Below are 72089 nucleotides of genomic sequence, written 5' to 3'. Positions count from 1 at the left end.
CAGCTTATGTAAATGATCCCATTGTGATTGGTGGACTGTGAGATGCTTTGTGACATCATCAGTGGAAGCTGCTGGAGGAGTGTCTCTGGGAAGCAGTTGGTTTTGTTCAAATTTTGCTTTTTTTTAAACTTTAATCATCAATAACTTGTGAAATATAGTATCAAATCTGAAGAGAACCTGATTATGGCGATGACTGGAAAAATGTGAGTAAGATTCCGTAAAAATTTCAGCGCTATCACGTAGCGTTTTCGCGAAGATACAAAAACACATACACACATACAGAGACACACACACACATACATACACATACAAGATGAGATTTCTATAAGTATACTAGACTATGTGCTCCCCCAACGCAATATTCCAGCACTCGCCCGTTCCCCCAACACAAAGCGGGTGGGTGTGGAGGACAGGGGTGTGTGTGCGGGGTGTGGGTGTGGGTTGGGGGGGGGAAGGGGAAGTGATAACTTCATGGCTTTGCAATTTTGGTTCTTCTCTTGCTCAGAGCAAATTTCAGAACTCTGTGCGTTGAAGTCTCTATGGTTTCTGAGCTGTTGTCAGGAATGTGAAGTCGGAGAATTACCTTGAATAACTTTATCAGCAGCTGGTCTGTAAGTGGGATTGAATTCCTTTACCACGGTGTTGAGAGTTGGCCGTATTACTTTCAAAGCATATTTGGTCCGCGATGGCAAGTGTGTGGGAGGAAGGGAGGGAGGGGCGGTGAGGAGGGCGCGCCGTGCTGTGGGATGGAGGAAGGAAGGGGTGTTGAGGATAGAGCGCCGTGTTGTTGGAGGGAGGAGGGGCGGTGAGGAGGGAGCACCGACCCGAGCAAGGCCGCATCTTCAGTGCGACTGGGCCAGGCAAAGAGGGGGGGGGGGGTGTGTTCCAGAACATTCCAGTGGGGTGCAGGGCGCCAACCCCCCCCTCCCCCCCACACCCCCCAACTCCTTGCAAGGAATCAGTGGTTTATGAAGTTAAAACCGTTGGGGAGGTGGAGAGGGCGGCGAACCCCTCCCCTTGCGGGGACATTGTGACGTCACTTGAAGAATCTGTGAGTGTTTAGAAAGGCCGTTTTAGTTTGTTTTTTTTACTTTAATGATGAATAACTTTTGAAATATAGCATGAAATGTGAAGGGAACTTGTTTATTGTGTCGACCAAGTTAATGTGAGTAATAATCTGTAAAAATTTCAACTCTAGCGCGTAGCGTTTTGATGAAAGTAGAAAAACACACACATGCATACATGCACGTATACATACATACAAGATGAGACTTTCATAGTTATATAGATAGATAGATATTGGGAGCAAAAGAGCAGTATGGAGTGTGTTAACGCAAGAACTAAGGAGATAATTTGAACATGACGAAAGATTAAATGAGCGCGGTCCAACATAAGTATTTCACATCGCTATTCACGAAGGAGCAGGCAGGGGTGTGATGATATTCTAGAGCATATCAATATTAAGAGAGATGTGTGTCTTTAAAAAACATGAAGATGGATAAGTCCCCATGGCCTTAGTAGAATCTCTCTCAGGAGACTGAAGGTGGCAATAGATTACTGGGATCTTGACGGGATTTCTGTAGCCTCTTTAGCCACGGGCATGGTCCCAGAAGACTGGAGAATAGCCATTGTTGCTCCTCGGTTTGAGAACTGTAACAGGGACAAACAAGGAATCAATTATGCAGAACAACTCCTTGATTACAGGGGCTGTTGTTGACTGTATTCCTTCATTTGTACTCTGAATCTCAAAGTAATTGTCAGTAGATAAAGGAATATTAAAATAATGAGTGTATACCAATCAACAAAATACTTAAATGAAAATTGAACATTCAATAAAAATTCTGTTTCTTGCTGAGCAACAATTAAGCTTGAAATTAATATTTCTCAGCTGTGCTGTTTATTGTTAATTAACCTCCATTAACTCTTTCAACCCTGCCTCCCTTTTGGTTAGAAGCAACAGCAAAAAAACGAAGGTTCCCGTTTTGAAAGCTCCTGAAGCTCACAAGAGCTCTTGTGGAGAAATTGGAAAAGCAACTAATTGGCTTTAATGTCAAAGAAACCTAACAACAAAAGGCCAGCAACCTCTATGGTGTGGATCTTTTCCGTCCTGGCTTTTGTTGTTCAAGGTGATCCCTAACATCTAGTGATATTAATATCATCAAACAAGCTGAGCAATTTATAGCACTGAAGAATTCTCATAGATCTCTTAACTTTTAATATTCCTAAAGATTCAAACATAGATACAAAATTAAGACAAATTGAGAAATTGCATGAACAAACCTCAGAGCACAATTAATTAGTTTAATCAGTGGTGCAGCTTGCAATTACAGCTGGTCCACTCCTACTCCTATTTGTGTTCTGGGATTGGTAGACTGATAATGGGGTACAGCAATTATCGGTGCTTGAGCCCCTTCTATTCATGATCTATATCAAGGACCTGGTTAAGGACACCAGATGTATATTTCCAAGTTTGCTGAAAATGCTCAATTATGTGGTACTGTCAACATGGCAGAGCGTGGAAAGAGGCTTCATGAGATATGTCAAGTCAACTTTATTTGTCACTTGTACATACAAGATGTACAGTGAAATGAAAGTGGCAATGCCTGCGAGATTGTGCAAAACAACAGAACAGGACAACAGAACAGAATCAGTATTTTCATTTACAAAAAAGACACAACAGTAAATTAGTACCAGGTGAGATTAGAGTTTATAGTCCTGATGGCCTGTGGGAAGAGACTCCGTCTCACCCTCTCTGTTTTCACAGCGTGACAGCGGAGGTGCTTGCCTGACCGTAGCAGCTGGAACAGTCCATTGCTGGGGTGGTGGGCTGGAGTGGTTGTTGGGGTGGATATGGGAAAGCTGAGTGAATAGACAAGAACAAGGAAGATGGATTTATGAATATTAAGGGCATCAAAGGATAGTTTGAAAATGCTTGAAAGTTATGCTGCGGTATAAAAATCAGCCACGATCATGGTTAATACTGGAGCAGCTTTGAGAGCTAGAAGGTTTACTCATACTCTTAATGTTTTTATATTCTTTGTTAAATGCACATTCTGACTTGGCTTTTGGTCACCTGTTCTTAACATTTCCCGAAGGATTCATCAAATATTGTTTGCTGACTCACCTATGATATACCTTGATGCTGTGTACTTACATTTCCAGTTCTGAAGAAGGATTATTAATCTCGAAAATAACTCTGTTTTTCTCACCAACATGCTGCCTGACCTGCTGAATATATCATGTTTCCTCTTTTTATTTTGTAATTGTATGTGCCTTACCAAAAATATAAAACAATCTTCCAACACTTTAGTTGCAATATCAAGATAAGTTTACAAAGCCAATCTTCAAGTGCAGATTGGAAAATGGGGCACACATGAATAAACGGATCAAAAAGAATGTTAGAAACCATGGAGGCAAATATGAGGTAGGGACACCTTGGAGGGAGAGTGGGTGCATCATATATTTTCTGCCATGTTAGAAAAACACACTTGAACGGGAAATAATTTATCTTCTCATACAGCACCACAATTTTAGAGAACCTAATGAAATGAATGACAGTAACTGTCTAGGTTTTCACTGTAATAAGTGAGGCATGGCTTGGATTCATCCTGTTATAAGAACCAGCTGTTACTGTGCTGCAACCTTACAAAAAAAAACCTGAAACAGCCAGAATATAAAGGTGCTGAACCATTCACTGCTTTTGAGTGGTTTGGTTTCCAAGAACTTGCAGGCTGATTTGAAAGCAAAGTTTAAAAAAAGGAAAGGAAGCTTGCTGATAATTTAGCTGTTTTCCAGCTGACACCTGTCTGCAAAGCAGATGGCTTTTTAAAAAGAATAATCCATTTTAGTAAGTCACAGGATACTCAGGTAGGCCCTACTCCCGAAAGACTGGATTAGTGAGCTGCTGCAGCTTTCAGCTACCCTTTGTTTGACAGACTTCTGTTTGCTTTTGTTTGATTTTAGTACAGAAGTAAGGATGTCTTGCTATAGCTGTGCAGCGCCTTGGTGAGACGCCCATCTGGAGTTTGTAGTGCAGATTTAGCCTCCTTATCTGAGGAAGGATATTCATGCCATGGAGGGAGTGCAATGAGAGTTTTTTTGGACTGATTCCTGATATGCCACGACTTGCTATTAGAGACTGAATCAGTTAGGCTTGTATTTAGTGGAGTATAGAAGGATGAAAGGGTATCTCACAGAAACCAACAAAATTTTTACATGACATGATCGATTATTTACAGGGATGGTGTTCCTGATGGCTAGAATGCCCAGTATAGGAGCCACAGCCTTGGGATATGGTCTTGCAAAAATCTTGCAGGAAGATAAACATATTTTTGGGATTTATCAATTTTAAGCTCATTACTTCTTAATTCCATGCATAATATTGATTTCAAATGTTTAGATTTTAAGTTTTTATTGCACTGTTATCAAGCTAATGGCATAATTGCAAAATAAATGTATATATATTGCTAATCTGGGGGTGAACTATGCATACAATGATAGGACAAAAAAAAGGGTTTGTCATGTTGGGTGTAACCCATTGTTCTAAAGAGTTACAAGTGTTCAGTGTCCATGCATATATATCAAGACATTGTTTGGAAAATAACATAATTCAGAAGAGTCAACATGCATATATGAAAGATAAATCATGTTTGACCCATCTATTGTAATTCTTTCAGTATGTGTCCAGCACTGCAGATGAGATGAACCAGTGGTGTATTTGATATACTTGGATTTCTAAAAATGGGTTTAGATAAAGAACCTCAATGAGATCACTGATAACGCTAAAGCATGTGGAAGTAGAGATAAAATAAGAGATAATATTGAGAACCAGGCAAAACTGTGATATGAGATCTGAAACAGAAATGCTAGAAAATTCAGCAAGTCGGGTAGCATCTGTGGAAAAAGAAACCATCAATGATTTAGGTTTGAGTCCCTTTGTTAGAACTAGGAAAGAGTGAGATGCAAGTAGGTTTTCAATAGGAAGGAAGGCAGGGGAAGGATATATAGAATAAAAGGTGGTGCTAGAGAATGTCAAAATGACAAAGGGGAGTGTGGATTGAGATTGGATAAAAGACATCCAATAAACACCAAGCATCCTTCTCAGATTGGCACGCTGTCTTGAAAAATCTCTCTCCAACCCCACAACAGTTGGACTTGGCACTGGATTGGAGACTCCTTCATTTCAGCAGGGATTCTCTGCCTGGAATTGTACGCTACTTATTTTTCTAACCTGTTTATTGATGCTTTAAAAAAATTCTGAGTATTTAATTAATGTTATTTACATTGTACTTTTAAACTATTTATTTGTTAGTATCAGCAATATTAAAAATTACCTAAAAATTAGAAGTCTTTGAATATGAAAAATGTTTAAAAACATAAAGAAAACCCCATAGGTTTTGACATGGGTTAATGATCTTCTTTCTGCATTGCCTTTGTTCAAAGGCTGTCAGGACTCCCTAAAACAGGAACTCAGTAGGATATCACCTGACGCTTGCCAGGTACGCAAAATTCAGTTTGATCAATCCTCCATATCTGGCCTAGAAATATGTGGTTTAGCAGGTAGCCCAAGCGGTGAAACAGATGCAGCACTATTTGGCCCAATGGTACACATTCATTGCAAAGTATTCACAGGTGGTCTTACCTTAAGAAGTGTAAAGAACAAGCCAAATCTTGGTGGCAGGAACCTTATCAGGGACACTATAATGTTGAACTACCAACTTCTTCACCTCAATTTAGAACGGGATGATAATGACTCTCGTTAATGTTCTTTCTTGAAGAGAGTCAGGGATGAGAGTCACAACTCACTGAAGTTGAGAATTCCAAAGATTTTCCATTGGTTAAAAAATAGTTATTTTCATCTTATTCCATAAGTTAGGCATAGGGTTTAAGAGACGTAGTGTCACCAAAGGCCTGTGCAAATCACATCAAAGCTTCTTCACTTTTTATTTCTAATACATTTATTTTTGAGGTTGATGACCAGGCTGTGCCCACTGGCAAAATATCATTCACCTTTGCCAGTCTAAGAACAAGGAATGAAACTAAGGCTCTCTTCAATTCGGGTTTGGACAATGTGATTCCCAACATCCCTTCATTATAATAACAGTGCAGCTCCACACACACACTCTAGTGAGAGAACTACCTACTTACATTTCAGTATAACTTCCTCGACACAATGTAGTGAGAGGATTGTTTAGTTCACTGAATATATTCTAGCATTCTGCATATACTAGTAAAAATATTGGGACACAGTTATTGAGATGTAATATTGGGAGGGGGAGAAAAAACAGCAAAAGAACTTGACATCCGGTCAAGTTCAAATATGAAATAGTCTGTTATGAATAGGATCTGTTGTCTTATGTTCCAGAGCCTTCTATATAAAGTTATTGAAGCTTGTAAATTGCAATATGGCTCATCCACACATCCCCAAATGGACCCTACCACCATACGCTGACCATAACCCCAGCCAATCTTCCATTACCACATATCAAAAACAATCTTTGACAATCCAATCACAACTCCAATCGGACGCCCAGAAACCAAATGCCCACCTTCATTAACAGCTACCTTTCTTCATTAGAGTGAATGGAGAGAAAGTCTTTGCGCATTGCAAACATGCAAGGCCTCTTTCATAAAACTATCGTGAGCATCGAGCTTTGCATCAATGGACTCTCACTTTGGCACCTCCATAACCTGTTCAACATGCCTTCTCATGAAAGGGTTTCAAGCAACGAGTCTATGGCCATTAATTTCAATTAATCTTTGCAACTTTTATTATTTCCACACCCATAGCATATTATTCTTTCTTTCTTACTTTGGTGAGTATCTCTCTTATTTATAGGTTTATCTATGTTATTCACCTCAACTATTCCACTTGGTAGCAACTTCTAGATTCCTACCATTCCTGGAATCCCTTAATCATGCATCTGTACACTGTGGTGGCTCAATTGTAATCATGTATTACCTTTCCACTGACTGGTTTGCACTCAACAAAAGCTATTCACTGTACCTTGGTACACGTGACAATAAATTAAACTCAAACTCAAACCTGTATTTATGATCCTTTCTTCCAAACTTTCCATGATAAATGTCACTGTCCTTGGTGCTAACTGGAAATATTTCCACAATGCATAACTTGATACTCTACTGACCCCTGGAGGTTTGCAATAAAATGTCCAATCAAATTGAATAGTGTTCATAATGATCTGATTAAATCACAAAGTAGTGCTACTTTCATTCTTTTCATTATACTTTCCAATGAGTTCAAGTAAAGTATCAATTAAACCACTTGATCACAATTTTGTCTACCTTTAATTGATCACAAGGTATATTACAGAACCTTTTCTGGCAGGAGTGTGCCAAATAAAAAATATTCGCTCAGTCTGCCTGAACGTACCTGATCTCCCCGTTGCTAAACACTTTAATTCTCCTTCACATTCCCACAAAGACCTTTCTGTCCTAGGTCTCCTCCATTGTCAGAGTGAGGCTAAACACAAATTGGAGGAATATTACTGAACCTGAAACATTACTTTTTTTTCCCAACCACACTGTCCAATCTACTGAGTATTTTCTGTCTGGCTAACATCTGCCAATTCAGCAGTTAATTCAGGTATCTCTGTTCTCTGCAATGATTATTTTTTCTAATAATTTGTTATTCGACCCATTTAATATGGTACTGAATCTGTTATTGACATGTTGTGCAATTTTGTCAGTAACATCGAACTACAATTTGAAAGGTCACCTCCATATGCTACAATCATCAGCCAATCCAAGAGACCTGTTAGTTGTTTAAACAATTTGAATATTACAATAATTATTACTTCACAATATTTACATACTTCCTCATTTGCATTTTATTTACTGTTGGAATTTTGCTTTTGACTCAATTCAACACAGTTTCGACCGTCTTTCAAATTTTAGTACATTAAACAAATGAATTGAATGGGAGCAATGAATTCCCTTGTATTATGGGGAAACTTTTCCCTTGGTGCTTCCAAGAGACCATCTACAATCAAGTGAACAATTTACAATACGGCCATTCCCCATAGATACTTTATGAAAGCTAACCAAAGTCAAATCAGAACGTTTCCCTCGCTCAGCATAACATAGGAATTACAGCTTGAGCAGAATACACAAGCTTTAACTCTGCCCCACAGGCTGGGTTCATCTTAAGCTCATTTCCATATTGGCCAGTGGTACCAGAACTGCACACAATACTCCAAATGTGGCCTAACCAAAGTTACTTTGCTGTATCTTGACTTCCCGACACTCATATCAATGCCCTGACCAATACAATACACCATTTATTGTCATTTGAACCTCAAATTAGGTTCAAACGAAATTTGGAGCCAAGCATACCAGATGACCTCCACTACTTGTGTTGCTACTTTCAGGACTTGGACTTGGACCCTAAGATCCCTTTGTATATTAATTCAGTGATGGGTCCTGTCATTAATTGTATACTTTCCCCTTGCGTTATCTGCTGAGATTTCAGAAAAGGGTTTGATCATGGTTTTTTGGGTTCTGTAGCCAGAACACTGCAGAAAGTAAATAGGCATTTCCTTCAGTGTTAACTTCAGCGTTTCTAAAACTAAAATCCTACATAATCCAAGTTCCAGGAACAAGTTTCTGGGCATTTAATGAAAATGGTTACAAACTTATGCTATGCCTGCCCTCTGGTGGCAATTACTAGCGTTGTTACAATACCTACCATCAGCGGTGCTACAGATCTGCCACTGCCTGTGCGTGCAATTCCGGAGGCTTTGGAGTGGGGGGGGCAGCATTAAAATGCAGGTTTGTATTAGTTGTCGGAGAGGGATTTCCTCGGGCTGCTAGCTGATGAAGAAAAATAGTTTGGGCTTCCGTTCCTGTTTTTTTTTTTTTAAATGCTGGACGATTTAATCGCTGGATTTAAGTTAAACGCAACATCTAATGCCTTCAACCCCTTCAACATCATGGATCACAATATAAGGACAAAACAAAAGGTATGTCGTTTATTTAACATATTATCTTGCTTTTTGGTGTGTCTTCATTTTAATCTTATGATGTGAAAAATGTTATTTAGGCCCCATACGAATCGGCCCTGTCTTGCCTGCCAATATGGGCTTAAAATTTATGGCAACGGCAACATTTCAATAGATCACATTCCAGAAACATCCACTCTCAAGATAATCAAATTATTTTCTTTTTTTTGCACAATCATGTCATATGAACATCTAATTCATCTATATTTTGTGTTATTGTCTATCCATGATCAACATTTTCATACTAAATATACACAGTACAGTTTTAGTCAGATATATTGTGCAAAAAAACAATGATTTTGATTATCTTGAGAGTGGATGTTTCTGGATTAATTTATGGGAATTCATTATTCCATTTGGCATATAAGTTCATGACAAAATGAGATTTAAAAATCATGTAATTTTGTGAATTCTTATGTGAATGGGATCAGTTTTTTTAAATTATTTATTTGTATTTATTAGAAGCAGTGTACAAAAATATAAGCAGCGGCATATGACATAATACAGTTATTGTACAGCTTCAATTTTAATTTTTAGCAAAAGTTAAGAGAAAAGAAGAGAGAAAAAGCAAGAGAGAAAAAGTGGATGTGCAAAAATAGAACCCCTAGACTACCAAATTGGTGTAGCCAAAGAGTGAGTGGGTAAGTAAAAGAAATGACGTAGAGAGATAAAAAGACAAAAACAGAAAGAAAAACAAAAGGTGATGATGTGCCTGCCTCGTATCCCTCCCCACCCATCACCCAACCCGTAATTAGATTTAACTCCAAAATTGGTTTGCATCATACTATCCTTGTAATAAATCAATGAATGGTGTCCATGTCTTCGAAAAATGCTCTGGTTTTTCTGCTAAGACAAGTCTAATATTTTCTAGATGTAGCGTCTCAGACATGTTTGTAATCCACATTTTAAGAGTAGGGACAGATGTATGTTTCCAAAATTTGAGTATTAGTTTTTTCGCCGTTATCAGACCATAATTGAGGAAACATCTTTGAAATATTGATAGCTCAGAGCAGGCTTCTGACGTTCGTAGAATAATCAGTTCCGTGTCGGGGTCCAATTTTGTTTTTAATGTTTTTGAAAGAATTTCAAAAATTTCTCTCCAACTGTTATGTAATTTTATGCAAGAGGCGAAGGAATGTGTTATAGTTGCTTCTTGAAGGAGACATTTGTCACAAATAGGAGATACGTTTGGAAAGATCTTATTCAGTTTCGACTTTGAATAGTAGTCTATGCAGTATTTTAAATTGAATTAACGTATGTCTAACGTTAATCGAACAATTGTGTATATATAAAAGGTTTTCTTCCCATCCGTCTTTTAGAATTTTTAGGCCTAGTTCCTCTTTCCAGTCTCTTCTAATTGCTTCTGACGATGGCATTTCTATATTTAGAAGGTTATTATACATATATGATGTTAAGTTGTTTGACTCTGAATTTTTATTCATACATTCGTCTAGTATATCTGGCAGCAAAGTTTGGTAGTCTTGGGTATATGTTTTCAGATAGTCTCGAATATGAAGATATCTGAAATATTGATTACCTTTCAGGTGATATTTCGACTGTAATTCCTGAAATGAGAGAAGAGTTCCCATCTCGTAGAGATCTCCACGTTTTTTGATTCCTAGTCTTTCCCAATATGTAAACATTTTATCTATAATAGATGGCTTGAACAAAGGGTTATTGGCTATTGGTGAAAGAAGAGATACATTTTTTAGTTTAAAAGTTGATTTTACTTGTCTCCAGATTCGTAGAGTGTTTTGTAGTAAATGCCTACTATGTTCTGTGTGCTGAAGCAAAGCAAGAATTTTATTGTCCTATCAGGGACACATGACAATAAACTCACTTGAACTTGAATAATCGGATTTTTATCATATAGTGTGTTCTTCAAATTTGTTGGCATGAGTTGTCCAGCCAGTAAATTGCATTTTTACATTTGTTGCCCAGTAATAGTATAAGAAGTTGGGGAGAGCCAATTCGCCCGTTTCTTTGGGTTTACATAGATGCCATTTATGAATTCTATGTGTTTTATAATCCCAGATAAAGTTTGTAATCAGAGAATCAAGATTTTTGAAAAAAAATTTAGGAAGATATATCGGTATTGATTGAAATAAATGCAGAATTTGTGGGAGGAAGATCATCTTTATAGCATTTATTCTGCCTATTAAAGACAACGGGAATGTTTTCCAAAATTGAATAAGAGCCTTTAATTTAGTAACTAAAGGCAGGAAGTTTGCATTGAATAGTTATATTTTCTGGTTACCTGAATACTCAGATATTTGAATTATTCCGTAGCAATTCTGAAAGGGAATTTTAGAAGGTGTGTCGACTCTTCAGGTTTTATTGACATAATTTCACTTTTGTTCCAGTTTATTCTATACCCTGAAAAGGAGCCGAATTCCTCTATAAGATTTAATATATTTGGAATACTAACGAGAATTGGTGATATATAATAATACATCATCCTCCCACTTGGTCAGATACTCCGCCACTTCAACCTGGACTTCCACTGTTACGCCGATGACACCCAGATCTACCTCGGCACCAAATCCCCCCACAACCCCCCCCCCCCCCCCCCCCCTCTCCCATATCAACTCCTGTTTGTCAGCTATAAAAACCTGGATGCAACATAACTTCCTCAAACTCAACAGCGATAAGACAGAATTCCTCCTCATAGGCTCCAAAGCCACACTCAGCAAAATCAATAACCCCACTCTCACCATCGACGGCACCACTGTCTCCCCATCTCCCAAGGCCCGCAACCTTGGCGTGATCTTTGATTCCACCCTCGAGCCTCACATCCGCCATGTCATTAAAACCTCCTTCTTTCATCTCCGCAACATCGCCAAACTCAGACCCTCTCTCACACCTCACGCTGCTGAAAGACTCATCCATGCCTTCATCTCCTCCCGACTGGACTATTGCAACTCACTTCTCCTTGGCATCAGCTCCACCTACATCAACCGACTCCAACTGGTCCAGAATGCAGCCGCCCGACTCATCACCCACACCAAATCCTGGCATCACATCACTCCAGTCCTCAAACAACTTCACTGGCATCCCATTTCCCACCGGATCACCTACAAAACCCTGATCCTCACCTACAAAGCCCTCCACCATCTGGCCCCCCCATATCTCACTGACCTCCTCTCCCCCTACCAACCATCACGGTCCCTCAGATCCACATCAGCCGGTCTCCTCTCCATCCACAAGTCCAACCTCCGCAGATTTGGGGACAGAGCCTTCTCCAGGGCAGCTCCCAGGCTCTGGAACTCCCTCCCCCAAATGATCCACAATTCCGTGTCCCTCACCATCTTCCAGTCCCGCCTCAAGACCCATCTCTTCACCTCTGCCTATCCTTAGCCCCACGTCCCCCTCCCTTTTCATCTGTGCATTAATTGCCTCATATTGTGTTTTGAATTGTATTCTGTCTTTACTTTGTGTACTAGTCATGTCTCTACTATTTATTTCATTCCCCTTACATGTTTTTTCACTACCTGCTAGATTTTTGTAAGGTGTCCTTGAGACTCTTGAAAGGCGCCCATAAATAAAATGTATTATTATTATTATTATTATCATCTGCATATAATGATATTTTATTATTGGAGTATTTAGAATTATAGCCGTGAATGTTCGGATGTACTCCTATACTTTCCGCTAGAGGTTCAATCGCAAGGGCAAATAACAGGGGTGATAATGCACATCCCTGTCTATTGCCCCTGGGTAACTGGAATTTAGGAGAGATTATATGGTTAGTCAGTATTCTGGTAGTCGGCTTATCATATAACAGTTTTATCCATGAGATAAAATTTTCTCCCATCTGAAATTTTTGTAGTACTGTGAAAAGATATTTCCATTCTACTTGATCAAATGCTTTTTCCGCATCTAATGAAATAATTGATGTCTTCTTCTTTAGTTCTGTGTGAGTACATTATGTTAAAAAGGTGTCTCAAATTATTAAACGAATGTCTCTTGGGTATGAACCCCGTTTGATCCGAGTGTATTAATTTATTAACGTATTTACTTAATCTTCTTGCCAAAGTTTTCGCTAATATTTTCTGATCTTTATTTAACAGGGCGATTGCTCTGTATGATCCCAAGTCTTCTAGATCTTTATCTTTTTTGGGTATAAGTGTGATAGTTGATTCAGCTAGTGTTTGTGGTAATGTCTGTTCTTTAAATGCGTATGTATAAAGGTTGTATAAACGCGGGGAAATTACCTCATAAAATCTTTTATAAAATTTGTTACTAAACCCGTCTGGTCCTGGTGTTTTACCGTTCTTCAATGAATTGATTGTCTCTTCGATTTCTTTTATTGAAATGTGTGCTCCTAATTCCTCTGTTCCAGTGGATTAAGTGTTGGAAGTTTACAGTTATCAAGAAAGTTTGTAATTTTTCTCCTTTCTGTTGATGTATATAAATTTTGATAAAATTGGGCAAATCTTTCATTAATGTCTTTTGGAAGCGTTAACAATTCACCTTTATCTGATTTGATTTTTAGAATAGTATGGTCCTTTTCAACTTTTCTCAACTGGCGTGCTAAATGTTTGTGTGGTTTGTCGCCGAATTCAAAATTTTCCTGTTTTGTAATTTGAAATAATCTGATAACTCTTGCAGATAGAATTTGATTTAGCTTAAATTTTAATATTGCTATTTTGTTGTGTTTATCTATAGTCGGATCTATCGCGTTTTCTAAGTCGTTGTCTGATCTGTTCTTCTAATTGCAATTGTTCCGTCCTATTCTTTTATATTTTGATATGCTTGATATGAAATGATAGAACCTCTAATAAAAGCCTTGAAAGATTTCCATAATAATGAGGGCGAAATACCTGGGGTATCATTGGTCTCAAAAAAGAGTTCCATCTGTTGTTTTAAATATTTACAACAATCCGGATTATTTAGTATTTGAGGGTTAAACCTCCAGAACGATTTTTTATTAAACATTCCTTCTAGTTTTAAGGAGAAGGTTAGCGGAGAATGATCGGAAATAGTACTATTATGGTATTTGGGATTAATTGTGAAAGGTATTAATTTAGTTTCCACTAGAAAATAGTCAATGCGTGTATAGGTGTTATGTACTGATGAGTAAAAGGAGTATTCTCTTCCGGATGGGTTTGCAATCCTCCATACGTCTGTTATATTTGTATTTCTTATATACGTATTTAAGAGTTCACTGGATTTTGATTTTGTATTATATCTCTTTTGTTGAGCGGATTTATTAAGGTATTGATCCAAAACGCAATTGAAATCTCCCCCAATTATCAGGTTTTGCTGGGTGGAATCTGAAATTATATTCAAGATTTTTTTTTTTTAATTGTGGGTTGTCAAAGTTAGGAGCATAAATATTTACCATAGTAAGTGGGGTAGAATATATCTCCCCAGAGACTATGACATACCTCCCATCTTTGTCTGCAATGGTGTTTTTATGTTTAAATGGTATGCCCTTACGGATTATAATTGCAGTGCCTCTGGATTTGGTGAGATAGGAGTGATATATTTGACCGATCCAATTGGTCTTCAGCCTGGTCTGAGCTTGAGCTTTAAGATGCGTTTCCTGTAAAAAATATTATGTCAGCATTAATTGATTTTAATTGGGCAAGAATCTTGCCCCTTTTAATTGGTTCATTAGCGCCCCTAATATTCCAGCTACAAAAAGTAATTCCTCCAGTTTCCTTCAGAGGGTCGTCTTGCATTATAGCTTACATGGGTTCCCTTGTTTCAGATGGTGCAACACAATGACTCAACCTTCTGGGTGTTGGGTGGGTGCTCCCAATTTCAGAACTCTGATGGTATAACCCAAAGAAAGGTGCCCTATAGAGAAAAAGCGAAAAAGGTGCTAATAACATAAAAGATACAAAAAAGCAGTATTTGAGTATACTGTGTGAAACCACCAACTGGTGGGAAAATTTGTGTGATCTTCCGTAGGTGTAAATCTCATTTAGCTCCGCCCCTTACAAACTAATCTTATAAAAAAGAAAAAACAGACCAGAACTGGATATTATATGCACAGAAAAAACAACAGAACATGTACTGTAAGTAGTTAATCTAATAGCTTGGACTAAGTAGGTATTTACTATTTAAATGCTGTAGTTAAATTAAAAGGAAAAGATTTTTGCTTCTTAATAATCAGGGCTCTCGATTAACTTTTTTTCCCTGGTGCCAGCCGGGCAACCTTGGTAGCTTCTTAGGTTGCCAAATGACAGTTTAGGTGGTCATTTAACATGGCTTGCATGACGCGTGCTCGGACGAAGTGCGTAGTTACCATGCACACTACAGATTGATGCAAGCATGTTTTCTGCGAAGGACCGAAAATTATCATGACATGGCCATAGCATGGGTCGTTATTGCTATTGGTACAGAAACACTCTCGCTTCACACATAATTTATCCACAACAAAATATACAGGTTGCAAGGAATTTTCTAAAGGCATTTTATGATAATAGCTGTTAAAACTGACTATACCCATCTGACAGGTTAAACATTACACTAACTACCAAGACATGGCCAAAGGACATAAATGCAGCAAATGTTCTTTTGGTAATATATTTAAAGGTGTCAAGACGCCACATTACCGGACATTCAGATTAGATGTATGTGTTGTGAACAGCAATGAAGATCCCCACTTTGTAAGCAACAATTTTTTTTTAAATTGTTGATAAACTCTTTTTCCATCATTCCCACTTCAGAATTAACATTAAAATTTCAACTGAAATATCTCCTGACCAAATTTGTGATGTATATGACTGACTAGAAGTAAAACCTGGATAAATCCAACATATAGTTGTGAATGTTGCTCATTAAATAACAACAGTACTGATACTCCATATTAAGAGCATTGATTTGCCATTAAAATGAATTCTGTAATAACGTGTCAACGGTAGCAGTGACAATCGAACACTGCGGTTTTAATGTTTCACGTGTTCACAATTTATTTAATCCATCTTTATGGATTAAAACATAATAACATTGGGAATTAAACCATATTTGATTGCATTCCGTTATCAAACATAGTCAATGTTAGCTCTGAAGACATTTCCAGCACAATAGGGTCGGGAGGGGGAGGGGGGGGGAAGGGGGTGTGAATCAGTGCAGGATGGATTAAGGTGGGGGGGGGGGGCTTACGAAGGCAATCGGTGCGGATTGGATGGATTAAGGCAGGGGAATTAGTGCGTGTTGGTTGGAGTAGGTAAAATTGTGAGGGGAGAGCGTGGGGATGACAATGGGAAGCCCTCTTCTGCTGTCTGAAGCACCTGCACCGCTCAGCCCCGCACCTTCGTGTTGGCTGGCGGAGGAGGGGAGGTGGTGACGAGGAGATCACAACTGCCTCCCGCACTTGGCGGTGGACAGGGACGGCCAAAGCAGCAGGGCGATGATGCCGGTGTTGTCCGAGGTGCGCTGACCTTCCTTCCTTCCTCCCCACGTCCTCTACCCCTTCCCCCCCCCCCCCCTCTCTCTCTCTCCCTCTCCCTCTTTTACTTGTACGCCCCCCCCCCCCTAATCCTGGGACCCTTCCTCTCCATCCCGCACTGATCCCCATTCCCGCCTCCATTCAGTTCTCACTGACATCCCCTGTGCTCCCCTCCCCATCTACCCCCCCCCCCCCCCCATCTATTCATCCTGCACTGATCTCCCTATCCACCTCGCATTGGTTCTCCAGCCACTCCCCATCCATCCTACACTGGTCCCCCAATTCATCCTGTACTTACCCCGCTTCCCATCCATCCTGCACTGCACCCTCCATTCATCCTGTACTGATCCCCCCCATCCATCCTGTACTGATCCCCACCCCTCATCCATCCTGTACTGATCCACCCATCCATCTTGTAGTGATCCCCGCCATTCATCCTGTACTTATTCCATCCATCCTGCACTGATCCCCCCCATCCATCCTATACTGATCCCCCGCATCCATCCTGTAGTGATCCTCCCCATCCATCCTGTGCTGATACCCCCATCCATCCCGTACTGATCCCCCCCCCCATTCAACCCCCACTGACACCCCCCACGCTCTCTCCTTACAATTTTACCTACTCCAACCAACACGCTCTAATTCCCCTGCCTCTCCCCCTACCAACCCTCACGGTCCCTCAGATCCACATCAGCCGGTCTCCTCTCCATCCACAAGTCCAACCTCCGCAGTTTTGGGGACAGAGCCTTCTCCAGGGCAGCTCCCAGGCTCTGGAACTCCCTCCCCCAACTGATCTGCAATTCCGTGTCCCTCACCATCTTCCAGTCCCGCCTCAAGACCCATCTCTTCACCTCTGCCTATCCTTAGCCCCACGTCCCCCTCCCTTTTCATCTGTGCATTAATTGCCTCATATTGTGTTTTGAATTGAATTCTGTCTTTACTTTGTGTACTAGTCATGTCTCTACTATTTATTTCATTCCCCTTACATGTTTTTCCTCTACCTGCTAAATTTTTGTAAGGTGTCCTTGAGACTCTTGAAAGGCGCCCATAAATAAAATTTATTATTATTATTTAATGAGCACCATTCACAACTATACGTCAGATTTATCCAGGTTTTACTTTTACAGTTGGTCATATACATCACAAATTTGGTCAGGAGATATTTCAGTTGAAATTTTAACGGTAATTCTGAAGTGGGAATAATGGAAACAGCATTTATCAATAATTTAAAATCTGGTGCGTACAAGCTGGGTATCTTCATTGCTGTTTACAACACATACATCTAATCAGAATGTCCGGTAATATGGCGTTTTGACACCTTTAAACATATTGCCAAACGAACATTTGCTGCTGTTATGGCCTTTGGCCATCTCCTGTCAGTTAGTGTAATGTTTAACCTGTCAGATGGGTATAGGCGGTTTTAACAGCTATTATCATAAAATGCCTTTAGAAATTTCCTTGCAACCTGTACATTTTGTTGTGGATAAATTATGTGGGAAGCGAGAGTGTTTATGTGCCAATAGCAATAACGACCCCTGCTATGGCCATGTCATGATAATTTTCAACCCTTCACAGAAAACATGCTTGCATCATTCTGTAGTGTGCATGGTTAAGCATATGTTACCATGGTCCAGGATTTATTGACACAGGTTGATCATATGCTGAATAATCCGACCACATTTTTGTTTGGAAGTTTAAAGAAATAATAGAAATTGCATTCAATGCAACGTGTAAAAAGAGTTGAGACACTGTATTATAACTTTCCTGCATGTCATTGTGGTATATAATACGTCTTGATTGGTGAATATGTTTAGTTTGTGACTTTATTTGAAGCAGAAATAATATGTGAATGCTTCATTGAGCATAATTTCAACTGGTAACTAGGCACTTCGGCCGAGCACATTATCGCACGTTTCATGCAAGCCGTCTTAAATGACCACCTAAACTGTCATTTGGCAACCTAAAAAGCTGCCAAGGTTGCCCGACTGACAACAGAGAAAAAAAGTTAAGTGAGAGCCCTGGAAAAGGTTAACATCCATGTCCAGGAAGTATTTGAAAGGACTAATGAAGTGCTGGCCTCTATTGCTGGAAGAATAGAGCATTGAAGTAGAGGGCTTATGATGCAGCTTTACAGGGCACTTGAGATACTGCCACATTGTAAAGATATTTGTTCTTCATATTTCTAGAAATACTTCCAATTGTATGAATAGCTTGGGCTTCTGATTACAGTACTGAAGTTAACATGAATGAGAGGTGATCTTATTGAAACATAAAACCTCTGAGGATGGAAAGTGAGAGGATGTGCCCTACTTGCAGAGGTATATGGGACTAAGAGTATAAACTTCAGAAATAATGCTTCCTTTATTTCAAATGGGAATGAGGAGGAATTTGTTCTCTTTTAATGGTTCAGAATCTTCAAAATTCCCTACACTGAAGAGCTGTGGAGGCAGTATTTGAATTATTTGAAGGTAAAAGTTGAGAGATATTTGAACCAAGCAGATTTTGTCTTTGACCGGATGAAGATGAATTTACAACACAATAAATAAAACTGATTAAAAATGCAAGAGTTAATAGCCAGCAGAAAATCTTAAATGTACTGTTAATCAAGAGCATCATTTTAAAAATAAACAACATTAACTGTGAACTCAATTATAAACTAAACCTCTGGAAGGAGAATGTTTCTGACATTCTGTACCGAATAAGTGTAATTCAACTATTTTGTGACTTGTCGTTTTTGAAATATTTATCAAGAAATAAATCAATAACTTACTCTCCAGTTACTTTCACTACATATACAGTTGAACATTACCACCCAGATATCTAATATATCTAATTCCAAGCATACACTGTCTTAAAGAAAGAATGCTGTCCAAGGATGTATCTCTGTTCCTTTCCCTCTCTTCCTGATCTACACAGGTCCTCTCTCATACACACACACCCTTCTTTCACAAAAATCCTCAACTCTCAATCATGCAGTTTCTTTTCCCTCTCGCACCCACTCCATCTATCGATCACCCACACTCCTCCCACTGCATCTTGCCTCCCAATATTCCCATCTGCCCACACTACCATATTAGATTCTATGTTTCATCTTCCTTTCCCATCTGACAATCAATCCCTCACCTGGATCCAGCTACTGCCTCAGCTACTTTTCAGTTCTTGCCTCACCCCTTTCCGTCACCTCCTACATACCAACCATCTTCCCTCTACTCATTCAAGCGAGATGAAGGTTTCCAACCTGAAACATTGACTGTCCCATAAATGCTGTCTGAACTGCCTAGAACCTCCAGCAACTTGTTTTTTGATCCAGATTCCAGCACATGCAATCTCTCGTATCTTCAGGTTTGATCACATTCCGAAGTGACACAACAATTTAAAAATACAATATTGAATTTGTACTGGAGTATTACTTAAAATAAAACGTGTCTGGAACATAAAGAAATATGATACAACCTGGATAGTCAATGGTTACGGGGGGAATGGGAGTGAGAGGGTATAATAGATTAACCACATTAGAATGAAGTAGACTCGTTGGGCTGAATGGCCTAATTCTACTCCCATGTTTTATGGATATATTAAAAAACACAAAAACAATCCAAACTGGCAATGGTCTCTGCTATCGTGATGAGAGATTGTTATCATTCACACCAGGCAGTGAATTTGCAACCTGTTTCCCAGGAGGGCTCTAATGATCCTATGACACTGATTTTAAGAAAGGCAAAGGAGTTTTCCCAAGTGGCCTAACAGGGCTCGAAATTAGCGGTTGCCCGGTTGCCAATGGCAACCCACAGTCCCGCCAGGCAACCTAAAAGCTATGCCATTTTGCCCGGCTTCGCAAGCACCCAGGACACCTATGTCACTCTCCGTCTCTGCCCGCTATTCGTGTCCACGCCTCGGGTCTCCGCCCGCTGTCCATGTCGCGGGTCTCCGCTCCTCGTCTGCCGGCATGGCCGGCCGCCTTACACATGTGCACAACCACGGCCAGCACCAAAGATCCTATAACGAAGATCTTTGGTCAGCACATCATCGGCCGTGGTTGTGCGCATGTGCCACCCTGCACATGCGCACTGCAACTGGTCGGCGTCGGCCACTTTCTCCCTCCCTTTGCATGGTGGGAGATCTCGAGGCGGAGACCGTGGGCTGAGGGAGAGCTGGGAAGCGGAGGAGAAAGCAGGGACTACCTGAAATTGGAGGTCAATTTTCATACCGCTGGGGTGTAAACTGCCCAAGCAAAATATGAGGTGCTGCTTCTCCAATTTATGATGGGCCTCACTCTGGCCATGGACAGAAAAGTCGGATTCAGAATGGGAGGGGGAGTTGAAGTGCTGGGCCACCGGGAGATCAGGTTGGTTATTGCAGATCGAGCGGAGGTATTGGGCAAAGCGATCGCCATGCCTATGCTTGGTCTCACCGATGTAGAACAGCTGACACCTAGAGCAGCGGATGCAATAGATGAGGTTGGAGGAGGTGCACATGAACCTCTGCCGCACCAGGAAAGACGGCGTGGGTCCTTGAATGGAGTCAAGGGGGGAGGTAAAGCGACAAGTGTAGCATTTCCTGCGGTTGCAAGGAAAAGTGCCAGGAGACGGAGTGGTTTGGATGGGAAGGGACGAAATGACCAGGGAGTAATGGAAGGAGCGGTCTCTGTGGAAAGGATACAGGGGAGGAGATGGGAAGATGTGGCCAGTGGTGGGATCCCGTTGGTAGACAAAGCTGGAGAAAATCAGTGGGTGAGGCAGCATCTATGGAGCGAAGGAATAGGCGACGTTTCGGGTCGAGACCCTTCTTCAGACTGATGTCGGGGGGGTCGGGAAAAAGAAAGGAAGAAGTGGAGACAGTAGGCTGTGGGAGAACTGGGAATTGGAGGAGAAGGAGGGAGAAAGCAAGGACTACTTGAAATTGGAGAAGCCAATGTTCATACTGCTGGGGTGTAAACTACCCAAGCAAAATATGAGGTGCTGTTCCTCCAATTTGCGGTGGGCCTCACTCTGGCCATGGAGGAGGCCCAGGACAGAAAGGTCGGATTCGGAATGGGAGCGGGAGTTGAAGTGCTGAGCCACCGGGAGATCAGGTTGGTTATTGCGAACTGAGTGTAGGTGTTGTGCAAAGCGATCGGCAAGCCTGCACTTGGTCTCACTGAGGTTGATCATACGCTGAATAATCCAACCAGAATTTTGTTTGGAAGTGGAAATAAATAATAGAAATTGCATTCATTGCAACATGTAAAAGGAGATTTGATACTGTATAGTAATTTTGCTATAGAGTTGAGATACTGTATTATAACTTTCCTGCATGTCATTGTGGTATATATCACGTCTTGATTGGTGAATATGTTTAGTTTGTGACTTTATTTGAAGCAGAAATAATACATGAATGCTTCATTGACCATAATTCTGACTGGTAACTACGCACTTCGTCCAAGTGCATTATCGCACGTGTCATGCAAGCCATCTTAAATGACCACCTAAACTGTCATTTGGCAATCTAAAAAGCTGCCTAGGTTGTCCGGCTGGCAACAGGGGGAAAAAGTTAAGCGAGAGGCCTGCCTAACTAAAATGTATTAATTGGTGTACTGAAACTGGTTATCACACTGCTTTTAGTGGAGAAAAAGCGCCGAGTTGTCCTTTTACAATCCAAAAGAGAGAAAAGCTGCAACACCAAACCCGAAAATGTTATTGAGGGGTCGATTTTAGTGAAATAAAAGTGGCGCCAAAAAGTCTCCATCAAATCATTGCCAAACTGTTTTAAGTCATTTTTCATAATATCTTGTTTAAACTATTTTGCTTAAGTCCACCCTCCGCCACCTCCAGTTTAAATTTCATTTGGAATATTTTGGAGGGCCAAGAACCAAGAGAACCAAGAAGAAGAGTTTGTGCGCAAATTGGGTACAACAACCCACATTTGAGAAAGTGCTGAATCTTGGCGAGGCACTTTAGGTCAACCCAGACGTCACGGCCAGCGTTATACAAAAACAAAAAATAGTTTTTCATTTGTTTCCTCAGCACAAAGCTCACAATCAATCATCTGCTGGTAAACCCAGAAGTCGCCAATGTCGTTCATAGAGTGATACAGTATGGAAACAGGCCCTTCGGCCCAACTTGTCTACACCGGCCAACATCAGTCCCAGCTACACTGGTCCCACCTGCCCGCGTTTGGTCCTCCAAACCCGTCCTCTGGCCATGTACCTCCTGTCTAACTGTTTCTTAAATGTTGGGATAGTCCCTGCCTCAACTACCTCCTTCCTCTGGCAGCTTGTTCCAAGCAACTTCATCGCAAACTCGCTCCTCCCAATATTCCAGCAAAGGCGGCAGTGACCAAAAATCCAATCTTTGGCAAACGACAACGCCGCCGTACTTTACGCCATTAGTGATGTCGTATCGGGCGTCGCAAGGCGGAAAATGTCTGACGTGACTGGTCGCCAATAGGACGCAGCCAAGGGCGGGCGGGATATCGGCGACATGGATAGCCGCTTGATCCAATCAACGAGTGGGGGTTGGGCTCAAACCCGCCGACGGTGCGCGCGTAGGCGGCTGAGCGCGGGGTTGACTTTGTTTGATTTTAACGGATTTTTTTTCGCCTCTCTTCCCTGCTGGGGGGATTTTTTTTTTTTCCTCTCTCGTCCTCTTCCTCAGCTCGGGTCCCCGGAGAGACGCAAGGAGCCGCTCGACACACTCACCCCGTACGATTACGGGGCTCGGAGAGAGTAAGTGTGCCTTTATCGAAATAGAAAATAAAACCGGCAAAGGGGGCCGGGAAACAGGCCGCGGCCATGCGGCATTGGGCCTGCGATGGCATAAGCCAGATAAGGCCCTGTTTGGAGTGGGCTGATGTACCTGATGTAGAAAAGTGGTACAGTCGAAGTCAGTAAGAAAAGGGCGGTGATAGAACAAAGGCCAGGATTTCAGCGGGGAAGCCAACAGTGACGCCTGGGCTCTGAATAGCTCAAGGGAAACGGTTCAATAAATCCAGGCCGAGGATGTACTCCGTCGGAAGAGGCCCTTTTCAAATACGATACAGGGGCTAGGAGATTGTTTTTTAAAAAGGTCTTTGGCTGCGGGATGTTGAGGCATCGGTACCTTCATCCCATCTGTTTGTTTTCAGTAGGAAGATATGGCGGAACGAGGCATTGCACCCGACAGAACAATGCGCCCATACCCGGGTCAGCTGCCTTTATAACCGACACTCGGCCTTTGATTGCACAAAGGGCTTTAAATTTTGCGTAATCAAAAGAAGACCGTCTGGATTTAGGAAATAATATTTTAATAATGGGCCCAAAATATATGCAATATATCTTCCTTAGCTTAATTAAAATTAACTCGCAATTCCCACAAATCATTCATTGGGAATTTTTGGCTTGTTCGAGGTCGTTCAAGTGTGCCTACCTTTTCCAGCCCATAATTTATTCTCTACGCACTGTCACTAACTCGCCACCTTAATTTGTTGGTTCGGTTCCATTCTCATCCCTCCTTTTAGTTACAATTAACTAGATACAGAGTAATTACACGAATGAGTTCATCAAGAAGCCCGTCTTTTCCAAGTAAAAGTAAATGAACAAACTGTTTCTTGTGCCTTTTAGATTTTCTATTGTTGCGACCCACATAAACACTTCTCGTCTTTAGAGCGGTCTGACATCAGGAGGACTTTCTTAAAATGTTCTTTGATGTTCTCTGCCCCAGAAGCCAGTGGCCGATTGAAATGCATTCAACCTTGGTAGATTTTTAAGAATGCAAGGAGATTGGAGATATCGGGATAGTGCAGGGAAGAGCAGTCGAATCAGATGAAATTAGATAAATAGTTTTTTTAAACATTTTTAACAGTGGTTGAGGGTGAAATATTGGCTGGGTCTTCGAGTGAACCTCTCCTATGCATTTGAACAGAAGATGAACATTTTGGCTGTTAGCAAATACTGTATGATGTATCAGTCAAAACGTTAATATTTTTGCTTATTTCTTTCCTTGTAAAGTTAATTTGGTTTAGGGATGACTGCTCCTGTTGTCTATTGTGTTTTAATTCATTTATCCTGAAGGATATTTTGAACGTCTGTATTTCAATGATAGCCACTGTGCGGATAGCTGGCTTCCACTTGGCTTGAATTTCCTGGTCAGAAAATAGTTAGGATTGATCAATGGAAAGATTTTTGCCATTTCCACTAAGAAAATGTTTTTGAGGATTGTTACATGTCAGTTTAATCTGGGTATACTGATTCCTCTTCCATGAATGAAATAGGCTGGATGCAGAATTATTTGAGGCACAAATCTTTCGTTTTTGGTGTCCAGTTTAAGAATTTAAATATATTTAAGTACTGACCGTGACAGGTAACATTATGCCATGGGTGTTACACTTTATTGACAGAACCAGAAAAAAAATGTTTTGGATCTTTCAATCCATATAATACAAACAGTTGAAACAGTTAACATTAAGTCGAGAAAATGAAGCTTGATTGGAAAATTTGTCTTTACCTATTTGCTGCCACCGTGTCTGTCAAGTAAAATGGAATTTCCACAGAACCATTTTGAACTGTAAAATGGGAATTCAGAATATGGAGCGGCCAGTTAGTATTTATTGAGCACATGAATTTCAGTGCAAACATTTTCCATTTTTGTTGAAGAAATATTATACCTGCCAATTTGTTACAAAAATCAATACAAAATCAAAAACAATAGATCCATCAATATGAACAGTGCTGATATCACTGATCAATATGCCAATTTAAAAGCCCATGAATTGCATCTACATACCTGTATGAGGAGAAAACATTCATGCTTTACTTGAATCCCTGCTCTCTTCATCGGTACAATTAGTTTCAAATACAATGGTCCACATAAGTATTGTTTTTGCCACTTGGTTTGTGAAACCACATTAACCATTCACATTCATTGCACTTACCTGTTGGCTGATATTTGGATTCAGTGGCCACTCAATGTATGTCCTGTTTCACAGAGAACACAGAAATGAATGTGGAAGCTTCATTTAATTAATCCTCCCTGGAAATTACTGCCTATCCTATTCCTGCTTCATTAATTGCAGAGATAAAATACTGTGGAACCCAGTGAGTTAGGCAGCATCTTTGGAGAATATGGATAGGTGACGTTTTGGGTCGGACTGATTGTAGTTGGGGGGGCAGGAAAAAGCCAGACAAATTATAATTGGATACAGGGGTGAGGTGGAACATGGGTGCACCTCCAGGTAGGGCACAAGGGAGAGAGGGGAGGGGGGAGGAGGGAGGAGGGAGGATTCACTGGTCATACCATTGGATTTTCAGCTACCTAAGTGTCTATTTTGTAAACCAACAACTGCAGTTCCTAGTATCTAAATAATTGCAGAATTGTTTCTGTCATGAAGTTTCAAATGGCATTTGGACCGATAATGGATAGGAAGAGTTTATGGTATATGAGCTAAATCCAGGCAAATGAGACTAGCCCAGAATGACAATTTAGTCAGCATAGCCATGTTGGGTAGAAGGGCCTATTTCCATGCTGCATAATTTCTTGTCAGCAATCCAAAACATATTTTGTATCTAATCCCACAGTTCTGCAGTAGTAAGTTAATTTGACGCAGTATTCAAGATTATTTCCCTGTATATTTTCAATACGAAATGTTTGATGTCCAAATTGGTCTGTGGATCACTATTGGAGTTGATAGTGTACTGCTCAGAACCTGAAACCGTACAGATGAAAATACAGGACAAAGTTTTAAAAAATCTTTCCACATATGGGTGCAGTCTGGTGTATACAGTGGCTTTTACATGGCTACATTTGGAGGAGATTTCAAGCTGAACTTGTTGATGCTGTCAATTCTCCATTGCTATTTTTATTACCACAAATTTTAAGGCAACAGAGAGTGCAATTATTATTCACTTGTTTTTTTTTCAATCCAAGAGCACAAAGGAGTACACTCATTCATGCAGCGAGTAAAAGTTGAGGATGATCCCATCTGTCTTATTATCCCAACAATTCCGCTTTCTTCAGAGTCCACCAAATTATTCTCTTTCATGTATTTATCCAGTTCCGTTTTTAAGGCAGTAATTCTCTTGCTACTATTCTCAGCAATAAATTATAAATCATAATAAAAAATTCTGTTGGTGACATTGTCCATGAACCTCATGCTCAGAATCATAATCTGTTAAACTGGCCCTTGAAACATCTTATAATGGGGCTTTTTTCTTTGTATTTTATCCAAATGATTCATGACCCTACAACCATCTAACACATTTCTTACCACAATTGAGCACACCACTATTGTGGCAAAAAATAGTTTTGTACAGATTCAATATAACTTTGTACTCTGTCTCTATGAATCCCAGGGCCATTTATGTTACTAACGGGCACTCAATATCATCTGAAGATAAACACAAAATGTTGGAGGAACTCAGCGGAACAGGTAGCCATTCGTTCTGTCCAGAGATGCTGCCTGTTCCGCTGACTTACTCCAGCATTTTGTGTCTATCTTTGGTGTAAACCAGCATCTGTAGTTCCTTCCTACTCACTTAATATCTTCTGGTACTTTCAAGAATGTATGCCATCTTGGACCTAGATGCTTCTGCAAACCTTCAAAAGTCTGCTATTTAATCTATGATGTTTATTAATCTTTCTGCCAAAATGTTCACTTTCATATTTGGTTGTATTAAATTTAATTCAACCAGCTTGTCTGACGCCTCTTTTCCAAACTGTGATGGATGTATATACTTTAATCTTTTCACAGGTGAGCTATTTTGTGAAATGTCAAACGGCCACTCCTGCTACAGTAACGGTTACCAAGCAGGGCTTGACCTCATGGCTGAAGACTGCAAAGATCATGGAGATGACAATGCAAGAACTAACTTAATTGTCAACTATCTGCCTCAGAACATGACGCAGGATGAGCTACGGAGCCTTTTCGGTAGCATAGGTGAGGTGGAGTCTGCCAAACTCATTCGTGACAAGGTTGCAGGTAAGGGTCTTCTGGGTAAAGGTTCTGCAAACTTTGTATTTTTATTCTTGGATTTATATGCAAATGTTTGTTTGCTACTGAATATGTCATTTTATTCCAAACTACTGTTAAACTCAAGTTTGCTTCCGCAGAATTGCATTGGGCAATTTACTCCTCACTAAGTAAAAAGTAACATTATTTGGGAAAGTACTGCTGCCAGCAGAGCAATATTGTATTTGGGGTATTACCGCAAGTTTGTTTTCTTGCAGATTATTGTTGCATTTGTGAATGATGAATTATGCAGTTTGGGGTGATGTTTTGACTGACAAAACATTTATTCCTTGTATTGAGAGGATTCTGCTTTGTGGAATTTGGGGACCGAGCCATTAAAATAAAAGGGTAGAAAAGCTTTTGCCATAGTCTATCTTAACAAGTAAACTGTTTTTAGAAGAATGACAAAAATGTATTGCTCCTCCGTAACTTTGGACGCTGTAAATTGTCCAATTTTGTTCATCATCAAGGCAAGCTGTATTTATCATAAAATATGCCCGTTATAGACAATAGGTGCAGGCGTAGGCCATTCGGCCCTTTGAGCCAGCAATGTGATCATGGCTGATTATCCCCAATCAGTGCCCCATTCCTACCTTCTCCCCATATCCCCTGACGCCGCTATTTTTAAGACCCCTATCTAGCTCTCTCTTGAAAGTATCCAGAGAACTGGCCTCCATCGCCCTCTGAGGCAGAGAATTCCAGAGACTCACAACTCTGTGTGAAAAAGTGTTTCCTCGTCTCCATTCGAAATGGCTTACCCCTTATTCTTAAACTGGCCCCTGGTTCTGGACTCCCCCGACATCGGGAACATGTTTCCTGCCTCAAGCATGTCCAAACCCTTAACAATCGTATATGTTTGAACAAGATACCCTCTCATCCTTCTAAACTCCAGAGTGTACAAGCCCAGCCGCTCCATTCTTTCAGCATATGACAGTCCCGCCATCCCGGAAATTAACCTTGTAAACCTACGCTGCATTCCTTCAATAGCAAGAACATCCTTCCTCAAATTAGGGAACCAAAACTGCACACAATACTCCAGGTGTGGTCTCACTAGGGCTCTGTACAACTGCAGAAGGACCTCTTTGCTCCTATATTCGATTCCTCTTCTTATAAAGGCCAACATGCCATTCGCTTTCTTTACTGCCTGCTGTACCTGCATGCTTACTTTCATAGACTGATGAACAAGGACCTGATGATCACTCCACCTGGAAATTTAGATTATTTTCATGCAAGCTCAAAGTAGCAACTTTAGAATTAGAAATAGGAGTATGACATCTGGAACCTTAAGTCTGCTCTACCATTCATAAGGGTCATGGCTTGTCTCCTATCTCAGCTCAATTTTCCTGCACTATTTCCAACTGCCTTAATATCCAAAAAGATATATTGTTTTATTGGACACCGTGATCAATCTCTGATTTGAATTGTCTCAATGTTTGAGCTCTATATTCAAGGTAGAGAATTCCAACAACTCGTCGTTAGACCTGAATAAATATCAGTCCTAAACAGCCGGCCTCTTATTCTGGTTGTTCTACGTTTTTCAGTCAAGCAAAATGATCTTCGTGCATCCACTCTGTTGAGGCCTATAAGAACTTTTTAAAGTGTTGATGAGATAATTTCCAATTCTTCTAGGGTGTACAGTTTTACAGACCAAGTCTCAATGTCTCTAATAATGTATCCATTGACTATAGCCATTTCCCAGAATTTGGGTCGCACATCATTGGGTCCATGAGATTTGATCACCCCTATTTGTCATTGTTTAAAATTTTATTAATACTGATATCCTTTGGCTCCTCACACTTGCTAGTTCCTAGCATCTCCAGAATTGTTTGCAGCTATTTTGTCTTCTACCCTGAAACCAGCCCATTTGTTTAATTTGTCTGCTATTTCCTTATTTTCCATTGTAAATTCTGCCAAGGACCCACATTTGCCCCCCTCCTACTATTTTATAACAGGAGAAGCATATAGGTAGTTGCATTGTTATATAAGCTATAAATATAATCTTGACTAAACTAAAATTGAGATTGATAAATGTAATTCAAATAATACTAAGGTGCTTATATTTTACATCTAGCGTGTGGAATACTCAATCGATTTCTGCTGGTTTGGTAACAAATGATATTTATAGGTTCATAAATGAAAATAGTTTTTGATTTTCATGTTTCTTTGTAAATTTCCAGGAAGGCAACATTTTCTAAAATATATAATTATAGACCAGATTGAATATGAGAACATAAAGTTCGTCTTTTATTTTATTTTCATCTCTTGGACAGTTTCTCATTTTGCTTAATTTGGGAACTATACGATGGTTATTAGCAAGTCTCAGTAAAGATGGTCTTCAATAACCCAATGTCACTGAATGAGGGATCTCTCCCGGTTGCAGTTAAGTTTCCAAATGATTAACTTATTTTACTGCAAAACATTTGATTCAGTATTTTTTTTAAAGAATTTCTTGTTGCATCATTTAAGATGGTTGCTTGTTAACCATGACCTTCACATATAAAGTAGCGGGTCAACATTAGTAGCTGTTTCATGAAATAAACAAAGATACTTATGTTAATAGTAGAAATTGAACAGTAAGTCATGACCTCTTAGAAAACTGCTGTTCTTTTGTAAATGTTCCTTTTATGGCCAAATAAAAATAATACAATAGAATTTGCAATATTCATGATTTGTAGACTGAGGTTTATAATTTGCCTAAATTTTCAGATGTGCTGCTAATTGAGGTGTTTTGCATTTGTAACTTACGTAAGCACATCGCAAACACAGTTGGGCATTTGGATTTTAACAGAAATCGTAGGCATGCTTCTCCACCCTCATTTTCTCAGTAAACATCGTTCTTGAATGCTGTTTGTAATAGATACCATATCTCTGAATACATCTTTAAAATATGCTTTATACATGTATGAGCAAGATATTACAATGATATTCACCACTAATCCAGAAAAACAAAACTGTTGTACAGAGTAATCATTGAGGAAAAAAGTTTGTGCTGTTTGCTGCACTAGATTACTTTTACAGTAAGTGCAACCAACAAAAAGGCATATTTTGAGCCCCTATGTGCAGATGTGAAGTTATCCATTGCACATCTGTTTCTGGTATAGTATAGAAAGGCACTTTTTTTTCTAATAGCAGATAATTAGTTTTATGATTCTATGACAGAAATATTTCAAATGTCATTAGAAACGGGAATAGTGCCGGAGGATTGGCGTACTGCGCATGTTGTTCCATTGTTTAAAAAGGGGTCTAAGAGTAAACCTAGCAATTATAGACCTGTTAGTTTGACGTCAGTGGTGGGCAAATTAATGGAAAGGATACTTAGAGATAATATATATAAGCATCTGGATAAACAGGGTCTGATTAGGAACAGTCAACATGGATTTGTGCCTGGAAGGTCATGTTTGACTAATCTTCTTGAATTTTTTGAAGAGGTTACTCGGGAAATTGATGAGGGTAAAGCAGTGGATGTTGTATATATGGACTTCAGTAAGGCCTTTGACAAGGTTCCTCATGGAAGGTTGGTTAAGAATGTTCAATGGTTGGGTATTAATGATGGAGTAGCAAGATGGATTCAACAGTGGCTGAATGGGAGATGTCAGAGAGTAATGGTGGATGGTTGTTTGTCAGGTTGGAGGCCAGTGACTAGTGGGGTGCCACAGGGATCTGTGTTGGGTCCACTGTTGTTTGTCATGTACATCAATGATCTGGATGATGGTGTGGTAAATTGGATTAGTAAGTATGCAGATGATACTAAGATAGGTGGGGTTGTGGATAATGAAGTAGATTTTCAAAGTCTACAGAGAGATTTATGCCAGTTGGAAGAGTGGACTGAAAGATGGCAGATGGAGTTTAATGCTGTTAAGTGTGAGGTGCTACATCTTGGCAGGACAAATCAAAATAGGACATACATGGTAAATGGTAGGGAATTGAAGAATGCAGGTGAACAGAGGGATCTGGGAATAACTGTGCACAGTTCCCTGAAAGTGGAATCTCATGTAGATAGGGTGGTAAAGAAAGCTTTTGGTGTGCTGGCCTTTATAAATCAGAGCATTGAGTATAGAAGTTGGGATGTAATGTTAAAATTGTACAAGGCATTGGTGAGGCCAATTCTGGAGTATGGAGTACAATTTTGGTCGCCTAATTATAGGAAGGATGTCAACAAAATAGAGAGAGTACAGAGGAGATTTACTAGAATGTTGCCTGGGTTTCAGCAACTAAGTTACAGAGAAAGGTTGAACAAGTTAGGCTTTATTCTTTGGAGCGCAGAAGGTTAAGGGGGGACTTGATAGAGGTCTTTAAAATGATGAGAGGGATAGACAGAGTTGACGTGGATAAGCTTTTCCCACTGAGAATAGAATAGAATAGAATAGTTTGTGAGAGTAGGGAAGATTCAAACAAGGGGACATGACTTAAGAATTAAGGGACAGAAGTTTAGGGGTAACATGAGGGGGAACTTCTTTACTCAGAGAGTGGTGGCTGTGTGGAATGAGCTTCCAGTGAAGGTGGTGGAGGCAGGTTCGTTTTTATCATTTAAAAATGAATTGGATAGTTATATGGACGGGAAAGGAATGGAGGGTTATGGTCTGAGCGCAGGTATATGGGATTAGGGGAGAATACGTGTTCGGCACGGACTAGAAGGGTCGAGATGGCCTGTTTCCGTGCTGTAATTGTTATATGGTTATATGATGGGTGCTTAAATGTATTTTGTTTCAGTGCAGCTGCATATTTTGATCCATTTTGTGCAGCATGATTATGGTTTATTGTGCTTAATTCTTGTGTTAGCCTATATATTTGCTCTCAATTCAGAAATACCTGGATTTGTGAGATCTTCATCCCGGTACGAGGAAAGGATGTTTCTATTGCCAGCCAATAACACAGACCTATTTCTTCCCCCCACTGCCATCTTCACTAAAGCACAGCACAAAAAAAAAACAGAATCACCAAATAATGCTTGTATTTGATTCTTCGTGGTCTTTTTTTACCCAACTCTACCATACCTCACTTCTCCTAAAGATCTTTTTGTTATCCAGCTATAAAAGATAAATACATTAAGGGTAGAGCTCGAGGCATCAATGTGAAGATATCGCATAATATTTTGATTATTCTCTGCAAACCACATTTTTAAATGATAATTCTAGTGGTATACGGGTAAATCAAAGACCTCCCCAGTTCTATGTTAGTGGTACAGGATGATGATTTCCTCTCCTTTTTTGTAGCATACAGGTTCTCCCCAGGTTAGGGCAAGGTTTCATTCCGCAGAATTGTTTGGAACCCAAATAGGTTCCTGGCAATATAGTAGTTAAGCAGGGCGTTAAACTCAGCCATTCAGATATGCTGCAAACCAAGTTCCATCTGGCAGAGGATACCTAAAGCCCAACAATAGAGGCAAATCCATCCCACTGGTCTCTCAAACACTCATTCACATGAATGGGTTGAGCATTAGTCACCTGGGGTGGAAATGTATGCAACAATTCCTTTCTAGCAAATTTCATAAGGCAGCACAACTGATACCAAATCAAAAACATATAGGCAATTATTATCAAAGGTGAATAACACTCCTTTCATCTGTGATGCTTTATGTTAGCTCTCAACACCTTATCCTTACAAGCCACCCAGTTCTTGCTCATCTTTAAACAATTCACATTTGAACCATTTATGGAGCAGATGTTCTTTTGATTTGTTCATAGGTAAATGTACGATGTGGGTGATACAGAGCCAAACAGACAGGTAGGACCCATCCCTATTTTCTGACGAATTAGCTGCCTTTCATTGGGGCTCCAGTGGGGAACGACAATTGGGTTTCTGGTTTCCTTGCATGGGGAAGGAAAAGTAACCAATTCAGTAACTCTACATGTATACAGTAAAATCATGAATAAAGATCAGGATAGAATGTCTTGTCAACTTACCTACTTTCTCCCATGGTTGCTATCCCCTACCTCCAAGCCATGCCCAATGATTATCTGAATGAAACTGAGGTATTTGGTCTGTTGCAACATTCCACACTGCTTATTTAACTGCTGGCAGGAGCTGTCCAACATCTGCTGCAAATGTTTCAATTGCAAGGAATTCCATAATTTTTCAAGACTTTTTCATTCAATCTATACTATACCACCTCGCAAATAGAGAAAAGAAATATAGCTTTTAGGCAATGTGTATCATGAATAATCAGCAATGAACAAATTTAATTTTTTGATACCTGTATGTTTGTATTTAACAGAACAGCATTTGCCACATATTTAAATTGCAATGCAACTTTGCGTTTTTAAACCCATAATTTTACTTGTGTAAAGTAAATGTGTACCTAAGCGTAAGCATGTTTGTATATGGATATTTATCTTCTGCACAAATTGGCTATGCATTTGTGTATTTAAAACGCTAATATTTTTAATTATTCCAAACTAATGTGTAGACGTAGAATAATTAGGAAACAAGGCAAAATAGGCAGATTTCTGGTTCAATTTTACATTGGGAGAGAACAATACTAATTTTGTTTAAAGTGGACAGGTTTACTGAAATTTACCTGTGCCTCTTCCTTTATTCCTTTTTGTGTTCGGTGATCGGGAAGGGTATATAAAGTGTCAACATCTATATTGCTCCTAACCGATCAACAAATATTTCTGTGTTCTTTAAGTGGTAGCAATATTTTCTTTATTCAGTGGTCATTTTTTCCCTTATGATCCCATTTGAGTCTGCCTTAATGAAACTGAGTTTGGGTCACATTTTATTTCAGTAGTTGGCCAACAATAGGAATGGTATGTATCTATCACTGTCAATTAGCTTCTCATCAAAGCAATCCTTAATATCCAAGTGAAAATGATGCTGAGATTATTTCACTAGAAGTTAAATATTTACCAATAGTGCAAATTTAATCGTACAACTGAATAAAGCAAAGTAGTGCATTGTGGCAAATTTGTGAAAAAGACTCGGCAAGTCCGTACAGGTACATAGAAAGGGCTATCTAAATCCGATGCAATGCCTCTTTCCTGAACTGAAATGATTTAATTGAAATGTAATAAAAAATAATTTAATTGAGGCGGGCTTCCATGAGAGAATACATTTTATTTTAAAAAGACATAGTCAATGTCATTCCCAAAAAGCCTTTGGACAATACAGTGCCCTCCACAATGTCTGGGACAAAGACCCATCATTTATTTATTTACTTCTGTACTCCACAATTTGAAATTTGTAATAGAAAAAATTGCACGTGGTTAAAGTGCACATTGTCAGATGTTAATAAAGTATTTAAAATTTTAATAAATATATGTTGAAACAATTTTTAATAAACCAAAACATTTTGGTATCACCATTTAGAAATTACAGCAGTAATGATACATAGTCTCCCCATTTCAGGGCACCATAATGTTTGGGACACAGCGATGTCATGTAAACAAAAGTAGTCATGTTTAATATTTTGTTGCATATCCTTTGCATGCAATGACTGCTTGAAGTCTGCGATTAATGTTCATCACCAGTTGCAGGGTGTCTTCTCTGGTGATGCTCTGCCAGGCCTGTATTGCAGCCATCTTTAGCTTATGCTTGTTTTGGGGGCTAGTCTCCTTCAGTTTTCTCTTCAGCAAAAAAAAGCATGCTCAATTGGGTTTGGATCGGGTGATTGACTTGGCCACTCAAGAATTGACAATTTTTTAGCTTTGAAAAACTCCTTTGTTGCTTTAGCAGTATGTTTGGGATCATTGTCTTGCTGTTGAATGAACTGCCAGCCAATGAGTGAGGGATTTGTTTGAACTTGAGCAGATAGGATGTGTCTATACACTTCAGAATTCATTATCCTACTACCATCAGCAGTTGTATCATCAGTGAAGATAAGTGAGCAGCCATACATGCCCAGGCTATAACACCCCCACCACTGTGTTTCACAGATGAGGTGGTATGAAGAAGAAGAAGAAGATGCTTTGGATCTTGGGCAGTTCCTTCTCTCCTCCATATTTTGCTCTTGCCATCATTATGGTGTAAGTTAATCTTCCTCTCATCTGTCCACAAGACCTTTTTCCGGAACTGTGATTGCTCTTTTATGTACTTCTTGGCAAACTGTAACCTGACCATCCTATTTTAGCGGCTAACCAGTGGTTTGCATCTTGCAGTGTAGCCTCTGTATTTCTGTTCATGAAGTCTTCTGCGGACAGCGGTCATTGACAAATCCTCACCTGACTCCTGAAGAGTGTTTCTGATCTGTCGGACAGGTGTTTGGGGATTTTTCTTTATTATGGAGAGAATTCTTCTGTCATCAGCTGTTGGGCTGCCAGTCCCTTTGCGATTAGTAAGCTCACCAGTGCTCTCTTTCTTCTTAATGATGTTGCAAACAGTTGATTTTGGTAAGCCTAAGGTTTGGCTGATGTCTCTAAGTTTTATTCTTGTTTTTCAGTCTTATAATGGCTTATTTGACTTTCATTGGCACAACTTTGGTCCTCATGTTGATAAACACCAATACAAGTTTCCAAAGGTGATGGAAAGATTAGGTGCTGAGAGCTCTCTTATACCATTAAGGAGGCAATTAAACACACCTGAGCAATTACAAACACCTGTGAAGCCATGTGTCCCAAACATTGTGGTGTCCTGAAATGGGGGGGGGGGGGTCTATGTATAAACACACTGTAATTTCTACATGGTGAAACCAAAATGTATAAATATGGCCTTTAATAAAATCTGACAATGTGCACTTTAACCACATGTGATTTTTTTTCTATTACAAATCTCAAATTGTGTAGTACAGAGGCAAATAAATAAATGATGGGTCTTTGTCCCAAACATTATGGAGGGCACTGTAAGAGACAGAAGGAAGCCATTCAGGCCTTCATGCCTGCATTGCCATTCAGTAAGATTATGGCTGTGGTTTTTTTTTTAATTTACCTCGCTGCCACTTTCTTGCGCTTGTCCCATGTTGCAAAATTCCACTCGTATCCAAAAATATTTGAAAAATGTACTTTCCAACTCAACAAGAGTATAGGCTTGATTTCTCTGTCCAAGATGTCCTCTTTCTTGAGTAAACGTGGTTTCCATTAGCTTTGATATCAATCCCTCACTCGCATATCCTCGTAGTTTTGCTCTCATTCCTCCTCCCCCACAATGGAACAAGAATATATTTCTTCTGGTCCTTGCCTTTCACCCCACCAGGCACTGCATGCAACACACCCTTCAGCATGATCACACCATCAATCACACCTTCAAAGCCCACCTTTTTCTGACAGAGACCAATCCCTCCACAACTGTTTGGTTCACACATCTTTTCTCACCCAAACCACCTCCTGCAGGTAGTTTCACCTGCAACCACAGGCGATGTAACACCTGTCCCTATACCTCTTCCCTCGCATTCATACATGGATCTCAGCAGTCTTTCAAGGTGCAACGGAGGTTCATGACGTGCATCTCCTCTAACCTCATCTACTGCATTCGGTGTTCCTCCTTTACAATGGTGAGACCAAGCATAGACTCAGCGACCATTTGGCCGAACATATGTACCCAGTCCGCGAAGACCTGCTTGATCTCCCGGTTGCTAACCATTTTAGCTCCCAACCCCATGTTCCACTGAACACCACTCAGCCCGTCTTAACCTACCTGATCTCCCGGTGGCTCAGCACTTCAACTCCCCCTCCCATTCCCAATCTGACCTTTCTGTCCTGGGCCTTCTCCATTGTCAGAGTGAGGCCCAGCGCAAATTGGAGGTACAGCACCACATTTGGCTAGTTTACACCCCAGTGGCATGAACATTGACTTCTCTAACTTCAGATGGCCCTTGCTTTCTTTCTCCATCTCCTTCCCAGTTTTCCCATTAGTCTTACTGTCTCCGACTACATTCGATCTTTGTCCTACCCCCTCCCCTGACATCAGTCTGAAGAAGGGTCTCGACCCGAAACGCGCCCATTCCTCCTCTCCAGAGATGCTACCTCACCAGCTGAGTTACTCCAGCATTTTGCCTCTACCCAGACTAACCTTTCTGTCCTGGGCTACCTCCATTGCCAGATTGAGGCTACAAAAATTGGAGCAACAGAAGTCGTATTCCTCTTGGATAGCTTACAACCAAACAGTATGCATATTCAATTTTCCAATTTTAGATAACTCACTTACAAACAAGAATTCTCCCACCCCCCCTCCATTCCCTGTGCCACCCCCTGGACTCGGGGCCCATTTTCCCCATTTCCCAATATTCTAGATGTAATAACATGTGGGGTTTATATAAATGCAGAAAGATCTCTTTAGTGCTCAAAGGCTAGTTTACCATTTGCCTTTCATGCTCCCACATTCATGTTAGCATCACTTTATTCGTATACAAGATCAACTAAGCCTGAACATGCTTTTTTATTTTTACTTTTTCACACCCAGTGAATAACCTCACATTTTCTATATTATATTCGTTCTCCCACCTCCTCACCCCTTCACAGCTTATCTGTATTGCTCGAAAGCCTCCCTGCATCCTCCTCGTAATCTACACTGATACAAATTTTGTATTATCAGCGAACTTCGAAATATTACAATTTGTCCACTCACTGGCCATCAACATCTCAAGCCTGGGTGCTTCGCCTGCTGCTGTACTCTGATGATACCTCTATTGTTGGCTGAATCACAGGTGTTGGTGAGTCAGCGTACAGGAAAGAATATAACATCTGTGATTGGTGTCACAACAATAACTAGTTAAATGTTAACAAAACTTGCAACTAATTAACTTCTGGAAGGAGAGATCGGGAGACTGCGTTCCATTTTTAATTGGTGAGTTGGTGAAAGATAGAAATTTTTGGGCATTGATATGTTGGGTGACTTGTCCTGGGCTTAGCTCATAGCTATAATCACAGAGAAGGCATGCTTGCGCCTCTACTTTCTAAGAAGATTAAAGAGATTCGGTCTGTTACTGAATACTTGAACAAAATCCTGCAGATGTACTGCAGAAAATATCTGACTGATTGCATCAAGGGCTGGTGGAGCACTTCAAAGCAAAAGACTCGGATGTCTCTCCACCATTCAAATCATCTGCATGAGCCACTACTTCAAAAGGTGGCATCCATCATCAAGGATCCCCACCATTATGCCCTTACTCTCTTGTCACTGCTACTATTGAACAGGAGTAACAGAAGCCCGGAAGTCCCACATTGTCTCATTCATGACCAGCTTTTGTCGTACAAATTTGCATAATCCTTTTTTTCTAATAGTGTTGGCGCCAATTTTTTTGGTTTAAAATCGTGTATATATTGTAAACTTAAATCTCATCCATTGTTTGCACACTGTTCCTTTTAAAGTGGTTTGCGATTAATACTCAAAATAGTATAGTTTGTTTAGATGTAAGTGTCCAGGTTTCAGACTAAATTGCACTAAATTTGTGAAATTCTATCAAATCGCTTCCCTGAAGGTACTTAATCTATCAACTTATCAATTACCCCTATCTCTTTGTACAATACAATCATTCTACGATGTACAGGAATGATGAGTTCCTGGGAAATGTTTTTCTAACAAAAAATGGCTAAAGTCCATTGAATATTATGGTACAGTTTATCTAAATGGGTCGAATCTGACAGGTACTTAATTATGGCACAATATAGATTTATAAATTGGAGATAGGAACCACTCAAGAATCATTAGTGAAACTAGATCTAAAATAACCAATTCCATTATTGTTCCTCAACACAGTCCTGATCATGGAAAGCATCTTCTATGCAGTATGTCTGATGTCTGTATGTCGATGAAAGCTCTGTGATTGTTGCCAGCATCAATAATTATTTTGTGCTCTGCCCCTGTATTTTCCAACGCTGTTCACAGCGCTGTGGAGAACACCTGGCTATTGCTTCTCTCTCTCCTTCTTACTTCGCAATGTCTTTTTTTTCTCACATTCTTCTTGCACTCGCTCTTTCTCATGCTCTCTTCCCTCCATCTCCACCCCCTCCCCACGCCCACCCCATTCTTCGCCATTTGCTCATCCTTCCTGTAGTGCCTGCTCTACCCACGGAGGCTCCAAGAAATTAATGCGATAGAAATTCTTATTTAGTGATATGAATGTATTTTGGTCGTTCATATTTGTATGAATGAACAAATGTATGTTTGTCTGAAGGACATTCGCGACCCAAAACTTCACTTATCCACATGCTTCAGAGATGCTGCCTGACCCGCTGTTACTCCAGTACTTTGTCTTTTTTTGTAAATGAACACATGCATTTCCTTGTTTCTACTCTCTAATGTGCTTTTATGTTCTCACAGTGTTGTCGTTGTACTGTAAATGTACATTGCAAGTGATGGAATGGACAGTGTCACTTCTATACTTGGTTGGGTTTATAGTGCAGTTTCAGTTTGAAATGAAGATGGATTGTGAGTTACGGGGCTTGTTTTATTCAATCAGTATAATTCTCGAGGTGGAATTTGGTGCCATTGATCGTTTTTCAGTTGTAATATATTGCTGATTTTGCTTGCAATTTTTATGCTGGAAAAGGAATATAAAATTCCAAATGAAACTGATCATAGGATTGACTGGCTTTATCTAGAAATTCTAGTGTTGCAAGAGAGAGCTACTGCATTCTGTCAGCCTTTCCTTGGAACATGCCTGAACTCCTGGGTGTTATTCAGGTGATGTATTTTTGGCAAGTGTTAACAAAGTAGGATGGTGGGTTTGAGGAAATTTTAGACTCAAGGGTTTTCATTTCTGCACATGTTCAAGTGAGCAATTATTTTCACATAATGCAGCTGATAAAACGCTGTTCTAAGTAAATTAATTTAAATGGAATACGAAGAGATAATAACACTAAGGAAATGTTAACTTGGATGCTGCTTACCATACACTTTGTTTAAAATAGGACACAGCCTGGGATATGGTTTTGTGAATTACGTGGACGCTAAAGATGCAGAGAGAGCTATTAATACACTCAATGGTCTGAGGCTGCAATCAAAAACTATTAAGGTAAGATCTTAATATAATCTTACATATGATGTTTTCAAAAGAGTTCGATTTTGCTCTTAGGGCTAAAGGAATCAAAGAATATGGGGGGGGAAAGCAGGAACAGGGTACTGATCTTGGATGATCAGCCATGATCATATTTTATGGCTGTGCTGGCTCGAATGGCCTACTCCTGCACCTATTTTCCATGTTTCTTGATATTATTTATGCCTGACCATATATCTGAACTATTTACTGAGGCAGCAGCTACCAAAACAAGGAAAATAATCTGTATTTTCCAGGGGTTCATTGTACATCTTCATTGCTTCCCTATTTCCTTATGATGTAATGAAGGCCATTCTATCCCTCAAGTCTTTACCAGCTCAGAGTATTTCTGTTCCCTTTTTTCACCTGTAGCCTATTCACTACCATATACCCATTAACAGCCTTTCAGATTCTCTCCTCAGCCTTCTACACTTTGGTTAATTTACAGTAGCTAATTAACTTAACTATCACATCTTTGAAATGTGCGTTGCATCATGAACACCCAGGGTCTAAGGGAGAATTTGCAAACTCTGCTTGATAAGCTCTTATTTCTTGACTCAGTAGGATGAGCCCATGGGTGTTTATGCCATAAATGATATTGAATGTACTGAAGAATCCAAATGCTGGTAGTTATAGCTGTTTGCTGGATATGCTGCCCTGGACCCAGCATCTTTTTTTGATATAAGATTCCAAGTCTTGGATATTCCTTCGGGTATATCAGCTTTTCTTCCCTTGAGAGATGTGGAATTCAATCCATGAAAGTCTAGTGCTTTGGTTAACTAGCTCCTCGGCACCCTAGTCATTCTCATCAAACTTGTTCTGGTGTTAACTGAAGAAGACAAGAGTCTTCCTCACGGGTACTAATTAGGGATAGAATGAAGAGCTTTCTATGCAGTGTATTTTAGAGCTATGTCCTTTCCAAAGCCAATATGCTCATTATTACAACGTTGTGGATTCGTTTTTGTGCCACTTGATAGCAATATCGGCGAACTCTTCCATCAGTTTTTGCTGACGACCGAGAGTAGACTGATGGGCGATATTTAACAAAATTGGATTTGTCCAATTACTTGTTGACCGGACATACCTGGGCAATTTTCCACATTGTCTGGTAGATGGCAGTGTTGTAGCTGTACTGCAACAGCTTGGCCAAGGCCACAGTAAGTCTGGACAAGAAGTCTTCAGTACTGTAAGGGGAATTTTGTTAGGGCCCATAGCCTTTGCTGTATCCAAAGCCTTTAGCAGTTTCTTGATATCAAGTGTGAATGGAATTGGCTAAAGACTGCTGAGAACCACTGTGGGAGGCCAAGATGGAACATCGACATGGCAGTTCTGATTGAGGATACTTGCAAATGCTTCAGCTTTCACTTTTGCACTGGTGTGCTGGACATACCCATCGTTGAGAATGGGGTGTTTGTGGAGCTGCCTCCTGGGAGTTGTTTAATTATTCACACCAGGATGTGCAGAACGGTAGAGCTTAGACCTGACCCATTGGTTGTGGGATCACTGCTTTCTACTGCATGCTATTTGGCATGCATGCACTCCTTGAAGCTTCACCAGGTTGGTCCCTCTATCTGAGGTATGCCTGGTGCTCGTCCTGACATGCCCACTTGGTCTCTTCATTGAACCAGGGCTGATCACCTGATTTGACAGTGTTGATACAGCATGGAATATGAGGTTGCAGATTGTGGGTAGTTCTGCTGCTGCTGATTGCTCGCCGTGCCTTATGAATTCCCAGTCCTAAGTTATTGGGTCTGGGTTTGTAGACTGCCCCATTTAGCATGGTAGTAGTGACGCACAACGTGATGAAGTACTTTTACACCGTGAAGTTGGGATTCTGTCTCCATAGGACTTTGTGGTGGTCATTCCCACCAATACTGTCATGGATAGATACATCTGCAACAGATAGATTGGTGAAAGTCAGAACAAGTACTTGAGTTGTACTATTTTGGTACTGCAGTTATTGTAAGTAACTGTTAACTTTGGCAATGGATATGATTTTTTTTAAATATATATGTATATCCTTTTGAAAGGTTTCATATGCCCGGCCAAGCTCCGATAGCATCAAAGATGCAAACCTATATGTGAGTGGACTGCCAAAGACAATGACTCAGAAGGATTTAGAGCAGCTATTTGGACGTTATGGTCGCATCATTACATCCCGTGTCCTTGTTGACCAAGTCACGGGTGGGTGACTTTTATATTTCTTTCAAAGATAAAAGGATTATTTCTACATGTACTTTTTGGTCATATTTATAACTTCCATATAGTGAGGTTCCAAAACTTCATGAAGCAGATGGTTTGTTAAAATTCACAAAATCTGAAATTGGAACCCAACAAGACCCTTGTGCAATATTTACAGCGCTTGGGCAAGGGGCAGCATACAGTCTGCTCAAAGAAAATACCATTTAAAAAATTTTTTAAAAATAGGCTGCCTGTCTTCATTTAAAGTCATCCTAATTTAGACTTCTTTTGATTGGATATCCTTGTACTCCAAATTCCATAGCTGCAGGGCTGTTGAAAAGGGCTAAATTGGACATAAATACCTAATAACACCACTCGTGAGACAGGAAGAGGAGGAGTGGTTACTCTCCTACCCGGCAAGCTACTAAATAAACCATAACCCACCAGCCATCATCTGTTTATACAGATATTATGGAAAGGTAATTCAATTGGGGAATGTTACTAGTTAAGTTAATTTGCATTCGTAAATTGAATTAATAGGGCTAGTAATTTGTGTCTGACTTTTAAACTGTTGATTTCATTATCTCTATGACCTCTGATCTTTTGATAAATGCTGTGCTTATTTATTTCCAAGATCATGTGTGGATATTTTTTCAATAATCTCAATGCCACTTTGAAACTAATACAGTAAACCCACTCAATAAAGGTCCTCTATATAGTGGATTATGGTCATAGCAGACCGAGGCTCTGGTTGCATCCCTCGCAACCCCCCCCCCCCCCCCCGGACTTGCCCCCAACCCCGCCACATTGCATGCTTCCAGTTGCGGAAATAGAGAGAGTGAGCATGAAGGCGACGTGAGTACCAGATCCGTCCGTGTGGGGCCAGGGGCACTGCGACTCCCTGGCGTGTGAATTCCAGCTTGTTTAACTGGACAACCCCCTCCTCTCCTTCCACCCCCAATGCTCCGTTTCTTCCCTCCCAGTCTCGAGTTAAACTTTACTTCCCTCACTCGGTTGTAGCAAACATTTAGCAATAAATGGACTCTATCCTCGTCCAACCCCAGTGATCCTTTATTGCAAGGGTTTTCTGTGTAACGATGATGTATACCAGAACACATCAATGAACTGTATTGATAAACTGCACCTGAAGGATTGCTGGCACCCTAATCACTATATTGATCAATTTGATGGTGATTGTCCGTTTTCAGGTATGTCCAGGGGAGTGGCTTTTATTCGTTTTGACAGGAAATCTGAAGCTGATGAGGCTATTAACAATTTGAATGGGCACAAACCACCAGGTGCTGTTGAGCCAATTACAGTAAAACTTGCAGCCAATCCTAACCAGAAAACAAATGCATCCTTGCTGGCACAGCTGTACCATTCACCAGCAAGGCGGTTTCCAGGACCATTGCATCATCAGGCACAGAGATTTAGGTATGTTATTGTTACTCTGGCTCTATTTGGGGGGATGGGGTTAATGGGAATGAAGCAAAGAATACCTTGAATGATTGCTTGTCTCTTGTGGACTTAAACTATCTTTACTTTAGATGTTCTTGTGCAATGCTAACAATCTTATGTGGCCAAATGTGTGTATTTGCTTTTCAATGAGCACCAATTTGGAACTTGACTAACTTAAATAATTTATCGGATTTGAGTTCAGTTTACAGATATTTTTATGGTTAGTTCTGTGTACACTTATAGAAACCCGACAGCAATAGTGGGTATGGTTGAGCCATCTTGGATTAATTAGTAGTGCCGTTTTAGGCCAAATGTCCGCAGCTATCAGATGGATCTAGTCCTTTCTGATTTAGATGGAGCCATTACTTCAGCACCTCTGCAGACCTTTGCAGTTCAGAGACCATGACATGTTTACTATTTTCCTTTATTTCCTGTTTCTTTTAATCTTCGTATTGTCTCTGCAACTATGGAGGAAATAATGTGATGAGTGTGGGACTTGCTAAAGATTTTTCCAAAAAATGTTGTATACTTCAGTCAAATAGCAATTTCTGAGCTTAATTTTATTTTTATGAGGATCTTGTTAAAGGGCAGCATTGTTGGATTCATTGATCTCCAAGATCCTCTAATGATTGTTTTAGATAATGCTGGATAGTTTGGTTAAGTCCCACCAGCAGATTTCTCTCACATTTTGTAAGACCCAGACTGAATATGGACTTTGATTTCAACATACTTTAGTTATGAGGGAGGATGAGGTTGGGGAGAAACAAATTCATTGAGTTATTGATCTTCCATTGAGGTATTAACTTTGCAGATTAATACCTCGTTGGCCCAGCAAGGGTGGTTCAATCTTGATGATTTGACTAAAATATTTATGACCCGACATGGGAAAAGAGAATTGGTAGAGACTGTTGTTTTGGGGCCACCTTACTGGGTGGCAGTCTGAAGGTGGCTTTTTTTTCTGGTGAGATGGTGTAATTATTTACAGTTGGGAAGTGGCCTAAAATCGAAGTGGACTGGAACAATGTTGCATATGGTTTAGATTTTAAAATATTCACAAATGTGCTAAGTTTTCCACAATTTGCATTGTCATTTTTAGTTGCTTCCCACGTTTAAAAATCTCATTGTATTTTTCCCAGTGAAATGTCTGTCTAGTTATTTTATTACATTTATTCTTTTTATTTCAAGGAAAATTGCATAAAAGAGTATTTGTTAGGAAACATTTTAATTGATGTTATGAGGTGGGGTTTTTATTTTTATTTTTTAGTTGAAATAAAATGGCAGATTTATGTCATAGGAGCAGAATTAGGCCATTCACCCCTTCAAGTCTACTCTGCCATTCAATCATGGCTGATCTATCTTTCCCTCTCCACCCCATTCTCCTATTGTCTCCCCGTAACCTTTGACACCCTTATTAATCAATAATCTGTCAATCTCCGCTTAAAAAATACCCTTTTACTTAGCCTCCACAGTTGTCTGTGGCAATAATTCCACAATTTCACCACCCTCTGACTAAATCATCTCCCGTCTAAAGGTACACCCTTTATTCTGAGGCTGTGCCCTCTGGTCTTAGATTCTCCCGCTAGTGGAAACATCCTCTCCTAATCCACTTTATCCAGGCCTTTCACTCTTCGGTTTAAATGAGATCCTCCCTCATCCTTCTAAACTCCAGAGAGCACAGCCAAGTGCCGTCAAACACTCATCATACATTAACCCAACCGTCCCTGGGATTATTCTCTTCTGGACCCTCTCCAATGCCAGCACATTCCTCCTCAGATATGAGACCCACAACTGCTCGCAATATTCCAAATGCGGTCATACCAGCGCCTTATAGAGCCTCATTATTAACATTCCTATTTTTATATTCTAGTCCTCTTGAAATAAATGCTCTCTTTGCATTTTCCTGCCTTACTATCGATTCAACTTGCAAATTAACCTTTTAGAAATCCTGTACCAGCACTCCCAAGTCTCTTAACAGTCCAATTTCTGAATCTTCTCCCCATTTAGAAAATAGTCTAAGCTTCATTCCTACTACCAACGTGCATGACCTCACACTTAGATACGCTGTATTCCATCTGCCACCTCTTTGCTCATTCTCCCAACCTGTCCAAGTCCTTCTGCTGACTCCTTGCCCCTCCACCTATCTTCGTATCATCTGCATACTTGGCCGCAAAGCCTTCATTTCCATCATCCATATCATTGATATGCAACATGAAGAATAGCGACCCCAACACCGACCCCTGCAGAACAACGCTAGTCACTGGCAACCAACCAGAATAGGCCCCCTTTATTTCCACTCTTTGACTTCTGCCATTCAGCCAACCTTCTATCCATGCTAGTATCTTCCCTCTAATACCATGAGCTCTCATCTTTAGCAGCCTCACGTATGGCACCGTATCAAAGGCCTCTGAAAATCCAGGTAAACAACTTCCACTGACTCCATTGTCAGTCCTGCTATTTACTTCATACGTTCATGTGATAGTAGCAGAATTGGGCCATTTGAGCCTTTAGTCTACGCTGCCATTAAATCATGGCTTATCTATCCCTCAACCCCATTCTCCTGCCTACCCATAACCCCTGACACATCTACTAATTAAGTATCTATCTATTTCTGCCTTAAACATATCCATTGTCTTGGCCTCCACAGCCTTATGTGGCAATGAATTCCACAGATTCATCACCCTCTGACAAAATAAATTCCTCTTCATCTTCTTCCCAAAGGAATGTTCTTTAATTCTGAGGCTATTACCTCTGGTCCTAGACTCTCCCACAAAAGGAAACATCCTCTCCACATCCACTTTATCCAGGCCTTTCACTATTCACTTTCTCAGGCAAGATCTCCCCTTCATAAAGCTATGCTAACTTCGGCCTATCTTATGTGCTTCTAAGTACTCGGGCGTCTTATCCTTAATAATGGACTCTAAAATCTAAAATTGTAGTTGGGCTAACCAGCCTATAGTTTCCCCTCTTCTGCCCCACTCCCTTCTTGAACAGCGGAGTAAGATTTGCAATTTTCTAGTCCTCTGGGATCACTCCTGATTCTAGTGATTCTTGAAAGATTACTACTAATGACTCCACGATCTTTAAAGCTACCTCTTTCAGAACCCTGGAGTATAGTCCATCTGATCCTGGCGACTTATTCACCTTCACGCCTTTCAGCTTCCCAAGCACGTTCTCGTTAGTAATAGTCACTCCACTCGCTTCTGCCTCCTGAATTTTAGGCACGTTATGGGTATCTTCCGCTGGAAAGACTGACACAAACGTATTCAATTCATCTACCATTTCTCTATTCCACATTACTACTTCTCCAGCATAATTTTCCAGTAGTCCAATGTCCATTCATAAGTCTGAGCTGCCAAGTAGTACGTATTTTCCGTATTTTGTACAGAGATGAGATTAGAACACGTGTACGATTTTGTGTTAAATATCAAAAAGGGTCTCGACCAGAAATGTCCCCCAGAGTCGCTGCCTGTCCCGCTCCAGGTTTAAACAGAGCGCTGTCAGTTTAACACGTGGGAATTTAAACGAAGAGCTGTCGGCTACAGCGTTATGGATTCAAAAAATAGCGCTACCAGCTGGAGCGCTATGGGCTTTACACATTGCGCTATGGCCACAGACTGTTCAGGAAAATTCTCGTATAACAATGAGTCTTTGGAATTCTCTTTCCAGATGGTAGTTGAGCCTTTGATTATTCTTTAGCCTAGTGGTGAAAGGTTACCAGTGGGATTGCAGTTACATTGGGATTGGCCTTGATTTTACAGAACGGTGGGTGGGCTCAAGGGGGAGAGGGAGGTAGGGAATAAGAGAGGGAGGGAGAAAAAAAGGAAGGAGAGTGAGGATTGGAGGGGAAGGAGAGAGGGAAAGAGGGGGGGAGGGAGGGAGAGAGAGGGAGCGAGGGAGGCTTCCAAAATGGCTTCTACATCATCATCTGGTGCTAAAAGCAGGAAGCAGCCATTCAAACAGCAGTATACAAAGAGATGGTAATGAATGCACTGTCAAGTAATTAATGCACTGCAAGTAAGAAGACATGTCAATTGGTTGCAAAGTTATACATTCTTGTACTCTTACATGGGTATGACTGCACATAAAAATAACATTTTTTCAGCAAAATGGCACCGCGTAGAAGTGCTGATTTCCTCAGCAAAATACTGATTTTCAGGTACTAGAATACTGAAATGCTCTGACAAAACTTGGCAGCTCTGACAAGTACTAGGAGCAGAATAAGGCCATTCAACCCATCAAGACTACTCTGCCATTCAATCATGGCTGATCTATCTTTCCCTCTCAACCCCATTCTCCTGGCTTTGCCTCATAACCCCTAACACCCTTACTAATCAAGAAGGTGAGCCTATCTTTTCTTGGCTATCGTTTACTCTTTATATATCTGAAAATAAATTTGCTATCCTCTTTTATATTATTGGTTAGCTTACCATATTTTCTCCCGATTTGCCTGTTTATTTACCTTCTGTTGGTCTTTAAAATATTCTCATCCTCCAGCTTCCCAGTGATCCTTGCAATATTACATGCATCTTCTTTTAGTTTTATGCTGTCTTTGACTTCCCTCATCACCACGGTCACCTCATTCTCCCTTTGGAATCTTTCATTCTCTTTTGGATGAAAAGATCCTGCATCTTCTGAATTGCCCCCAGAAACTACTGCCATTGTTGCTCCAGTCATTCCTGCGAGGGTCCTTTTTGAATCAATTTTAGTCAGCTCCCCCCTCATGCCTCTGTGGTTACCTTTATCCAATAGTAATACTGACACATCTGATTTCATCTTCTCACTCTCAAACTACAGGTTGAATTTTATCATATAATGCTCACTACCTCCTAGTGGTTCCCTTATCTTAAGTTCCCTAATCAAATCCGGTTTGTGACACAAATTCCTTCTCTTGGGATCCAGTACCAACGTGATTTTCCCAGTCACCCTGCATATTGAAATCCCCCATGCCCACTGTAACATTGCCTTTCTTACGTGCCGATTGTATCTCCTGATGTAATTTGTACCCAACATCCTGACTAGGATTTTGGGTACAAATTAGGCCTGTATATAACTCCCATCAAGGTCTATTTACACTTGCAGTTTCTTATCTCTACCCACAAGGATTCCACATCTTCTGATCCTATGTCGTCCCTTACTAAGGACTGAATTTCATTTCTTACCAGCAGAGCCACCCCAGCCCCTCTGCACACCTGCCTCTCTTTTCAATAGGATGTGTAATCTTTTATACCTAGCATGTGGTAAACGTTGCAGCACCAATTCGAATCAAGGTGACATACTTGAACCAGGTCAGTTTACTTTGGTGATAATACTTTCAAATTCCAGTGGGTTCATAAAACGTTGTTATTAGGAGCAATTATGTACATGTACAATGTAGTAGACAAGAGATTACTTAATTTTGCTTGGCTGTACTAATTGTAGAAGTGAAGGATATTAAATTGTTGGATAATAGTATCGGATTATACTCTTATGGGTACAGTTGAGGTGTGCTAACTTGTGCATTTGTACAAACATGGTATGGATCTACTCCGATCAAGCATCTTAAAATTATTAGCTTCCACGTTGTCTTATGACCCGAGTTTTTTGGTGTCCTTTTGATTTTTTGAGGTGGTGTGAATTTTTACTAATTTCGATTTGTTTTTATTACTTTGAAGCTTTTGGCACCAACTTCTTGAGTTAATTTTCTTTGTTTTTTGTTAGGTTTTCGCCGATGAGTGTTGACAATATGAGTAGTTTGTCGGGTGTGAACGTTGGTGGTCACAATCCTTCTGGCTGGTGCATCTTCATCTACAACCTAGGCCAAGACGCAGATGAGGGAATCCTGTGGCAGATGTTTGGCCCGTTCGGAGCTGTGACCAATGTCAAAGTTATACGCGACTTCAACACCAACAAGTGTAAAGGGTTCGGATTTGTAACAATGACAAACTATGAGGAGGCTGCCATGGCCATTGCTAGCTTAAATGGTTATCGCCTCGGAGACAAAATCCTTCAGGTCTCCTTCAAAACCAGCAAATCTCACAAGGCATAATTTAAAGCTTAAGCGCATTTGTAAGCATTTGATTAGAAATACACTGCTGAAAGGTGAATAAGTCCACTTGTGTAAAGCAACTCTTATTGTTGTGACAGACGTGTTTTGTCTACCATTCTAGAATAAGTGAAAAGGATTTTTTTATATTACTATTACTCTGGGATGCAATTAACAAGAAATGTTCAAATGTTTGATACCTTACCTTCCATATTACTTTTTTTCCACACACCCAATTAGGAGGAGAAATATTGAACTAATACCTTAGTTCTGTAGATTTTGAAGTAGATGACTTTAATTTGCAATAGCCTCTTTTTAGTATGTTTTGTAACTAGGAGTTCGTGATCGAATCCCTTGGTTGTAGGCAATTTCATAAATCTACAACCTTTTTAGCAGAGCTTCATATATTAGTGAACCTTTCTGAATTTAAATATGCCTGATTTCTTTCGTTAAAGTTAATCTGTTAAGAATTATTCATTTACACACTTGAACCATGTCTGTAGCTAATATTTTTCTGTACATTATATAAATTGTACCTTTGCTGTCCTCCAATTTCTCAAGAAAAACAGTGTGAAGAGTGAAAATTGCATTTGATTTGTTTTGCAGTATATAGTGCAAGAATGGAGTGTGGTAGCTTTAACCTATTTTGCCAAATTTCAAGGTGGAAGAACATGATTGGGAAGTTGTGTTTGAGAAGATTAAATGTTCCCGTAGGTTCCTGGAGATTCAAACCTTTGAACGTTTAGGTTTGTTGCACCCCATCTAGTGAACTCCATTGCATTTCTTTATTAACTTTTTTGTTTTTGCATAATTGACATGCTAAACTGGGATAATGCGTCAGAATAGAAAGTACTTAAATGTTTTTCCATGCAGGTTAGCTGTCAACACAAAGCTTTGTTAAAATAGATTTAAAGAATAATCTAAAAGTTTTATCAAACTGCCTTTGAATTTTGTTAATGTTCTGTTATATAATTTCTTTTCATTTTGTTTCCTTTGTTTTGTTTGACTATTGATTTTACTTTTGCATTTATGATCATTAAATTTGTTTTGTTTTGCTCCAATTTTGTTTTGTTTTGGGGTTTTTGTTTTCTGTTTTAAAATTAATTTGCTGTTTAGTGCTTCAATTTTATTTTACAATTTATGGTAGGGTTTTAGGGACCAGTGTGCCATCAGGCACCTGATCTTTAGGTATCTTGCCAAAGATTTTTACACCTTATACTGAAGTGGGCTTCACAGAGCATCTATTTTTATAAACAATCTTTTTACAGGGGTGCTAGCAGGGGATTTTGAATGGAAAGTTTTGTATGCCAACCAGTAAACTTTTAAATAAGCTTCAGCAGGTAGATTGCTGTAGCCGGCTTTTAAATCTTGTTAGAATTAAATGCAGACATAAATCCACTGGTCCTGTTTAAGTAAGGGCAGGCTGGAAAGATAGAATTGTTGCTTAGGCTTACCATATTATTCAGGATAGTGCTAAGTGATTTGGGGAAGCTAAACTATGTTAATGTACAAATGAGCCTGATTTCAAACTTGTGGCATAAGGAGCTGACACTAAACGTAGCAATACATTAAATCTTTTTGTGCCAAATGCAGTGCTGCATTTAAATATGAGACAAGGTTTTGAGAGTGTCTCAATTAGTATGTCTCAAAATAGTTTGTATACTTCAGTTACTTTTCTCATTCCCCAGCTTCCACGATTTTTAGGAAGAAATAGTGGAGGAAATAGTGATAAAAACATGCAGTTCAATTTTCATATGTAAATATTGGACTGTAGCAACTTGCTGGAATGTTATTGTGATTGCATCTGAGGGGAATAAGACCATCCGATTAGCGGTGACTGATTTAAGATTTTTGTATGTATCATTCTAGGCCTCTTCCTCCTAATTTTGCTGCTTTAAGTATTTAGAAGAAATTTACTTTTATTAGGATAAGAAGATAATTATAGCACTCTTAGAATTTGCTTTACATTGAGGTAGAAAATAGAAGGACTTTACTCAATTTGAATAGAACTTGAAGTACTATGTACCTGAAATAATTTGGAAAAGCATGTTGAGATAAAATAGCAAAGTATTCATTTATTTTGACTTCCACCACAAATTGTTGTCTTAAATTTGGTTTAAGGCTGATTATTCATCCGAGCAAACTGTTTTATTATTCAACCAAGTTAAATATCTTCAATTTATTTAACTACATTCAGCATTTGTAAGACAACTCTGAAATGAGAATCTATCTGACAGCTTGGGTGCTTAATGATGAGATGAAGTTTATATTATAGGAAGTATGGTTTATGGTTGGGTGATTATAATACTCAGCAATATACATCTCTACCAAAAGGTCTGTCTGTATTTGACAAATGTTCCTTTTGGTATTTTGTGTATGATTAAAATGATAAAACTTTTGATAACAGAATTTTTTTAGTGGAATACTGGGCCAAATTTTCTACAATCATAAGCTGATAAATCCATGCTTATAAGTGAATAGTCAACAATTAATTTATATGTTGGTTTGGTGGCATATTTTTCCAGCTAATGGGTATTGTGCAATTATTGTTCGACATATCATGGTCAGTGCTCCTTGAACTCCCATCTGACACACTTTAGAACACATTACTGCTTGGAGGTAAAACTAAATAAATTCAAACTTGCGTACATCTTCTATAATTCACATTTCCCTCTTTATTTACTGACCAGCCTCCAGTTAATAGAAATTAGTTTCTGCTTAATACCATTAGCTTAAATGGTGTGTTGTGTGATAACCAATCACTTTGCACTTTTGTTTGAAATAACTAATCACGACAAAATCAAAGCCAGTAAATATCAGAGATGTCACCCTCTGGTCTTCACTGTCTTGCTTTATGCCTGTGTGCTGTTGAGTGGTGAAGCCTTAATGCTGTATCCAAAATTAATTGTGATATCCAAAGTATTTGCTCTGTCCAAAGCAAAAGCTAAGTGAAGAACTAGACCATGGGGTCGCATCCACTGATAATGCTTCACTATAGATCTTTTGTCTTTCAAAGGTATGATTCTTGTTTTGCTTACAGTTCATGAATTCTATTAATTTGTGGAAACTGCCCTGATTTTCCCAAGTGCTCAGTTATTGTCCACAAATGGTTTATTGCAAAATAACAGTAGACATTTAATTCCTTCAAATTTAGAAATAGTGACATTTTTTAAACCTCGATAGTTTTCAAATTGTTACATTTCCAAAGCAGCTGAACAACCATGTAGAATGGGATAAATTAATCAATAATATTTCTGTAATTAATTCCATCCCCTCTTATTCTTTGCCCAATTGCCACAGCATTATCTCTCTCAATGTTTCCTCTTAAAACCACCACAAAATATCTACCATACTGCACCTTGTCAAAAAGTACAATGAAACCTGTAATATAGAGAAACTTTAGTTTCTTGCAAGTTTACAGTGTCAAAAGAATATGCATGATTCTGAAATAGACTTGATCTGTTTTTAAAAACTGTTAAAACAAAATACAATTCCTGGTTTCATTCTCAGCATAGTTTGTGATTTTGCTGATTCTTCAGATAGTCCCATTCACTACATTTTGAAGAGCGACAGTTGACAATTACTATTTCTCTACTTTGTATCCATATGACTGCAAAGCCCCCATTTTTAGAGTTCTGTTGCTTGACAGGTTGTAATTTGATTTAGATGTAACTTCTTGGATTGTAATGGTAATGAAAACACCTGTACAATTATAATTTCATTTGGTGAGAGCCAAACATTACAGCCTGGTTTACAAATTGGATAGTACACACTCGGCTGTCTAGACAGTTTTATAGCTTCGGGTAATTGGATTTCATGTGGTTATTTCCACATGTAGAAAATAGTAGTTATGAAGCTCTTATTTTATAACAAATCAGCCACTATTCACTTATAGGTGAGGAATGGCTATTTAAGCAAGTGGCTGAAGAGCTTGACAACATCATAACGTCTAACTCTTTTGGGAAAGTAGTTAGTTAAAAATAAATAAGAGAGAAATGGTGTTAATTTGTACCCAGTTATTCGGTAGATTTTTCTTGATATATGTTTTGCACGAGTAGTTTAAATTGTCACCTTGTTAAGAATCCAGTCTTTCTGTTGAAAACTTTCATTCTTTAACATTTTAAGTAAATGTATTTATATCCAAGTAATCTGAGTATAGTTAGTAACGATTTTTTATTTATTGGATTTCTGTTGACTTATTAACCCGATCACTATTATTTTCAGACTTTGAGAATGGGTGGGATCGTTGGGTTGGAGGAGAGGAGAGAGGGATCATTCATATCCTATATCCATTCCAAGTACTCAATGAAAATTCTTTCTGGCTTAAAACTAAAGTAGGTGTTCGCCACTCTGATTTTTTTTTTGCTTTTAATATACTTTATTGTGGTTGAATTTTAGCGTGGGGAAACAGATTCAGGAGTATCAGGCCTGACCTGTAAATGTTGGAAAGTTATTTTTTTACAAAGGATCAGTGTTAGATCTTCCATCTGAAATTAAGCAGCTGAAATTGAGACAGGACCAGTGGATATTAAAACCCTCCAATAGCTGAAATGCAGGCAATGCCAATGGATCTTTATATTCTTCCTTTATCTCAAAGAAAATGAAAGGCAATGTTTTATGTTCAAACTAAAGGCAATAAAGGCTTCACATGCTCATCACACATATATTGGGAGTTAAAATGGGACCAAATGTTAATTAGCACCTCTTCAGGAAAGAATGCACCTTCAGCTAATGCTATCAGATAACACGTGAAGTTGCTTGAATATTAAAGTAGATTGACAACTATACAGGGCATTTCCTTTATTTTAGTTGCATCATTTTTTTTATTTTGTATATTTGTATATTCATTCATAGTATTATCTACAGAATATTTTTGATGCTGTCTCAACTAGTTTTTGTTTTTTTGCATTGTGCTTAATGGGAACTAGATTAATTTGTAGTGTAGAATGCTGACGCCATCTTGACATACTTGAATTCAATACTCTGGTATCAACAAAAATGTAGCAATCTGTTTGTTTGATGCTTTTATTAATTTCTGCGTGTAAAATTTATGCACACTATAAATTCAAACTCCATGACCTGCAGAAGATACAGGCAAATAAATGCTGCAAAAACCAAGCTTTTATGATCCTTGTATCTCCAACCAGAGGAAATGGTTTATATTAATTGTTAAAGTCATCTGTTTTTTCCTTGTAGGTTAATTTTGAACTGTCTTTAGGATAATCCCTCAGTTAAATTTCAACTATATCTCATTGTATAAAGAGGTATCAAACAGCACTTTAAAAGTGTAGCCCTTAACAGCTTTAATTATGTTTTTCCCCTTTAAATTACAAAAAACAAACACAGATGTTCAGCCATGCTTAGTTACAGTTAGGCAAAGTTGATTTAATTGCCATATCATAACCAATTCAAATCTTTGACATTTCTGGCAAAGTTGTCTAATGTAGGCATTCAGTACTGGACAACTACTTTTGATTTGCTATTATACATAAAATTGACACACAAAAAATGGAGATGGTGTAGTGTAACTAATTGGATAAGGGGGTGTATTTGAAGTGGATTTTACAGCTGAAACACTAGATATCAAACATGGCCCAGACTTCATAGGGTGAAATGTATTTTGCTAAAATTTGCATTTTGGGCCAAGCTGCCTGGCCTCTGTAAAATGAAAATGTGGTTTACAAATTAGGCATTGAGGTGCACTAATGCCTCCATTCTAGATTGTAGCTGTGCTTAGAATTGTTTATTTTGTAGAAGCAAAACATTGTTTAAATTAACTTTTTTAGTAAGAGACATGATGGAGTAATTTGAACATTTAAGTACAAAATAAAAAGCCCAGCCCACTTCTATAGTTTTGATTGAATTCAGAATTCAATCAAACTTTAGTCTTGTTAAAATTAACAGTGACACACATACCTCATGTGTGGCACAGTATCACAAGTTCTAGTGCATGCATTGGCATGTATAATGAGAAAGATGACATAGGGATTTGAATCTTTCAGGTTGTAGCCTGATTCGAATGCATGTAAGCCCAACAGTTTTCAATTTGGCTGTAAGCATTTTATAGCCTCTGTACATGGCGCTCATTTGAGTATTTATTTTCTTCCACTTATCCTAAGGTCTGAGGGGTAAAATACATTTGTAAATCTCCAAAAATGTTGAGGTATAATAAATGATCTGTTATGCCTTGAACCAATGTTCTGCAGTTGGTGATATAATTATATAATTTAGTGCCCTAATAAACATGATATGTCAAAGTTCTAGCTACCAGAGATGAAAGTATGTTGTATCTAATAATGTTACTAACTTGAATATTTAGCACCACAACTACTAAAAAGTGAAACCATTCCAGAGTGAAACTGCAAGAAGCACAAGAGTTGGAAATGTTCCAGGATTGGAAAAGTGGTACAAAGCAGATTGGATGTTTGTGTGGTGTATCCTGAGTAACAGCCATAGGTTTTGAGATTGAGTCAAAAAGAATGGGCAGGTGTAATATATTTTAAAGTTGTATGTTACACTTTTTTTTCCCCCCAGAGTTAAATAATGCATGGCAGCTAGTAGGAGTTATTTTTACTAATGCAGTACAAGGTATAGTTCCTGGCAAGACTGATGTGCCTGGGCTTGATGTGTACTGAGTTCATGGATGTAAATGTTTAAATACTGTTGCTTTATTTTAGTTTGCTACAAAGCCAGACGAAGGCTGTTTTAAGTTATTAAACATTTTGTACTTAATTTATTTTCTCACCAATATTAAATTATGTTTGATTCTGTTTTAAAAGACGTCTGACTGAACTCTTGATTTGCTTTTTTACAGTGTTCATGGGTTTTATTTTCAGGTTTTCAAGCCAAATTAAACTGTATCCATGACTATCTTGAGTTGCCTAAAAGGATTAAACTAAACAGTTAAAAATAGTATTTGAAAATATTTTTCAGTTCTTCCCACTCCACACATTGATATGAACTTCAATATCAGCATAGTGTATTTATGTACAAAATGATGGCAGCATCACTTGCTAATATTTGCACTATTATCATTATATTTTGATGTTTTACTCAGATTTTCTCAGATCAGCTTTGGGCCATGACACATTTGCATCTAAATATTCCCACAAAAAGCACTGCTGTTTCTTCTGTTCATTTATTTAATAAAAAGCGATAAAGTCTTAAAACAAACAATTACTTCTTAAATAACAATTAAGCTTGTTTAGTATGATAAATTCATTGGCCCCTAAGCACCAAGGAGAATCCTAAACTTTGGATGATCTAACATGCTACTTTCTCCATCAGGACTGTTTTGTTCTCAAAATTGACCCATTATGGTGGCTTTTAGTCATATTGTGGCTGTTAGATTCTGAAATATAATACAAACATTAATCTGAAATAATTAGTACAGTTTTATCTCAAATAACAGGTCGAAATGTAGTACCAACTTTGTTTTTACGCAATCCATTGCTATCAGCTGTGAATTCATGGACCACCACATACCTCAGCTTTTGTTTTCTCCTTTTTTCGGCAACCTTTTTTTAAACTGTTATGTGACTTTTAACTATGGAAAAATACAGCAACCGTTTCCAACCTATCTCGACATTGGATGAAACTGCTGTATATTGTCCACTATGTTAATGGGTAAATATGCACTTATCCTTTATAGATTTGCAAGAGCGAAATAAACATCACTTAGATCTACCAAACAATGGTGTTCTGCAGGCTAATTAATGCACCACAATTATGTGTCCTGTTGAACTTAATACTGCATTTTCAACTTCTGCCACATGCTTTCATGCCTACATTTTTAGTTTGAGTCATTTGCAGTAAATTTGAAGTGTCTGTATAGATTACCTATAAAGAATATTCACTGGCCAATCAATCAGTGCCTCAATATCTCAAGATTTGAATAAATTTGCAGGCAACCTGCAGAAATTTCTTAACTTTGAAGAGAAATGGGACATACTAATAAACTCCTTTATTTTTTATTTTTTTTAATGTGGCTAATAAGCTTAATTTACATGCTCAGAATTGGCCTTTGGCTCTTTTTTCTCGTGGTTTCATAAAGCATTTGTAATGAAAAGTGCAGTTATGTAGCTGGATGCCATCGACAGTGCGCAAGGGTAATTGCTAACAGTTTTGGTGATAAGGTTGGGAGTATGCAGAGCAAGGAATTCAATCATAATTAATGCAGCTTTTAAGAAATTTAGTACAAATTGTTCTACTATTTAACTCATTAATGTACTGTCAGCATTTAATCACTGATCATTTTATACAGAGTGCTTCTGAACTGGATAAATCTTTGTGTCTCTGAGCCAGATATTAACAAATTGAGTCATTATTCACCTTGGGCAACTGCATTCAGCAGAGGATAAAACTACACTAATACTGATGCTATATTTGTTTCGGGAACAGTTAAGCTAATATTTCTATTATTGTAAAAGTGTTGCAATGTTGAATTACTGGACAAGTTTACCTCATTCCAACTGCTCTGCTATCAGTGCGACGTATGATAAATAATGTGCAGAAGTCTATTTGGAATTAACATGGAGGAAGTTCCTTAGATTGTTTCTGTTGTATATTGATCATGCTTCCATGTTGAATGTCACCAGCACCATTTAGGTTGTGCTACTGAACAATTATCCACCAAAGGTCAAATTTTACAAGTTGTATAATTGGTTGAGACTCTTGTCAGCTTTAAGAATTACTTTTCATCCAGAATCTAGATTTTATTTGCTCCCTTTGATTGAAAATGCTGAGGCAAGGCCTAGTGTTTACTAAATGATTATGCACCATTGATTTTGCAATGATCAGGTTATTAAATGGGAAACTAACAATATCCATCATTAAGGTAGATTTATTTGGAAATTGACAATATCTAAGATTTAGGTAGATTTGTACAACGGGCAAGCCTTTTGCTTAAATTCCTATTCACTCAACTTTGCCTGCTATGGTGGTTAAGTGTTATACATTTGTGTCTGGTGGCAATCTCATCATTACACCAAGATTTTATATAATTTATTACGAAGCATATTACAATTAGAGAATGTCTAACAGCTGACAGGAGATAGTAGTCTGACGTCTACTACCATTGGTATTGAATGCTTTGATGATAGATTCAAGATAGTTTATTGTCATGCGTCCCAGATAGGACAATTAAATTCTTGCTTTGCTTCAGCACAACAGAATATAGTAGGCATAAATACAGAACAGATCAGTGTGTCCATATACCATTGAGGTGTGGGTCCTAGATGATGCTGCCAACCTCTTTGAGGCAGCGACTGCGATAGATCCCCTCGATGGTAGGGAGGTCAGAGCCTATGATGGACTGGGCGGTGTTTACAACTTTTTGTAGTCTTTTCCGCTCCTGGGCGCTCAAGTTGCCGAACCAAGCCACGATGCAACCGGTCAGCATGCTCTCTGCTACCTTGTATATCCCAGAAACAGATAAAAATGTAGTTTTGTGGATATATAGAAATTCAATTTTATAGCAGGCCTTTCCTATGTTTGTACCATTCTAAACGTCTCAAATGTACTGGCCTCTGTCTTCTCTCACAGCTCACTCTACATACACACTATCACCGTGAGTGGAAAACTTGCTCTGCATTTCCCCTTTAAATCTTTTCCCTCCTAGCTTAAACTTGTCATTCAGTTTAAGACTCCAGGGGATTAAGATTGTAACTATTTACCCTATCAATGCCCGTCTTAAATGTATAAACCCCAATAAGATTTCACCTAGGAAAACAGTCCCACCTTGTCCAATCTCTATAACCCAAGCCCTCCAGTCCTGGCATCATTTCTATGTATCTTTTTTGCACTCTTCACCGCCCTATCTATCTATGTCATCACATTCAGGGAATAAGATCTCAATCCAAGGTCTCGCTGTTCAGTAACACTCCCCATGGTTCTGCCATTCATGTGTATGCCCTGGCCTTGTTTAACTTACAGGAAAATGTCACTGCATCTGACTGGTTTAATTTCTCTCGGCCATTCCCTTGCCCATTTCCCCAGCTAATCCCGATTCTATTGGATAATTGTGTTTGAATTTATTTCCCATTATTCTCAAGCGTTCTTACTCGTGTTGGAAGTAAATATGGTAATTTGTTTGTGCCAACAAGGTCTCACAATCAAGATGTGACATAACCTCGATTTGGTGGTGATGATTCCAAAAAGAATCCCTGTTCTTAAGATTCTGCAATGGGTTAATAATAGACATGGAATTGTGGAAGAGAGGTGGAAATAAGATACCTTTTGTGTACCTCATCTCCAAAAAATTGAAATGTTCAAGGTGTAGTAAATATATAGTTCAAGGTGTCTAAGATATAGTAATCCTACTTCAAGTATATTTTTGTGGAACAAATATAAAATTAAAATCCACGTTTTCCATGATGTGCATAATTCAAATTGTTAAAATAGTGTGCAGATTTGGAATGTATCTATAATTGAGGCAAGTATGTTTTTAAAAACACAAGCCCTTCAAACTGAATCTTCACCCAATCAGTAAAATGTTGTACTTTGGATGCTGGATTGATGAGATAAGAGCCACATATCATCTTTAGGCTGCAATTTGGGTATCTGTGTCATATTTATGGGCAGACAGTGGTGCAGCGGTAGTATTGCTGCCTTACAGCTCCAAAGACCCAGGTATGACTAAACTAAACTACTGAAGGATGGCAATAGATAATGTATTGAGGCCAATCAAAATCCAGTTTTGTAATTTCCATAAAATTGGATTACTTCAGAGGGTCCAAAGCAGGCTGCAACTTGAAATCAGTTCTTGTTGTCTAGGCAACCATATTCTAATTGGAACAAAAAGCAGGAAATGTGGGAAGCAAAGAACTATGACCCAGATTACGGTGAATGGCTGATGTTTTGTTTTCATATGTAAGGTTGCACACTATTTTTCTGGTTTGATCAATTTAGATATTGTACCTAAAGGATTGTAAAAGGCAGTTATTAATGTTGCCTCATTATTGGATAAATTAGATTAAAATTGAAGTGCAACTGTGGCCAAGTAGAGGCATATCTTTAATATCTTTTTACCCTGAAGGCTCAAGTCGAAGGAAAGGGTTATCAAGATATGACATCATATTCTGTTGGACTTTTAAGTGGTGAGCGTAAATTGGAGAACTGCAGCCCATTTGTTGAAGAGGCATTTGTTCATCTCTATTGCTGAGACTTCACAAATGAACTGAGGACATACGTTGATCTCAATGGTCTAAATCTTTTTTTTCCAATTGCAGGAGTAATGTTTATTCCCATTATCTCTGCCCCCATCTGTCTAGCCCTTGAGAAGTCTGCCCAAAACTAGCATAGCACATTGTGTTTTATATTCCAGTAATGAAATAAAATGCACAAGTGGAAAATGATTTTACTTTTAAGTTGTCACTTTGGATTGTATGTCAACTGTGCAGACGTGGTTTGTATTTGGGTTATTAGGAACATTACTGTACATGCCTTTTATAGAAGTTACAGTTTTTATGACCAATTTTCATGAAAATGCATATTGCTGTACAGTCCAGTAGAAAAACAGCAGGTCTGAAGTATGTAGACTGGAATAAATACTCTTTGAAATAACATCCAGGCTCTTTTTTAATAACCTTTCATCTAGCCTCTGTCTCAGATCATCTTTATTTTGTACCTCTGTCTGATAAATAGTCCTAAACATTTGGAAACCTTTTTCATTGAACACTGAAGTTGGATTCCATTGGTGGCTTCAGCCCAGTGTGGAAGGATAACATCCAGAAGAGCATTCATGTTCCCACTTATAAAATAGGTTCTGCAATCAAATCACAGCTTAGCTGCAATGGTGTGTTGTTTTTCTTACTGAACATCTAAAATTGCTGCACATGTTCTTATAGAAGCTGGATAATTGGGACCTTTGGGGCAAAAAGTAGGTTAAACCTTTACCAAGGAAATTCTATGCAAGATGATATAACTGATAGTGGAAATTAATTAATCAGCCTAGGTTAATGTTTACACAATGACATGATGAGAACATCTAGTATTTTTCACCTTAATTTGGTGAATATAATGATCACAAGGATATGTAAATTTAAGTATGACTGTTGAGGTTGATTCTGAATTGTTTTTATGAAATAGCTTTAATAGCCCTACAATGAACCCTTGTACTTGACCGATACTTGTCAAATTTAAACAGATCCTTGTCTTAAAATCTCTTTAGTCTAAACCCCATCCCTTCCCTCCAGCACTTTGGCACTTCTGCCCTGAGTGAGGCCAAGTACCTGTATATGTATTCCCTATTTCTAGTCCACCAGAAATGGCAGCATAGCTTTTAGTGATACCTGACCTAAAATTTGCTCTCAACCCGTTCCTCAGTCAGCAGATTATAATTGAATATTCCGTTGGGAAACGGGTTGCGTTTGGGGAACGGGCCTCCCGTGTGACAGGGACCCGACGGGTCCCACTTGCTCTAGTTTCCATTAAATCTCTGGAACTGTTGGGGCATAATGCAACAGGAATCGTAGAAGGGAAGCAAATGCAGCCCCTTACGTAATCATCGCACTGATCTTTCCACTGTTTTCTCTGCTGATCAAACTTCCATTTTGGGACATGGGCGCTTAATACTTTACACTCACCCAAATGGGTGTCCATCATGAGCCATGGCGGTATGTCACAGTTGCATTGTAGTTAAATCTTGATTTTTGAATATATAACGTACACTTGAATGTTTTTGGTATTTATCAGGAAAAATGGGCTAAATTCTCTCACCCCACCCCCCTAGCCTATACCATTCCCGTATTCATAGGTTATTCTAAAACATTAATCAATTGTTGTGTTAATACGTTACAGGGCATGAGTTTTGCTCTGGTATCCTGCAACTTGCATTCAATTCAATTTAACCAAATCCTTGGGAGGGTTTCAATTTTGCCAGCTAACAGTTTCACCTGTGCTTCAATAAGAATTAAATGCCAGGTTCTCAGATGTTCATAGTGAAGCCATCTGTTAAATTGCAGTTTTTTTGAAGAACAAAGGTAGTCCACTGACTCAAATTTGATTTCCTTTCTATAGATCGCTGCTTACAAGTTTAGCAAACTTTTGGTCCTTTTGCATGTAGTTAGATTCTCCATATTGTAACTTGATAATTTTGCTATCTCTAGTCCAATTACATAGATTGTCTGAAAATAATGAATTACTCTATGATCATTATACTATTTTAAACGATGGGGAGGATTATGGCATGTCTCAGCCTTTTTTTATAATCAAATGAGAAAATTAAAATTTGGGAGAAATGGCTTAATGGAATTTAAAAAAATTAGGGGCGACACTGGTGCACCGGTAGAGTGCCAGAGACCCGGTTTTGCTCCAGACTATGGGTGCTTGCCTGTACAGAGTTTTACGTTCTTCCTGTGACCTGCGTGGGTTTTCTCCGGGTGCTCCGGTTTCCTTCTACACTCCAAAGATGTACAGGTTTGTAGGTTAATTATCACTAGTGTGTAGGATAGTGTTAGCGTGGGGATCACTGCACTGGTCAGCTGGACTCAATGGGCCTGTTTCCACACTGTACCTCTAAACTAAACTAATGAATGAATTTTATTTCCAAGATCATTGCGTCTTCAACATTGCCACTGCACAAATTGATGCTTTTAGAGAACTTTGATTAAGTCCTGCTTCAATGTAATGTTGATGTTTTGCTTTGTTCACTTAATTGTTACAAATATGCAGAATGTTCTTTTTTTTTTACAAAAGCTATTGGATTCGGATATGATGCAGTCATCAACACCTTTGCTCAAATTCCAGGGGAAATTTCCTGAGAAATGAAGAAGGAATTAGACTCATCTAGGTAAAACGGGAAAACTTATCTTCAGCTTATATTTTATTTTTATTGTCTCCAGTTTCCCCCAAAAGTACTTAACAGCTCAATTGAAAGATTAGAGAATCCACACTTATTATCTAAAGTTAAAACCACGGAAATAAAAGCGCTTTCTAATGTTCATGGAATTGGTTCTGGATTATTTCCTATTCCAATCATTCTCTTTCAAAAAAGTTGCTCAGAAATTAAATCCTTGGGTAACTCAGTGTCTCAATATGTTGCCACTGCATTATCGTCAATGGCTGCAATTATTCAGCCTTTCCACTTGTCTTGTAGCAATGTTACAATATTTTGAGATTCTTAAAAATCAAGTCTGCAATTTATCCCACCAGATAAAGCATAAAAAGTTTAATTTGACACCTAATTCACTTTCATATCTTCAGTATTAAAAGGGTTATGGCCATTTTCATACTCGGAAATTAGAATCTTGTTCCCTATTGCTTTTCCATTGACTTAACTCAAAAGCTGTGATCGAGGACAGTCAAAAGCCCATAACCTTCTTAAAAATTAAGAGGACTGAATGAAATTTTCAGTTATTATAGATTGAAGCATTCTGAAACAAATATGAAATAATCTTACTTGGATGAACTGAAATTAAAGCATATAATTAGTTAGTTACCTAATTGTAGCTAATTACAAAATTCAATTACTAGATCTAAACATCTATCCATTTCTTAAGAAAAGGTTAACATTTTTAAATAGCCAAGTGTCCAAATAACATTCACACAAGGATTCACAATATAACATGATTTTTAAATCTCATTGTCATGAATTTATTGGCCAAATGGAAGGAATTTATTGTTTAATTCCCGTAAATGAATGGGCATTTTAATCATCTTGCGAGTGGGTTTTTGTGGAACACGATCGATTGGAATGTTGTGAAACTGAATTTGAACCTCATATCGGCAGGAAAACACTGCCGGCTCGTATGGGGCCAAAATCACATTATCGCCAAGGAAATTTTGATTAAAGTCATCCTAAGAAGCAAGTTTATATGTAAAATACACGACTTATCTTATGTTTTGTCCCTTACGTGAGATCCGTCCTGTTGACAGCGTTAGAAGTAGCTTTTTATTTTACTCCAGAGATTAAATTGTCCCGCGATTTAAAAAAAAAACAAACTTCCAAGAACGAAAGTCGGATCGATTATTCTTTAGCAGCTTAACAGCCTGAGGAAGTTCGACTCCGACAGGCAGGGGAAAAGGGCATTTTAATCACCCCCCCCTCCCTCCTCAAAGTCGCGCATACGGCCAGTGGCAGAACTGCAGCGCCGCTGAAGGTGAGTATTGTAACATCGCTATGTTTTGGTTCGAATTCCATATTTTGCAGCTTCTATGTATCAGCTCCCAAGATCATACAGTGAAATCAAGTTCCTGTAACTCAGACTCACTTCAGAGACTTAGAAAATGATACGGCTTGACTTAAATAGCTTCCTTGAATTTGAAACAATAAATTACAGGATTTTTTTGTAGAGAGAGATATGAAATTAGGCCTTTCTCATTTTTTATATGTTACTTTTCATAAAAGAAGTAGAACTGTAACCTTGTTCATTCTTTCTGTAGTTAAATCGGGGAATCTACCTTTTGTAGAAATTTTAATTTAACCAAAGTGTACACTAATCCTCTATTATAAAAGATAAGCGTCCAGAGGCTACCTTAACTTCCTTTCTGTTCTATAATCCTAATGTATAATTGTAGCATGCCATGATTTGTGTTGCATCAAATTTGTTAAACATTTAATCATCAGTATCATTTAATAAAGACACATCAATTACAAGCATTACAGCTTGATATGGGAAATCTTTGTTTCACCAACAACAGAATTGCAATCCCCACTTCCAGTTCTTTTGAATTGTTTAACAATAAATTAGTAATGATATTCAAGTCTAATTTTAAACAATTGCACTATGGGTAACTAACTTCTTCAAAACTTTGCCAGTGCATGAACAACTTTTCCCCAAAAGTATTTAACTAATAATTATATTAAAGTTTTCTTGCACTGGTTTCACCCCTCTCATTCCTGAACCTGCTTCTCAATGCTTGGATACTGATTATTGATGTTATCAAAGAACTTGCCAATGTGGCCATTATTAATTTATAGGAGGCAGGGGTGTCAGCAAGGGTACAGCTGATGTAGCATGTCTTTATCCCAGTGTTCACTTTTCAGAAAATAGATAGTCTTTCTGCTCCCAGTTCAGAGTCACTAAAGTATCTCGGGACACTCCTGCATTGCATCTGCCAAATTTCTAATTCATAGGCTTGGAATTATGCTAATCCACCCTTTTATACGGGTAACTCACTTTACGGTAATTTGGGTAATGGAAAATTCACAAATCACTAACGAAGAAACTGGTACAGAATAAAATCTCACTCTCAACGAGAACCTTTATTTTTCAACTCCCATTAATGCAAACGCAGATGATGTGGTTCGCATTATGGAAAACCGTGATATGGGTTTTTCATGGAATGCAATCCCTGCAACGTGGAGGCTGTCTGTATAAAAATTGTGAAAGTATAACTTCACTCTGCTCCAACACCCCTATGTTTCAGTAGTTTGCTGGCTAGATTGCAAATGATTGCGAAGCAGAAGCTAGAATCAGACTTTTTGTAGATATTGGTACAAGTAAAAGACACCCAGATTTCATTCACTTTTTCTCTTACAAAATAATGTTCTTATTCTCGCCTTATACAAAAACAGAAAATGATGGAAATGGTTGGGTAGCACCTGCAGAGAAAGACACAGAGCAATTCAAGTTGAGGAAGAAATGTTTTGTGACCGAAGATGTTGACTATCTCTTTCTACAGATCCTTAAAGAACTCGTCTGAGTGTTTCCAGCATTTTCTGTTTTTCTTTTAGATTTCAATAGACAATAGGTGCAGGAGTAGGCCATTCGGCCCTTCGAGCCAGTGGGCAATTCAATCTGCTCATGGCTGATCATCCCCAATCAGTACCCCGTTCCTGCCTTCTCCCCATATCTTTAAGAGCCCTATCTACCTCTCTCTTGAAAGCATCCAGAGAACCTGCCTCCACCGCCCTCTGAGGTGGAGAATTTGACAGACACAACTCTCTGTGAGAAAAAGTGTTTCCTCGTCTCCGTTCTAAATGGCTTGACCCTTATTCTTAAACTGTGGCCCCTAGTTCTGCTCCCCCAACATCGGAAACATGTTTCCTGCCTCCAACGTGTCCAAACCCTTAACAATCTTATATGTTTCAATAAGATACCCTCTCATCCTTCTAAACTCCAGAGTGTACAAGCCCAGCCGCTCCATTCTCTCAGCATATGACAGTCCCGCCATCCCGGGAATTAACCTTGTTAACCTACGCTGCACTCCCTCAATAGCAAGAATGTCCTTCCTCAAATTAGGGGCCAAAACTGCACACAATACTCCAGGTGTGGTCTCACTAGGGCTCTGTACAACTGCAGAAGGACCTCTTTGCTCCTATACTCGATGACTCTTGTTATAGAGGCCAACATACAATACAATACAATACAATTCAATTTATTGTCATTTGGACCCCTTGAGGTCCAAACGAAATGTCGTTTCTGCAGCCATACATTACAAACAAATAGACCCAAGACACAACATAATTTACATAAACATCCATCACATCGCTGTGATGGAAGGCCAAAAAAACTTATCTCTCCACTGCACTCTCCCCCCCGATGTCAGAGTCAAAGTCAAAGCCCCCGGCGGGCGATGGAGATTGTCCCGCGGCCATTAAGCCACGCCGGGTGATGCAAGGTCGCACACCGGGTCTTGATGTTAGAGCCCCCGGCGTGCGCTCGCAGTCCCGCGGCCATTCCAAGCCGCGCGGGGCGGTGGTGTAGGCCCCGCTCCAGGAGCTCATGCCGTTCGCTTTCATCACTGCCTGCTGTACCTGCATGCTTACTTCCATAGACTGATGAACAAGGACCCCCAGATCCCGTTGTACTTCCCCTTTTCACAACTTGACACCATTTAATCTGCCTTCCTGTTTTTGTGACCAAAGTGGATAACCTCACATTTATCCACATTAAACTTCATCTGCCATGCATCTGCCCACTCCCCCAACTTGTCCAAGTCACCCTTTATTCTCACAGTTCACACTGCCACCCAGCTTTGTGTTATCTGCAAATTTGCCAATGTTACTTTGAATCCCTTCATCCAAATCATTGATGTATATTGTAAATAGCTGCGGTCCCATCAACGAGCCTTGCGGTACCCCACTAGTCTGCCATTCTGAAAGGGACCCGTTAATCCCTACTCATTGTTTCCTGTCTGCCAACCAATTTTCTATCCATGTCAGCACTCTACCATGTGCCCTAATTTTGCCCACTAATCTCCTATGTGGGACCTTATCAAATGTTTTCTGAAAGTCCATGTACACTACATCCGCTTGCTCTCCCATGTCCATTTTCCTAGTTGCATCTTCAAAAAATTCCAGATTAGTCAAGCATGATTTCCCCTTCGTAAATCCATGCAGACTCAGACCGATCCTGTTACTGCTATCCAAATGTGTGGCTATTTCATCTTTTATAATTGACTCCAGCAACTTCCCCACCACCGATGTCAGGCTAACTGGTCTATAATTCCCTATTTTCTCTCTCCCGCATTTCCTAGATCTACTGATTTTATTTTCAATTATTACCATGGCCCAGTTACATGTATGGCGGATATCTTCAAAGTAGTGTTGGATGGGTTTGCAGAGCCTTTTTAAATTTGGAAATGGGCATTTTCAAACTGACTGCGGAGGAGCTATACCTAAGAATTCCACTAAATACCAAACAAAAAACCTGGGAGAAGCTGACACATCTGAAGTACAGATATGTTTTTTAAATAAGGGTTGTCTGACATTTCAGAATTTAGGTCCACTGCTTAAGAATTAGTACACTGTTTAAATTTTAACCACTGACTGTGCTTCTGATGGATGGAATGGTTTAATTTGTCTTTCTATTTGGTTTTTAAAATTTTGTTGCATAAATAGTTAGCGCTGGTGGCATTATCAGTGGAGCTGATGCAAAGGATTAACAATCTGATGTGAACTACACCACTTATTTGGAAAAAACTTCCTGGCTTGATTGTGGACCCCTTGTTACAGGTAAGAATACACTTTTCAAGAATTTGTATGTTTGTGTTCATTTTCATTGTTTACAAATGAGTTAGTATGTCTAAGCATTTCCACTGACAGTCCTTCCATCTTGTGTGTGGCACCTCTATTTTAAAAAAAAGGCCTGTACCCCTTGGTTCAATTGGGAAATAATTCCCAATATTACACAAACCATGAAAAGCAAGAAATATACCGATGACTAAGTGGTAATGCCATAACAATGGATTCTGGCCATTGGCTAACAGGGGAAGAACAATCTAATGAATGTCGCAATTCATAACCATTAATAAAGTAGGTTATGTAGTGGACGTGGATCAAAGAGTTTTGAAAATGCACCAGTGAAAAGAATGAGGAAAGGTCCAGTTAATAAAGGAATTGGGAGAAGGGACTTGTGAAATGGGGACTCTGGTTGAGGGCACTAGCAAGTAATTGGCGTAATTTAAATGCAACCCTCTGATACCTCAGCTGGCTGCATACTGTTGATGTGTAAACCAGGGCAGCAAGCAACGACAAGCTTTTTATTTCACGTTGCCAAATTTGTTTTATAAACTTTAATAAAATAACTGAAAATTAAAGTTTTTTCGGTAGACTAAAGAGAAACTATTGAAAGAACAAACCTTGCAAAGCTGAGGGCGTGGAAGACTAAATGATGATGTGTAACATAGACATTGGTGTGATCTGTAATCCATTGCTGAGGCCATTTGCAGAGCAAGTTATGGTCAGCCATTTTATCATAGACCAAGGAGCAAACCTAGTCCTTTCTATTCTCCATGATGCGTTGTATTCATCTCTCTTCTATCGATATTTAATTCCAATAGGAGTTGCCCAACAGGAAATAAGTTAGTGTTCTGTGCAATTTCAGTCAAGGGAAAGTCTCGCATCATAAAAATCCCTCCCAACACCACAGCAGAGGTCAAATTTATAGGCTATAAAATTATATTTATGTTTTAATATTTTTAAGCATGAGACGTGGACCTGGTAATATTTAGTATCAGGTGAGGTGCTATTAACTTATGCTTGTGTCCTTAATAAAAGTTCTCATTTCTTGTCCTTAGTTCATTTCCCCACAATGAAGAAATATTTAAGTCAAACATGTTGACATAAAGACCATTCAGATGAGGATGGAAACATTGCATCCCTGAGAGACATAATGAACCTGGTGGGATTTCAAAATAGTTGCACAATGAGACATTACAAAATGAGAATTCTTAATAATTAGGAAGTGAAATCAGGGTAATGCAGGAAATTGTGGGCCAGTGAACCTCGCATCAGTACTGGGTAAGCTATTGGAGATAGTGCTTAGGGATGGCATTTAATTGTGCTTCGAAGACAATCGGTTAATTATTGACAGCATTGTCCAGAGTAGGTGTGTCTTGCAAACTTGATTGAGATTTTTTGAGGAGGTGAAGAAGGTGATTGAGGGTAGGGCTGTGGATGTTGTCGACGTGGACTTTGGTAAGGCATTCGTCAAGGTCTGTCATTGTCTGATCCAGTAGATCGAGGCACAGTGACTGGATTTGCAACTTGCTTCCCCTTTGAAGTAGTGGGGAAAATGTGCCATTCTGGCAAGAGGCTGTGACCAGTGGTGTTCCACATGGATCTGTGCCGGGCCCTCTGCTGCGATATATATATAAATTACTTGGACAAAAAAGTGGATAGTAAGTTTATTGATGACACAAAAATAGGTGGAGTTGCGGATAGTGAAGGAAGCTGTAAAAAATACAGTGGGATATAGATCTGTTACAGGCAGAGAAATGGCAGATGGAGTTTATCTGGGGAAATGTGAGATAGTGCGTTTTGAGAGATGAAATATAAATGGAACGTATACAGTTAACAGGACACTTAACATTTTGATGTACAGAAGGATATAGGGGTGCAAGTCCATAGCTCCCTGGCGGCCTCCAACTGGGACCGACCTCGAGGCTCCGGAGGCAGAGACAGCCAGGACTTACCAACGCGAGGCTGGCCGACTTCGGGGCTGTTGCGGCGGCGACCCGACTTCGGAGCCTCGGAGGCATGGCCGTGGGCCCAGTGGACGATAACGTCGGGAGCTCGCAGGTCACAGGTTGGACTGGAGGGTGGCAGCTTCGGCGTCTTCGACCGCCCCAGGCCGCGGAGATTGTACCGGCCTGTTTGCGGAGCTCGGATTCAGCCGTGGGACTTACCATCACCCGGTGGGGTCACAACATCGGAAGTTTGGATCGCCTCAATGCAGAGGGAGAACAAGGAGGGAAGAGACAAGGACTATAAGACTTTTGCCTTCCATCACAGTGAGGAGGGTTTGGTGGACTCACTGTGGTGGATGTTAAATCTGTGTTTATTGTGTGTTTTGTTAGTTTATTCTATGTTATGACTGCAAGGCACGAAATTTTGTTCATACTGAAAAGTCTGAATGACAATAAAGGATACTTGACTTGATATAGGGATGCAAGTCCATAGCTCCCTTAAAGTAGTGACGCAAATAGATTGTGGTAAAGAACGCTTATGGAACGCATGCCTTCATCAGTCAGGGCATTGAGTGGAAGCATTCAATCAATGCTTCCTCACTTGCCTGACCTCCACCGAGGATCAAAGCCTGCTCACCTCCAGACTATCCTCGACAGTCACACTCGTGACCGACCTCAGGCCAGATGCTTCACTGCAGGATCGCCCATGAGGTCAAAACCTGCAACGCCTTCACTGCTAGAAGATGTAGCGACCATGCTCACTGTGCCTCCGACCACTTACAGGTGAGGGGGGCACTGAAGCTGCAATTGCTTGACCCCTCCACATCCATGATCGCTCACAGCACAGGCCTACAGACTACAAAATTCACCGCATTCCTGGCCGGGCCTACAGGAACCGCCACCACCGGCCCTCACAGCCTCCCCAACCTCTCCCAGACTGGGACTAACAACACCAACCTTCAGGGCATCCCCACCTGCTCCCAGGTTGAGCCTACCAACACCGACCTTCACTACATCCCCAATTATTCCCTGGTTGGACCTATTGACGACTTTCGCAACATTCGGCTTGTACTCGCTAGAATTTAGAAGATTGAGGGTAGTTCTTATAGAAACGTACAAAATTCTTAAGGGGTTGGACAGGCTAGATGCAGGAAGATTGTTCCCGATGTTGGGGAAGTCCAGAACAAGGGGTCACAGTTTAAGGATAAGGGGGAAATCTTTTAGGACCGAGATGAGAAAAACATTTTTCACACAGAGTGGTGAATCTCTGGAATTCTCTGCCACAGA

At 39.4% G+C, this 72089-nt stretch overlaps 1 protein-coding gene across 1 annotated transcript; it reads left to right on the top strand.

Annotated features, from left to right (window-relative positions):
- The first annotated feature begins 22921 nt into the window (after positions 1-22921).
- elavl1 (ELAV like RNA binding protein 1) lies at positions 22922-61511 on the top strand. Its single transcript, XM_033046670.1, has 6 exons — positions 22922-23125; positions 27124-27351; positions 40164-40267; positions 42319-42472; positions 43678-43903; positions 49625-61511. Exons 2-6 carry the CDS (start codon positions 27141-27143, stop codon positions 49950-49952), a joined length of 1023 nt encoding a protein of 340 aa, XP_032902561.1. The 5' UTR covers positions 22922-23125; positions 27124-27140; the 3' UTR covers positions 49953-61511.
- Positions 61512-72089: the final 10578 nt, after the last annotated feature.

This window comes from Amblyraja radiata, chromosome 29 (assembly GCF_010909765.2).
Source record: "Amblyraja radiata isolate CabotCenter1 chromosome 29, sAmbRad1.1.pri, whole genome shotgun sequence".
NCBI classification, from domain to species: Eukaryota; Metazoa; Chordata; class Chondrichthyes; order Rajiformes; family Rajidae; genus Amblyraja; species Amblyraja radiata.
Note: the sequence above shows the minus strand (reverse complement) of the source record. Positions and strands in the feature narration are given on the sequence as shown.

Coding starts and splice junctions, on each gene's coding strand:
- elavl1 (XM_033046670.1), top strand. CDS start 27,141: ATGTCAAACGGCCACTCCTGCTACAGTAACGGTTACCAAGCAGGGCTT. Junction 27,352..40,163: donor CATTCGTGACAAGGTTGCAG/GTAAGGGTCTTC, acceptor TGTTTAAAATAG/GACACAGCCTGGGATATGGT. Junction 42,473..43,677: donor CCTTGTTGACCAAGTCACGG/GTGGGTGACTTT, acceptor GTCCGTTTTCAG/GTATGTCCAGGGGAGTGGCT.